The sequence below is a fragment of the Hyaena hyaena genome, unplaced genomic scaffold (assembly GCF_003009895.1).
Source record: "Hyaena hyaena isolate Hyena2069 unplaced genomic scaffold, ASM300989v1 scaffold_2074, whole genome shotgun sequence".
In the NCBI taxonomy this organism is placed as follows: domain Eukaryota; kingdom Metazoa; phylum Chordata; class Mammalia; order Carnivora; family Hyaenidae; genus Hyaena; species Hyaena hyaena.
Genome location: NW_024082710.1, coordinates 1 through 72,089, shown reverse-complemented (window position 1 = coordinate 72,089; position 72,089 = coordinate 1). Strand labels below are relative to the sequence as shown.

Here is a 72,089-nt window from a genome sequence, read left to right as displayed (position 1 = left end):
TTGAGCCTGCTGACATCATCACCAGCCCCAAGACTGGCACATTACCCAGGCCTGTTCAGTCAGAATATTCTAGCTCTGTGATTGAGGTAGCCAAATCAAGGAAAGCGGCAGGACCCAAGCTTCATCCCAGCTGGGGAACTCCGAACACTTTTCTCGGCACCATTTAGAATGAGATTCTCTTTCTGTTAGGATTGGTAAGCTGAAAAAGATATAAGAAAGCCTGGATTTCTAGTCCCATCCTTCCATAGTAAGAGAGATCTTACCTGAAATTAAAGACCAGTGCCAAGAAAAGAAGAATTGAAAGATTTTGAAAGATACCAGAAAGCATGATTTGCACACCTGGATCCATTCAGGCTTGAATCCTTTTTTGCTTAAGCAAATGATGGTTCTTTCAGTAGAAAACATAGAAGCCTGGCTAAAACTTAGAGATGTGCACTTCCTGTGTTTCAAGATAGCAAAGAAATCACCTAGCTAGGGAGCAGAAGCCAGGGTGAGTGATGATGTCAGAAAAGTCTGGACAGGGAGGGTAGCAAGGATTATGAAATTCTCCTGAATGCCAAGCTCAGTAATTTGATTTTGGTCCAATAAGCAATAGACCGCCAGCACAGGTTGAAGAAAGAAGTGACACAGTGAAAAGATTGTGTGGTAAGAATGGACAGCTCCATCTAGGACTGATTAAAGTGAGGGCTTTTGATCTGGGATCCCTGTACCTCAGTGGGAAAAAAATGAACACTTTTATTTATACTAATCTTTGACGGGAACATGGCATTTTCTTCTCCTTTGAATGTAGGCACCAGATTGTAGGAGTATCAGTATTACTTGTATATTTGCCAGCATCAACGTTATAGATATCTTTAGATCTCAGTACAGTTGTCACAGATATATGAAAATATCATTTACACTCCTTACAGCTTTAAAATTACAGTTATTACTGAACCTGCTACTGGATCCTATTGTCTGAAGCATTAATCGAGAAGCACGTATATTACTATAGTAGATGTTTGCATGGGGGGGGGCATGGAATTTTATTTCAGTAGCTATATTTTAATATAATTGGTTGACTTTGTAATCCTATGTACTTTAATCTGGGCATCTAAAATCATTATTTGGTGGAACCCTTCAGTGGTGCCAATGGGAGACCAGAAAGGAAAGGGCACAAAAATTATTACGAGCCCTTGCATTAGAGGAGGAAGAGAGTCTGGAAGCCAGAAGGCCAGCGAGGAGGCTCTGACACAATCCAACACAGTCCAAAGCTTCGAGCCAGGAGGAAGCTCGGAAGGGAAGGAATATCTTGAAGCAGTTTTGGAAGAATTTCAGATGGACGCCAAGGAAAAAATGAGCCCGTGCAATTCGGGCAATAGAGGAAGGTCTGTGAGAATGAGGACATCAAGTTCTAATTTGAATGAATGGGACAAAACGAGTACCCAACAAATGACAAGATGATAAAAACAGATTTTAGGGCCCAGAGCCGGTGTAGGGACAGCTCTGTGATCTATTCTGAGATAATGCTGGGACTTCCCAAAGGAAATATTCCATGGGAAAATCAATGCGTCTCCTGAGAGCTCAGGTCAGGGGTTGGGGTGGGCAGCACTGTGGGGAGGCTTCTGAGAGGAGGAGAACGTAGGACAGAAGTGCATCCTCCTGTGGAGTAACGTGTGGAGGAAATCGGGACCAGTGTCATGGCGACTCCAGCCTCGGTTCCCTGGGAACCCCCTCTCCTTCCTCCTTCCTCTGTGTGCTGGCTTTGTCACCCTCAGGGAGCAGATGGCAACACAGGCTGTAGCAATTCCCAGCCCCACACCCTCACACGGCACCAGGCAGAGAAAGGGCTCGTTTCTTCTAATAGCCTCTGAGGAGAGCGCTGCTCCTTTTCCAGGCATTCCCATGTGCTCAGAAGGCCTTGGCTCAGGCGGCCCCCCTGAGCTAGGGGAACCACATATCCAAATGTGTCTGGAAGAGTCCCTGTCTCCCTGTCATCCCAGCATAATTATTAATAGTACCCCCTGTCACTGGAAGCATTTCAGTTTAGATGACAGAGCATAATATGGCCACCTATTACTGAACAGGCACAGGACTAGGGAAGCAAAGAACAGATTCACCTGGTCCTGGGTAAGGAAGGATTCCCAGAACAAAACCAGGATGGGCACCAGCAAAGCACATGGAAACTGGGTAGCGAAATCCACAGGCGCCCACTGTGGCAGGTGCGACGAAGTAGATTCCTTAAGTTGGACGAGGAATATTCTTATCAAGGTGAAACTTAAAAAGCCACTAAGGGAGGACACGATGAAGCAGTTCTGTCCTAGAGATGGGAAGAGGGGCCTGAAGAGAGGTGACTAGCTCTTCCTAACTTGTGAATGGTATACTGCCCTGGTTGTGAATACCACTAACTTGTGAATGTATCTTGCATCTCCTGGCATCCTTTGGCAGAGTGCCTGACAGTTTTGGAAATCTTTTCATTGCAAATAAAACATCAGAGATTATTGGCCCTCAATGCAGAGAACACTTTGACTTCAGAGGACTTCCTTGTCTCAAAATCCATAGCTCTTGCAGTGCAGCCTGTGTGGTTTGTGGCACAAGGTGGCAAGTGGCTCCTTCAGACTGTCCTTGTCTGGCTTCTCCGTGAGAAGGTCCCTGAGGACACGCAGATGCCGACGTTAGGGAGTCTCTGCCCTCAAAGAGCTTGCATGTGATCAGCTATAAACGTCATAGGATCTGGTGTAAAGCATCTAACTTTTTTCCTGTTTCTTAATTTAACCAAGGTTCCAAGCCACCACTGCTGACCAGGAAAAAATATCTTCTTCTTTACCACTCAAAAGCAACGCAGGATCTCCTGGATGTGAAGGTGGTCAATTCAGGATTTACATCTAGTCTGTTAACCATCTCTGTTCAGGACCGGTTGTGTCATTATCGGGCCTCACTGCGAAATGATCACACAGGACCCCTTCCTCCAAATGCTTCATAATTGCAAGGCAGCAATGGCACAGTGCTAAATCAAGCACAAAGCCCTTCTGAGCAGGGGACCCCGTACAGATCGCCGGCCACAAAGCCAGCCCTGACTCTTCTCTCGCTTCCTCCTTATACCCCATAAGACAAGACCCATCAACTGTTTCTACTTTCCCTTTTCCCAGGTTGATGAGGACATTTTGATATTTTTACTTACAGATTATCACCCAGGGAGAAGACATTCTCTACCTCAAAATTTTCATGTAGCACTCAGGTTACACATCCACGTTCACTCTATCATCGTCCATTGCTTATCACTCTGGGGTCTGTTCATTTAGAGTTCTTTGTCAGTTATTTTACTCATAGGTACTTTCTCTGACTTATTGCAAATCCAGAGATTTCAATCTTTCACCTTGGCGGTGAATAATATCCTTGCTTCATAGAAGATTCTGCAGGCACAGATCTTTCTCTTAGAAATGTATATAGATGTTATTCTACTCTCTTCGCATATGCAGTGTTGCCAAAATACAGTCAAATGACAGAGATTCTTTTTCCAGCATAACTTTTTTTTTTCCCATCTTGCAGCATAGACGACTTTTTTTCTCTCTACCCTTTAAATTCAGGAATTGTACCAGGATATACTGAATTATAATGGCTTCTCCCCTTAATATTGCTTGTTACTCAGAACATTTTTACTCTGCAGATTAAGGGTTTTCTTTTCACTTCGATTCTCTCATCAGCCATCAGCTCAGATAGATTTCTTTTTGTTATCTGTTTCTTTTTCTTAATGTTTATCTATTTTTGAGAGAGGGAGAGAAACAGACAGAGAGTGAGCAGGGGAGGGGCAGAAAGAGAGGGAGGCACAGAATCTGAAGCAGGCTCCTGGCTCTGAGCTGTCAGCACAGAGCCTGACAGGGGGCTTGAACCCATAAACCGTGAAATCATGACCATGACACTTGACAGACTGAGCCACCCAGGTGCCCCTTTATTATCTGTTTCTAAATAAGCCCTCTTTCATGAGTTTCTGTGCCTTCCAGAGCTGCTGTTGTTCACACATTCGGTCTCATGGATCCATATACAAACTTCCTCAAGCTCTCGCTCCATGATTTCCCTCTCTTTGCAATTTTGTTCTCAACTCCTTCTCTGAAGCTTTCAGTTTGGTTCCTGCCTCAATAGTCATCAGCCTCGTCCATTCATCTATGACACTTTTAGATGAAAAGATCATAGGTTTTATTCTGGAGAATTTTCTCTGTGCTGTGATCAAAACACCTCTTGTGTTCTTACCACCTTTCCACTTGGGTTCATGAAGGTGTTCTCCAGCACCGTCTTTCCTCTGAGGGGCTGCCGCCCTATTAGAAGTCTGGGACTGTGGGCTGCTCCATGGAAAGATGATCTGGAGAAAGAGAGAAGTTTGGGCAAGTCCCCACTAGGCTTGTTCTCAGCTGCTTGCCTTCTTAGCTCAGGAGTAAAACAAGCCAATAAATATTTAAGGCCACCTTGGCCCCAGCTACCATCTGCAAGCCACATCAGAAACCCTGAGCAGGAACGACTGAGCTGAGCCCAGTCACCCTCTCCCCTAGATCTATGAGCAAAACTAATAGTTGTTATGGGTTTACGGTTAAGCCAACATTCCAAGGTGGATTTTTTGTGTGTAAAGTTAACAGATATCTAAAAGACAACATTAGCTGCTGCACCTCACCCCCTATTCTCCCAGCAGAAGCAATGTTCAGTCATCGATCTGGGACCCCCATGTCTTCTCTGACATGGCTACGATCTCCTAACACTTGGCTATGATCTTCACTCAGTGTCTGGTTTGGGATAAGCAATCCACAGCTTCCCTTATGAAGTCCCCTCGCTTAGTGCCACAGTGATGCCCGGGCAATCCTTCCAGCTCTTAGCTCTCGGCCCTCTTCCTTTTCCCACTCCAACATGGCAGATAGGGGAGCTACCCCCAACCCTTCTCCCGACAGGTGGTTGCCTCTCGTTGACGTGAGACAGAAAACTGGCTCATTCCAGATAAGAAACAGAATTCTAGGCCCCTGAACCCTCAGATTCCCAAATATCTGAGGGTCTCCATCATTCCCACCTCCAAAAGAAGATGCACTGGGCATCTTTGAGACACAACAGTGTTTAAGCTCCAGTACCATTCCTTCCTAATTTCTCCCTCCTGCTAGATGGTTTCTCCTCTTGTGTGGCATTCCAAGACTCCTATGTTGTCCTGTATTTTTCTGCCTCTGTTGCACTGTATTCTCAAAATCCTCCAAACATTATGGTTTATTCTGGCTGCTTAGCTGTGTGGGACTTCATGACATACCTACCCCAACAAAGTCTGTCTGTTGAAAATAAAGTCTATTTTATCTTGCAGAGTATTGACAACTGAAACCATCTATGCCCATCCAACTTACTGTCTATGTCTATACTTTTGCCCAGGAAGATGAAATTCTGAAGACCTTTTATTGCTGCTTTCAGAGACTTCCTGAAAGTTCTCAACAAACAGAAATAGATGTCAACTAGGCTCATCAATTATGAAGACTGGCTTTGACAAGGCAAGACCCTTTGCCTTGAAATTCTCACCTTGCTGTGTCAACCGGTCCCAAACTATTTCATCATAAACTTTGACTACTTATTATGGAATCATAAATAATCAAACTTTGCCCTCACTTTTCTGAGATGGTATTAAGACTCTTTCAAGGTGGGACACCTGGGTGGCCAGGTGGTTAAGCATCAACTCTTGATTTCAGCTCAGGTCATGATCTCACGGTTGGTAAGATTGAGCCCTATGTCAGGCTCTGTGCTGTCAGAGGTTTCCTCTTCCTATCTCTCTGCCCCCTCTACCCTCTCAAAATAAAAAAATAAACATTTTTTAAAAGACTTCAAGGTCATTATCTCCCTTCTTGTAGTAAGCAATAAACTCAGACTTGCTTCATCAACAGGTTGTCTTGTTGTTGGGTAGTATTTTGAGAAGTCAGCATTCGACCACTATTATTTCTGCTATAAATTTACAGAAGCTTATTTAAGAAATTTAAAACTAAGGGCACCTGGTGGAGAGTGTTTCAGTTGGTGAAGCTTCAGACTCTTGATTTCAGCTCAGGTCATTATCTCACAGTTTAAGATCAAGCCACGTGTCAGACTCTACACTGGGCATGGAGCCTGGCTTAGGTTCTCTCTCTTCCATCTGCTCCTCCCCAACTCACTCTCTCCCTCTCTCTCCCTCTAAAAAAAAAAGGAAAGAAGAAATTTAAAATGAAAAAATAAATTATCCTGCACTGCTTCTACCATCCCTGAGGGCAGTTTGTAGGGCAAATCAAATCAGAGGGAAAACTACTAGGCATAAGAAATGAGGTGTATAGGGGCACTTGGGTGGCTCAGTTGGTTGACCACCCAACTCTTGACTTTGGCTCCGGTCATGAGACCACAGTCATGAGATGGAGCCCCATATTAGACTCTGGACTAAGCATGGAGCTTGCTTGGGATTCTCTCCCTCTGTCTTTCTCTGCCCCTCCCCCACTCAAAATAAATAAATAAACATTAAAAAAAAAAGAAATGAAGCATATCAAGGCAGGAGGAGGAAGAGGAATAATGACAATTCACTTGCTCCTTAACACAAACTTATGAAGTAAGTAGGATTATTATTATGCTCATCTCACAGATGGGGAAACTAACATTTGGAGACCAGGCAACTTGCCAGTTAGTAGGTGGCAGAAGGGGGACTGAGCCTAGGCAGCCTTGCTTCAGAATCTCTGTGCTTAAACACTGATAGTATCCTATTATTTAAGAAAACAACAATTGCAAGATGGTATCATAAACACTGCAACATAGGTGCAAGTAGAACTTAAGGAAACAATAGCAGCTCTACCTGGGGGTGATGTGAGGTGGAAGAGACAAGCCTCTGTTGGGCTCCACCTAGGGGGTAAGACTTGACCTGGGTATTTAAAGATGGCCACATGTTTCCCCATGTAAACTGACCCAGAGAGCAAGTGTGCAAAGGCCCAAAGGAGCCAACCAGTATGGAGTATTCAGTGAATGGTGAAGAGTTTCCATATAGCTGGACCATGGGGAGGTATGAAAGGGGAGACAGGACTGGCAGGGTTGCAAAGGCTAGATCCTCAAATGTCTTGTGCATTGGGCCGAGGAGTCTGGTCCAGAATAGAAATTCCTGGATATAGCCACGAGCAGCCTGTTTCACATCCTTCCTATTTCACAGTGGAAGCTCTGAAATAACCAAAGAAATGAATTCAGGAGCTTTTGCTCCCCAGCAAAAATAGGAACACCTCCCACCCCCACCACCCAAATGAAGGCAAAAGGCTACTATTGTCTGGAGGCACTCAGAGGAAGCAGGTGGAATTTCATCTGGAGCGAAACTTCTCCATTGAAACAAACACCTCATTGCCAAATCCCAAAAGAGTACATTATATGAGGTCATTGCTGTCTGTAGGTAAGTAAAGTTTTCCACTTCACCGTTCTCCATAAGAATTCCTCCCCTTGGGCCTGAAGCTAACAGAGAAACGCGTGTGATGGATGAAGTCAGCAGAAGGAGCGGGCTGAAACACACACATTCTCCCAGGCGCCTTTTCCTCCCTCTGAGTGCCATCCTGTGTTACCAGGTAAGAGCACAAAGCAAAAGAGCAAAGAACGAAAAGCTGAATTGGAAGAGAAAGAAGAGAATCCATTATCATCAATTCTTGGATCCAGTATCAAAAAAAGAGTCATGAGGGAGGGAAGCAAAAGGCAACATTTCCAGCATCTAATGAATACTTCTCAAGAGATAGAATAAAACTAGGACAGAAGTCATCAAGCCTTTAGAAACTTCATTCTCAGGGTAGGAGCCTACCCAGCTTAAATGAGAAAGGGGTAAAACCGAAGCTTCTATTTCTGAATTCCAAAACCACTACAGGAACCGTTCCCTTAAAAATTAGCAAGGACCTTAACTCAAAATATGAATTCATAAATTAGCATTCATTTGCATCCATTTCTTATGTCCCCAATATTATGAATAAAATTAACTTAATGAAATAAATTGCAGAAGTATCAAAGCTATTATTTGGAGCATGACAGAGTAGAAACTCATAACACACACACACACACACATACACACACACACACACACACACACACACACACACACTGTCTGGAACTCAGATGTAGCTTAATAGAGAATATCAAATAATAGGGTGAGTGAATGAATGAATGAATGTCCCCCTTAGTGGCTCGATGACATATTCCTTACCTTCCCTGTGCCTCAAGTTCCAGCATATACGAAGGAGGATGAAGGAACTGATACAGTTCAGCTGACTCACTTGCATGTTTAATCAATGGCACAGTCCAATCGTATCATTTCAGGTCAAGGTCTTGCATGATCAGATCATCACCCATGATCCATTGCCTCTTCTCAACCATCCCAGAATGAGTCCCACTTCTCCCCGGTGCCATGGTCAGCATGCTGAGGAGAAATGGATTCCTGGGCTTTGTTCTGGGAGGAGCGTGTGCAGAACCCTGAGTTTGGAGGGCTCTCTAGGCTGCTTGATAAAGGCACCTGCACCCAAGACAATAGGATCTGGAGCCACCTTGCAGCTCTTGTTCCCAAAACCATCCTCAGCCAAATGGAGAAGTGAGATTTCTCCACCTTTGGCCAGGGGGTGGGCAAAGAAGTTGTTTCCTTCAAATCCATCAGCCTGGCTTTTCCTGAAGCCCCTGCCTGCAAGGAACTTACCGTCTGTTTGGGAGACAAGATCTATAGGAGACAAGATCTATGCCTGAGGAACGAGGAAGGGGCAGAATAACACCTGATTGAGGCCAATAGACCACACACAAGGGAGGAATTTTCCCTCTTCCCTTCCTTTTGCCTGTGACACGGAAGGGAGAGTCCTAGACAACAATAAAACCGAAAGTGAGCAAGACTGCAGCTAAAAGGCCTCCAGACACCTCACAAAATGGCGATTTCGGGACTGCAAACAGACATTTCTTTCACTTCCCCACACTGCATATGGAGAAGAAACGAGGAGGGGTTTTACATGACGCTCAGCGGAGAGCCAGAGAAGCAAATTGCCTTCCATAGGCGCAGAGTTTATTTTCAACAAATGGGTGTCTTCTGGCCTAGACCGGTGATTCTGAGACTTACCTGTCACAGAGTCACCTGGAAGGCTGGTTCAGACACAGACTCCTGGGTCTCAGCGCCAGAGTTTTTGATTGAGGAGATCTAGTTTCAGAATCTGGATTTACAATGACTTTCCAGGGGCTGCTGCCCTCCGGGGCACCACACTTGGAGATCCGCCGATTTAGATGGTTGTGCTGAATGGACATGGTATTTAAGGGCTTGGGCTATGTACATTGCAGGTGATGCACACTTCTGTGTAAAGTTCTATTACCAGGCAGGGAGATGATGAGGGAGGAGAGGGTCCAGGGTAGAAATGGAAGAGAGGAGGAAGGATGTGGTCACTATGGAAGAGGGTATGATGCTTGCAGACTCTAACTCACAGAACCAACGATCCCTGGGGTCCATGGGACCATACAAATGAGAAATGGCCATTGCACAATATGAGCAAGACAGTAGCGGGTGGGGTGGCTTCGGAGACTCGGAACTCCATTCTTTCTTTAAAGGAAACAGTCCTCACCCAACTCCAGCCACTTGTGGTTACTCAAAGAACGGGGCCCAGAGTTTGCTGAAGGTGTCACTTTTTCAAAAGAATAAAATGTTTGGATTTTTGTAATTTTGGGCATGCCTAGCAGGTAGTGATAACCAAACTCGTAATGAAAACGACAGCACTCCGTTTGCTACCCGAGGTGACTCTGGAAGAGACCAAGCAAGATTAAGCAATTTCCCAGAGTTCTCCAATGAATGGAGGATTGGAAATTTGGGTCCTGGGCCAGAAGGCAAGCGGATCATCTCAGATTTAGTAGGTTGCCAAGGACATTGAACCTCCCTGAAATCTGGCTTCTACAAGAGATCAACGTCCATTTGTGCTGGATGGCAAACATTGTTCATACCAGGCCAAGAAACTGTGTGGCATTTTCACTTTGCCAGAATGCTAGAAGCCCAGGGGGCCTCTCCTGATATGGTCACAGTTGGGACAAGAGGCCTCAGTGTGGATTTCCAGTTGGAGCAACCCCAACACTAGCCTCCCAGTTGCCTGAGGAGGGAGTGGAGCTCACACCACAGAGAGTGGCCAGGGAAGCAGGATGAGGCGTCCCTAGAAGCAGGGCTGTGTCTCACTCACAAATGCCTTGGGGCCCCACACAACGTGGGAACTCAATAGTGTTGACCTAAATACTTGGCCTTCAAAATGAGACCCCTTTCAAGAACTGGCTCATTTTCTTAAAAATCTTTATTTTCTTGGGGTGCCTGGGTGGCTTAGTCGGTTAAGCATTCTCCTTCGCCTCAGGTGATGATCTCGCAGTTCGTGAGTTCGAGCCCCACATCGGGCTCTGTGCTGACAGCTCAGAGCCTGGAGCCTGCTTCGGATTCTGTGTCTTCCCCTCTCTCTGCCTCTCCCCCACTTGCACTCTGTCTCTGGAAAATAAACAAACATTAAAAAAATTTTTTTAATCTTTATTTTCCTTTCCTTCTTCTTTGGTCCTCACAAACCTCTTTGCTTTTCTTGCCCCCCAGGCCTCTTACCACAGGCTCCCTGCCTGTGTCTATAAAACACTCTATTGTAGATGTTGAGAGTCATTTTTAGATCCATTATAGCAAGGGACCCATCCTGCCCTTCAACTCTTCTCTTCAGGGGATCCCAGGAAAAGAGAACAAAGGAAAAGGTACAAGGGAAAAAAGCCAAATGAGAATTTAAAAAAAAAAAAGGTTTTTTCCCCTTAAGTAGTACTTAATTAATACCTGAGGCAGCCTCCAAAATCCCCAACACAAGGCATCCCATTAATAGTTGAGTTGGAACTTGGGGCTTAGTTTGGAAGATGAAATGGGGTCCAGGGAGAACAACTGTGTCTGTTTACTTGAGATGGAGGGGGTTCTTGAGGTGGTAGATTTTGGTGCTAAAACCAGGATGCCCAGGGCAAAGGCAGGACAAGTTGGTCGTCCTAACCTCCTACTTGTCCCCCAAACCTAAATATTTGGGATCAGGCAAGAGGGAAGAGATGGGGGACTTGGGAGACTAACACCTTGACCACACCCACACTGTTGGAAACAGGAGATAAAAGGAAAGAAAGAAATCCAGAAGCTTTTGTTGACCTTTAAGGCACAGTGGCCCAACCACAAGTTAAGTCCAGCCCAATTAGATCAGTAAAATGTCCTCCCTTGGAAGTGGGGAGATACAAAAGGAATAAGGAGGGAGGCAGGAGACTCCTGGGAAGGAGTGGACCTTCCACCCCTGGGGAATTCATTCTAAGGTGAGTTCTTTCCTTTTACTTTCTAGAAGACCTACCTGTCCTGCCTTTACACTCTCATTCAGGGACATGGTCCACAGATCCCATTGTCTCCATGCTCCAAAACAATAAAGAAATGGATTTTTGCAAATCACTTCTAGAACCTAATTGTTTTGACACAGTGAACTTCAGCTCTCAACCAAAGCAGATTTCTCTTCCATTTAGGTTGTTTCACCATGAAATGACTCCATTCAGGAGCAGTGTGTGAGATTCCACACAAAATCACCGCAATCCCCATTGATTGTGGGGAAATGAGGAAGCAAAAAAGAGGCGGCTCAAAATGGAACATAAACTCTATTTAAAACAATTTTCTGAAAATCAGTGATTGCAGAGGCTCTGAGCCAGGACAGCTGGGAGCAAGCCATCAGATTCCCCTTTTAAGGTGCAGCTCTCTGTTGCTGTCAGCAGACCACATATTTCTCAGCATCTCTGAAGAAATGTTAAATCAATAAACTACCTAGATGTTGCTGACAAGTCATGTGCTATTCTATAAAAAGATGCAGCCCATTGCCAGGGAGAATTTGAAGACCTGAAGAATTTTTAGAAGAAAAAGATCATTTTCCATCAACATCCCACCCCTATATTCTGACCTCTGAGGCATCATAGCCCACAGAAGGTCAGGTTCATAGGTCCTGTAGACTGAACCAAGCCCTCAAAGCTTAAGACCCCTGGGAAAACACAAATAAAATATGAGCTTCACAAATGTAGTGTTCCATGTCAATTTTGAAAATTATTGCTGACTGCAAAGTAATCCCTTTTATTTGGGGATTGCTTTACAGTTTCCAGAACATTCCACACCATCATGTCTGTAGCTTGCCACAAAAAAACCTTCTGAGTCTGGCTAAGTCACTATTCTTATACTTAACCCACAGCTGAGAAAGGGAATCAGAAAGCCCTCAGTAACTTGCTTTAGATCACAGGGCTACAAAATGACAGAGCCAGGTCTAAAACCCAAGGTTTCTCATTTCTAATTTATTTCCTTACTCTCCTGGGGAATTTAGTACCTTCATTAAATCCACCCAGGATTTCCTGATACCCCCTCCATTACATGATAACAGCTCACATATTCTGCCCCAAAGAACAAAATTTTTGATGTCTCCAACAGCTATACCTACTAGTATTTCTTAATGCATCAACTCCTATGTTCATTAATTGTATGAGTTTATGTTTTATCTCTAAAATTCTTTCAATCACTTCACAAGTATTCATTAGACTCTTGTGTACAGTGTGTGAGACACTGACAATGGGGACATAAAAATAAGTAGGACAGCCCCTGCATTCACAGATCCCACAGCTCAGAGCCGGGGGTGGTAAACATTTTCTATAAAAGGCCAGTTAGTAAATGCTTTAAACTTGGTACCCATATTGTCTTGGTCACTACTACTCAACTCTGCCATGCTAGAGAGAAAGCAGTCATAAACAATGAATGGGTGTCTCTTTGTTCCAATAAAACTTTATTTACAAAAATAGGCAGCAGGAAGGATTTGGCTCAAAGTCGTATTTGGTCCAGCTCTTGATCCAGACAGAATCTCAACGTAGAAAAATACAACAATGAGACAATATGTTAAATGTCTTAATGTTACTTGTGCTTGGAATGTATGTTGGCAACTTGGCATGACCACTTTCATCTGTGGTTGGGAACCACATCCCTTCGAAATGCCTTTCCTTATGGCTCTTGGTTAAAGTTGACTAGAAGGAACTCATATGAGAATTGGAAAGCACAAGAAAAGCAGAGATCATTACATTAGGAGGTTGTGATGGTCAAACGTGAAGAGAAAGAGAAATATGCTCAGAGGGACCCTTATCTGCACCCACCTCATATTCCTAGCTGCTAGTCCCATTGACTACCATGACCCCAAGCTGACCAGAAGGCAATTGATTGCATCTTGTCAAAATAACAGATTCTGCAAGGACAATAGCTTTCACAGCAAGTTCTACATGCTCTCCATGACTGCCTCCTTTGAGTCACATGTCAGCAGCTAGATACACACATAGCATCTCAGATTTCCCTGCAAATTCCAGCTGTCTACTCAAGCCTGAGCTTCAGGCAAACCCGAGGAGTTACTATTCGTCTCTTGCTCTGACTCCTCACTTTCAGAACTTCACCTTCTTGACCCCTTCCATTTTTATGTAAGAAAAAGTCCTGGGTTAAATCCCACATATTCATGCTATGATCCAAATGTCTGCATCCTTATCACCCTCAAAATTCATATGTTGGAATTCTTGCACCCAAAGGGATGGTGTTAGAAGCTGAGGCCTTTGGAAGGTGATTAGGTCATTAGAGCAGAGCCCTCATGAATGGGATTAGTACTCTTACAAAAGAGCTACCACATAGTTCCCAACCCCTTTCCCCCATGTGAAGACACAATAAAAATTCTGTGACCTGGAAGAGAGCCCTCACCCAACCATGCTGTCATCTTGATCTTGGACTTCTTAGCCTCCAGAACTGTGAGAAATAGGATCTCTGTTGTTTGAAAACCAGTGTGTGGTGTTTTGTTATAGCAACCCCAAGATACTAAGATATCTCATGACATTAATAGTATCTCTGTTTTCCTAACTGAACCTGACAGAACTGAACCGTATCAACATTTTCTAACTGAACCGTATCAACAAAGTATCTTGAGGACATAGAAGAGGAGGTGATAAACTGATTGAGTCCTTGTTTCACTCTACCTGGTTGGAGCAGGAGCTGGGAGAATCTGAGAAGGCTTTACAAAGCTAGATAAGGTTATCTTAGACATAAACCCTGAATCTCTGAGATTTGAGAGTAGAAGGTTGATTGGGAAGTGCTCTGGAAGAGTGAGAAGAGCAAAATTGGACCAGGGAAAATATAACCTGTATTGTAACTGCAGCTGACTTCTCAACCAACCCCACAGGAGGCTCTGGAGCTGGGATGCACCTTAAGAGAGAGCCAATTGGTGGTACAAAAAGAACTGAGGTTCTGTGCCTTCAGACTGACCAGTCAGGTCTCTGAAGAGTCGGTGCTATGAGCCATCAGCCACCAACACCACCAGCAGTGCAGTAAATTAGTGCCTTGGTCCTGCAGTGGGCGGGGGGGGGGGGGCCAGGGCCTCTGTGTCAAACCATAATACCATTAGAGGTATTAACTCTCAAGATTGCTTTGAGTGATAAAAACACGTTATCCACATACTAAAGATGGGAAGGGAGATTTAAAAGTTGTAATAGTCAATGTGAATGCATCTTGAGGTGAAACAGCCCAAGGAATTCAGAAAACTTCTAGTGGACCAAAGTGTTCATGGAAAGGAAGTAGCTAGAGGTGACAAATGTTGAAGTCAGCTTATGAAGGACCCAAATGACCTTTTATAAATTCCTTGTTTTATCCTACTGTAACTTACATGATCTGATACCCAGAGTGAAGACTTCAAAAGTGTTTGAGGATGCATAGGGAGAGGGTGAACAGCAAGGGACAGGCTGGATGGCTGGTGAGTAAACAAGTTAATATATATATGGATTGATGAATAAGGGGATAGTGAGTGGGTGGCAAGTATGTGGATGTGTGGTAAGTAAATGCATTGATGGATGCACAGGTGATTAGTAGATCCGTTGATGGGTAGCAAATGAATGAGTGAACAGGTTACTGAATGTACTGTTATTCGTTCAGTCACTACCTGGTGGCAATCATTCCTCCTTAGACCCCCTGGGAAGCAAGGATGATATCTTGGGAGGAAAGAATAGCTAGTAAGCTAACGTCTTTGGGCAGAGCTCCTTGAATACTACATATACTGGCAGTAAGACATGCTCAGGCTAGGAACATCAGTTTGCTTCATTCATTTACCACACCTGCCTTGTCCCTGTAGGCACCTGAATATGCATCCCTGCTTCCGTACCACCTTGAAGTCAAGGTTATGTCTTTAAGGATTCCCCCAAAAGCAGACTCTAGGGCAAAGATTATAAGTAAGTATTTTATTTTGGACCCCAGATAGTCCCAGCAGGGTAATGAGACAGGGAAGGGAAAGCACTAAATAAAGGCTATCTTTATCAAGCCACTGCCACTCTGGGCAAATGATTTTTAAACCCGAGGGGTTAACTCTGGGACACTGTAAAAAACATGAACAGGGGTTTCCCATCAGAAAGTGGGAGAGAGTCAGGGTATTTATACACTAACTCCTATCAATCATTGTTTGAGGGTGGCTGAACGTGGCAGTACGTGATTTCTCATCACCTTGGAGAATATTCTCAGGAAAAGACACACAGGTACCGGCAGCTGGAAAGCTCACAAGCACTTTGAAGTTTTCAGAAATGTGGGCAAGAAGCCAACAGCCCTTACAGTCTTGTTCATTACCATAGCAAGCACCTAGCAGATGGTAAGCACTCAAATAAGTACACAGAAATGAATGAACAAATGTGAGTCAGCGAATGGGAATAACAGCCCAGTGCTGACAGCTTGGTTTCATCCATGAGATGGGGCAAGTATAAAATATACCAGAGGCAGAATTTCACAGATGTGTACGTGGTCCTGCACAGCAATGTAACTGTGCCCCTCCTCGGGGGCTGCTCCTACAGGAAAATTATTTAATGTTTGCAAATTGCTTTAAAAGAGTCAATTTACTGTATAATTGCAACAGTAACAATCATCATAATAATTCCTTGTTCTTAATAATACATTGGAGTCAGTGACAGTAACAATTACACTTTAATGGGCTTAGCTGGCAAAGGAATTAAATTTGGGTAATATTGTGTACATACCCAATTTTGTTTTGTTTGCTTTCGTTTCCATTTCTTTGTTTTTGACTAAAGATGTCTCCATCACGGTTTTCCCGTGATCATATTCAGGAGACAGGTCTAGAGAGGGTGTGTAATTACGGTCTCGTTTGCATATCAGTTGTGTCTGCCCACATCATCTCTTGGCCACTGACTTTTGTGTCCCAAGGTGATTTCTGTTACCCCGATAGCTGTCATTTCACATTTTTCCTCCATCAGTGACAACACCTAGCATTCCCAGAAGCTGTTCCCGTTTTCGAAGTAATCAGAGATGTTCACGTGATTCTTGGCCAACTCTGAGAGATGATCATCTGTCGCTATTGTCTTAGGATAACTCTAGAGTGTGGCATAAATGGGGCCAAATAATTCGATTACATAACACATGGAATTGCATCGGTGTGAGATTAGTGAATATATAATTTTTTAACTGTTCTTCCAGTTATCTTTTGGGGGAAAAAAAAAGAAAAGATGTCCTCATGGATTAGATGCGTAGGCACTAGGCTGATTATTACAACAAACAAGTGCGCCCAACACTGGACTTAAATGTCCCTCTCTCTGCTGGGTAGAAGAGGATCGGTCCCAAATCCTAGCTGCGTTACACCCAGTGTAGCCAGATAAGTCCCAGTAACATCCTCTTTCCTCCACAAATGTCTTAAGAAGGATGATAAATTTTCACTGTCACCTGAGCTTTGCCTGGTTTCCCATGATCACAATCCACTTTTAAATAGGATTTTCTCTGGATTGTCTCCATTTTGTAAAAGAGAAGATGGAGACTTGGAGAAGTTCAGTGATGTGCCCACGGTGACACAGCTAGTGTTTGCTCACAGCTAGGACCAGAAGCCAAAGCTATTTTTCCACCTGGCACACTGACTTTTCATCCAGGCTGACTCTCACCATTTGTTACTTGGCAAACATTTCCCTTCACATAATCAAGTCAAACTTATCATTTAGCTCTAGTCCCTTCTCGTCTTTGCTCTTACGTATAGTCTATTTTAATGTATTTACAATGAGAGTATAGATAGAGAATTATAATTGGCATTCTCATTCAACATTATAGGACATAATCTGTTAGGATTAGGAGTGGCTTAATGAAGATAGAAGCTTCTTTTTTCTCAAGCAAGAGAAATCTGGAGGCAGGCAATCTGGAGTGTTATGGTGGCTTCCAGGCATCAGGGACCAGGCTCTTACCTTTCTCTCTCATTATCCTAGCACTTGGCTTCTATCCCAAAGGCGCCTCATGATCCAAAGGGGGCTACTGATTCTTTGGGTTTTCTCTGTGAAACTGGAATCAGGAAGATTAAAGGTGGGAAGGGCCAAGTGATGTATCTCTCAGCAGAGTAAGCTTTTTTTTTCTAACTTTATTTCCCAGAAATCTGACCAGCACTTTATTGCATTGACTAAAACTTAGTCACACAGATATGTCAAGCACTTAAGAAAGCTTAAACATGTATTCTTTTTAGTTGGTGCTCAATCTTGCCCCAATAAAATTAGGATTTTGTTTTCATAGAATAAGGAGAAAATCAGTCAGCTATTTTCACAACAATGCTGCATAAGAAACCACCCCCAAACTCAGTGACTAACCACAAGCATTTCTTTCTCATCTGTGTGTCTTTGGTGAATCAGGATTCACAGAATAGTGTGTGGTTCTGGCAGAAGATGTCAGGAACAGGAACCTCACTGTGGGATCCCAAACTGGAAAAGTGGGAAGAGAGGCTATGGTGGATGTGGTCTGCACCACTGGTGTTTAGTGGGAAAGCCTGCCTTCCCCCCCTGGTCCTACCACATGACTTGCCTAGAGCTGTCTTGAAAACCCAGTTGGGGACCCACAAAGAAAGAGAAGCCTCAAAGCACCTGGGTGGCTCAGTTGGTTGGTTGAGAATCTGACTCTTAATTTTGGCTCAGGTCATGATCCCAAGGTCATGGGATCAAGCCCTGCACTGGGCTCTGTGCTGAGCAAGGTGCCTACTTGGGATTGTCTTTCTCCTTCCTTTGCCCCTCTTGCCACTCACTCATTCTCTCTGAAAAGAAGAAAGAAAGAAAGAGAGAGAGAGAAAGAGGGAAAGAAAAAAGGAAGGAGATAGGGGGATAGGAAGGAAGGAAGGAAGGAAGGAAGGAAGGAAGGAAGGAAGGAAGGGAAGGAAGGAAGTTAGTTCAAGGGTATATCAAAAGAGGAAAGGAGAGGAGAGGGACTCACCAGAGGTCAGCAGAATATGCATCACCTATATCAGTGCAGCCTATCAGTGCAGTCAACAGAACTTCTGCATCAGACAGTCTTAGGGCTGCCAATCATCCCACCATCTATGGAGTTAGCATTACAAAATCTACATGGCCTTAAGCATAAGGCTCACAGTGCATATCATGTGCAGTTTTCTGAAATGTATCCTCTCCTAACACAACAGAGACATCCTTCCATGTCAACAGAGACAGACCTATTTCTTCTCATGAGGTGTCTAATGGCCTGTGGTATATGTTTACAATATTTGTAATTACCCTTCTAGTAAGATACATAGAGTTATTTCCAGTTTTTTGCTGCTGCAAGCACTATTACAAAAAGCATCCTTCTCCATATATCATTTCCATCCTTATCTCACATCAGAAACAAAAATAAATTCTGAATAGATAAAAACAAACAATCAAATAAACTTAGATGTAAAAGAAAAATAGAAAGTATTTTAGGAAAAATATAAGATAATGCTTTCCTACTTTGGGGTATGAATAGCCTTTCTGAGTATAAACATAAAACCACCCCTTGGATAGTTTAACTTTATAGACCTTCTGTGTAGATAAACATAATACAAAATCAAAAGGCATAAACTTGAAGCTAATGTTTGCAGTGCATATTACAGACTAAAGGCCAAAATACATTTTATTTAGAAAGCTCCTACACATTTATTCCTAAAATAAATAATTCAATAGAAAAATGAGCAAAGAAGATGAATTGGTAACCCACAAAAGAAGAAATACAAATGTGAAACAAGGCACTTGGTCTTCCTCGTGAATAAGGAAATTCAAGTTAAAACAACAAAATATAACTTTTTAAAAATGTTTATTTTTGAGAGAGAGAGAGAGAGAGAGAGAGGAGGGGGGAGGAAGCAGGGGAGAGCCAGAGAGAAAGGTAGACAGAGAATCCCAAGCAGGCTCCATACTGTTAGTGCAGAGCCCAATGCAGGGCTTGAAACCATGAACCATGAGATCATGACCTGAGCCGAAGCCAAGAGTCAGATGCTTAAACAACTGAGCCACCCAGGTGTCCCAACAAAATATAACTTCTAACAACTTTTCAAAACTTAAAAATATTGTAACTTTCTTGTTGATGAGAATCTGAAAAAATAAACACCCTCATGCTTGCTGAAAATAAGAGACATTAGTACAATTATTTTTGTAGGACAATTTAGAACTATCTTCCAAGATAGTATTTAACAACTCAGCAAACTTTAGTTCTGAAAATTCATCCTAAAGAAATTCTTCTGGGGCACCTGCGTGGCTCAGTCAGTTAAGTGTCTGAGGACTCTTGATTTCCACTCAGGTCATGATCTCACAGTTAATGAGTTTGAGCCCCTTGCTGGGCTCTATGCTGACAACATGGAGCCTACTTGGGATTTTCTCTTTCTCTCTCTCTCTTTCTCTGTCAGTCTCTCTCTCTCTGCCCCTCCCCCCAACTTGCATTTTCTCTCTCTCAAAATAAATAAATGAACTTAAAAACAGAAATAATTTTTATGTGCATAGAAGTACACACACACATACACATACATACACAGCATGATTAATAGAGGATTATTTGTAGAAGCAAAAAATAAAAATGGAAAACAAATGGAAAGGAGCTAACTGGCCATGAAGAACACAGTACTGTGGAATACCCTTAGTCACTAAAATGAACGGTGTAGATCTATATGATCTAACTTGAACAAATATCCAGAATATATTCCTGTAGAAAAAAAGTTCATATTAAAAAACATGGGTGGCTTCAATCCATCTATCCAAAAAAAAAAAAAATTTTGTTTCTATGTGTTTGTGTAACTGTAGAAAACTTCTAGAAGGCTATACTCCACAGTTACTTCTAGGAGAAGGGATTTGGAATCGAAAGAGACAACTGTTATTTTCTATTTCCTACACTCAGTTCTTTTGAATTTGTTGAAACAAGCATATATACTTTCATGACTTAAAAAATAAAGATGTAAAGAAATTATGTGTTTTTGTATCTGACTCTTGCACTCCTGAGAAGAAGGGGTCTTCTGCAGGGTCAGCAGTAGTGTGCTGGTGAATCAGCTGGGTCAGGGGTCTGGGGTCAGGAGAGTGGGGAAGGGGGCCTTAATTTGTAGTGTTTGTCAATTTCCATTGTATCACTAACCCCACTATGTTTAATTTCAAGCGGTTCACACAATTCTGGAATATTTAACATAATGGGTGCTCAATAAATCAATTTTTAAAATCAGGTGTGGAACAGAACTGAACTGCCAAGGTCCTGAATAAATAAACAAGTGAAGTCAGACTTCTGTTCCAGTGGAATGGAAGCATCCCTGCTGGCTGGGGCAGGGCTCCGCCCGGTTCATTCATAGTACATCCATGTCTCTCCCCAGCTCACCACTAAGAATTCACAGTTCAAGTCTTCTTAGGCTGGCGTGGTCTCATTACAGTTTTGCAAGGTCAGTTTTCTTCACCAATTCTCTAAATGAAGCTCCACTCTTTAGAAATAGGTTAGGTGGTAGTGGAGACTCCGCCGGGAAGGATTCCTTATTCATTTCAAGCCCAGGCACCTCCAGGTAATGGAATTCTGCAGATGGTGCATGGAGGGAGAGAATCTGGGTGAACTTTCAGGCTTTACAAAAATATTTCTCCAGATGGGAAGACACAAGAGCTGCAGCATAGCTTCATTTCCAGGTGCTTCTCTCCATGGCAACAATTAACAAGGCACCTGGCCATTCACCCAGCTGAGAACTGAGACCAGTGTCTGCCCCTAATTCGTTCCCAGTCTAATGGCACAAGAATCAGAGTAATATCATTGGGTAAGTGCTGTGATGGCTAGGCCCACTACAAGCATTTGCAGAGACTACAAAATCTGCCTTCCTTCCCTCCTCACCCCAGGCTCTATCCTACACATTAAGGATTCAATGCCAATGTGTCTAAACTGGATCCACCATCACCCTCATCCCAAGTAGCTGACCTTGGGCCATTTTTTAGAACCAGGGGTGCTAATCCATCTATCCTCTGTAAAAAGAATCTGGGGAAGATGTTCTGTAGGCAAATGGACATGGGCTAAGGCCATTTGGGATAGAAATTTCACGGTTCTGGCTATTCAGAGAATGATCTAGAAATAGGGCCAAGACTCTTCACTTCATGGAAGGAGGACACGTGAAAGGAATCCTCAAGAGCATAGGACCCAAGGCAAGACTCCTCATTTGCCTGGGAAGTCCTGGTAATGGGAATAGTATACGGGGCTAAGGGAAGACCTAGCCCACTCTTGGCCGATAAGGGAAGGCTTCCTGGAGGAGACCAGCCTAACCTGAGCCTTGACATACGCATAACGTTTAGCCAACAGAAAATAGGGTGGGGGACTCCATGTGGACCGACAATGTGTGATGGGACATTAAGACCTGAGAAGTACTCACAAGAGCTGATGTTAAATTGTTCATGAGGGTCAGTGACTTTGTGTTTCCCCAAATCAGAGAGATGCTGTTGTCCTTCACCCCCCAAACTGTAGGAGCAGAGGGTGGCAATTTAGTTGGATCCACCCACAGAAGAGGGATTACGAATTCTCTAAATGGAGCCCAAATTCTGACGCAAGGGATGATGATTGACTCTATTTGCCGCGCAGACCAGGGGTTTGACAGGAGCCTCTCAACCTTGCCCCTAACCCATCCCCATCTGTTTCCTCTCCCCCGTTCCTCCTCCACTGTTCAGAGAAGACTGCAAAAGGAATTAGTGCCAAGGTGTCAACTGGGGGCAATGAGTTAGCAGATAACCCATTTGCATTTTTATGGGGCCCTTTGAGGCCTTAATTTAACTTGAAAGTGTGATTAAGGAGGGAATTTTCAGAATACAATAGTCCCCCCCTTATTTGCAGGGGTTATGCTCCAAGACCCCTACTGGATGCCTCAGACCACAGCTAGTACTGAACCCCTTACAGACTGTGTATTTTCAGATACATCCATACTTATGGTAAAGTTTATAAATTAGACACAGTGAGTGATTAACCATAATAAAATAGAACAATTATAACAATATACTGTAATGGAAGTTAATGCGACTACGATCTCTCTCTCACTCTCTCCTTCTCTCCCTAAATACCTTATTGTGCTATACTCACTCTTCTTGTGAGATGTGAGTTGATAAAATGCCAATGGAACGAGATGAAGTGAGTTGAGCACGCATTGCAATATAACATTAAGACTACCGCTGACCTTCTGGCCACATACAGAAGGAAGGTCAACTGCTTTTGGACCTTGGCTTACCCTGGGTAACTGAAACTGGGGGGGAAATAAAACCGAGGATAAGGGGGAACTATTGTAAAATCAGGACCCTTGTAAAAATCGGGAAGGCCTTTCAGTGTCTATGAGGGAAAGCCTCCTACCTCCTGGTCATTCTTTAATACTTAGGTGAGGAATTGGCAAACTTTTTCTGTAAAAGGGCCAGAGAGCAAATAGTTTAGGTATTGTGGGCTATGTGGTTTCTGTTGCAAATACTCAGCTCTGCTGTTGTAAGGCAAAAGTAGTCATTAACAAAATGCATTTGGATAAGCAAATGAGTGACTGAGCATGTGTCTGTGTTCCAATTAAACAAAATCAGGCAGCAGTCCGGACTTTGCTGTCACCTGCTATATTTTAATTTGCTCTCCCTTCCTCTTTCCTTTCTCCTCCTTTTAGAGAAGATAGCTCTGCTCCTTAGGTGAAATATTACAAATATCCCTTGAAATTCTGCCAAGGGGAATTATCATTGATTGCCATGATCGACTTTGGTAAGTCCAATGCTTGTGGTCACATGGGACTTTCCATGATATCCAGATATCTTATGTCCACTTTTGCTTCCTTATTTCTGAAAGGCAATCAGATACATTGTTTTACACTCAGGTGCCCATTTCTAGCCCTATCACTTGGTAAAGATAGCATAGTTTAGTGGTTAAAAACAGATAGGGGGCTCCGAAGTTAGACCAGTATGAGTTGTATTAGTCAAGATAGGCCAGTTATGCTACAGTAACAAATAAACAATAGCAGAATTGAGTTTTTGCAACAGAGAGCGCATGGCCCACCAATGAACAAATTTCAATGTAAAACAAAAGATTACCTTCTTGCTTATGTTATGTATTTGAGTGGGTGACTCTGCTCCACACAGTTACTCAGGGACCCATGCTGATAGAGCCTCTGCTCTATGGAACACCCTTAGAGAATATAAAAGAAAGAATATGCAGTAAGAGAATATGGAAACTTCACATACGCTCTTCACATACACCCAGCAGTGACACACATTACTTCTGCCTATAGCCCACTGTCACATGCAGCCTGTGAGTAGTCACATGTCCACAACTAACCAACCCTGAGAGATATCAGAGAGCAGGTGCAAGGTTTAATGAGCACTCTAATCTCTGCCACATGAGGCCTTACCAGTGAATAGCTACAGGAACTTGGACAAGGTACTGAAATATTCTGTAGCTCATTATCTTCCAAGGTAAAGCAGGAATTACAATAGACTCTGACTCAATTGTTGTGCTCATATAAAATGAAAGTTTGCCTTTAAATTACAGTACCAGGCACAGAGTGAGCATACAGCAAAAATCAGTTATTATTTTTATTATTACTAACTATATGATTAAGAGAAAAATGCCTTGTCCCTCCGGGTCTGTGTTCCCTCTTCTGCATATCAGGCATGTCAATAACACTGATTAGAAGAGTAAATAAATTAAATGGCACAATACATAAAAATATCTTAGCACTGTGCCTGACACACACTAAACACTTAATGAAACTTATTTCCCCCTGCTGTATGCAAACACGAATTGATAATTCTTTCTGGTTCTGGTTGTGAAGGGCTTATTTGTGGTTTAATGGGCCACCATAGTGTTTTAGAGACTGACCAATGGAAACTCAAATGTCGAGCACTTCAAAACAAAAGTGATTTCAGAGACTCTCTACAGAGGCAACTTAACACCCAGAGATAGGGTTCTAGAATGTGCTCTATGGTTCTTTCGGTTGCTTAGTTATGTGTGGAACTACATTTCCCAGAACCTCTTTTCAAGTTGCCAAAAGTGAAGTTGCCGGGGAAATGGACGTGGAAGTGAAGCAGCAGCCATTGTACTCTGAAGTTCAGTGTTGGTAAGAGGTGTTAAGAGAGGGATACTGAAGTTCTCTTGGGTTCCAGTTCATCCTTGAACTTCTTTGCTACCCATCTGGCTTTCCTTTAGTACCACCGGTGCTGATAAGCAACAGTGAGCTCACTGCCACTGGTTGCTTACGAGATGAGGGTCACTGAAAGCCGACGACCTTCATGAGGTTCTGCATCACCTCTCTGGTGGCTTCACCCCAGCAGCTGGGTGAGTGTGTGCCGGATTTTCCTGAAAACTCTCACTTATTCACCCGACACCGGGCTCTGTGATGTGTCCCCTCAAGATTTATATGGTGAATTCCTAACTCCCAGCATCTCAGAATATTTGGGGACAGGGCCTTGAAAGAGGTTATTAAGGTAAAATGAGGTTATATAAAATGAGGTCATGATCTTATCTAACTGGTATCCTAATAAGAGGAGGAGGTTAGGACACAGACACACAGGGAGGTGAATGTGGAGACAATGTAAGATGTAAGATGGCCGTCTACAAGCCAAGGACAGAGACCTTGGAGGAGACCATCGCTACCGACACCTTCATCTTAGACTTCTAACCCCCAGCATTGTGAGAAAATAAATTTCTGTTGTTTAAGCCTTACTGTAAGAATATAGCATATGATACATAGAACATAAACGTGTTAATTGGCTATTTATGCTATTGGTATGGCTCTGCTCAACAGTAGTTGAGCTTAACAGCAGTTAAGATTTGGGAGGGTCAGAAGTTATATGTGAATTTTCAACTGTGCAGGGGCTTATGCTGTCCTTAACCCCCCATTGTCCAATAGTCAATTGTAATCTGTTACAGAAATAGAGAAGTAATACACTGTCTCAAAGAATACTGTCCTCAAAATATATCTCATTTCATCAACAACATGGTTAATAATCATTTGTATTACACATCAAATGCTAATACCTATGGGTCTTATACTGAACACTTATTTAATCCTCGTAACCACCTTATTTGACAAATGATGGAATTGGGTTTACACAATTATTTGTCTTCTTTTTCAAATGAGGAAACTGAGGCGTGAAAAGCCAGCAGACTTGTTCAATTGACTAGCTAGTTGGCAATGCAGTCAAGACTTGCTCTACATCTCCAGAATCCCAGATTTGGGTTCCTCTCATGGCTACCCTCTTATGTCTCTCTGGAAGATCTTACCAAGACTTCATAATGCTGTTGGTTTCCTGAAAACGGACGGGAACCAGGCCTGGGGCCGTGAACACACCTTCCCTCATTGTACCGACTGACCGTGATGATGCTTGCTCTGTAGCTTCCTACAGAAGGGGCGCAGCCTTCCCTGGAGAGGTGAGGGAATCCACCTAGTCACAGTTCGTGTGTTGACATGCCTCCTGCCCAGGTAACTGCAGTTGAAGGGCCCACAATTCCTTCCCCATCTGTGCACTCCAATTTCCCTCCTGGCTTCTCCGTGTTCTGCTGGGGGAGGGGGATGGGATTGCTTTAAGAGCGATTTCATAGTTTATTCAAAAATCCATACTGCTCTTCAGTGCAGGGTACATTGAAGACAATAATTAGCTCAAAGATTATAGATCTTTTTATGAAAACCAGTTGCTTTTGGTTTTCAGAGCTACCTCTAGTTTCTTGAAGATCTTCTATGTATAAACCCTGGTCTGGCTGGAATTTCGTGCTGGTATAGTTTTTACTTGCTTTTAGGGCAAACAGTTACATTTTGCTTGTGTGATAAGCCAGTTAATTCCTATTAGTAAACCTCCTTGACCACAAAATGTCTAATTAATCAAAACATGCTGTTCTTACAGCCTATAGTATGTAGTATAGGAGAATGGAGACCATTTTAGTTTTAGACTTCTATCCCTTTCACTTGCTAGGGGATCCACAAAGCTTTGTTGTTTTATTTCAGATCATAAATACAATACAGAGTTGGCTGACATACAACTACTTCATAAATACATACTACTTGGAACTTGGAATACTTGGAAGACAATGGAATTTCTCCAATCTCATACCAAAGAGATTATCGCTATACACAATTCAGAGCATATGCATTCAATTTTGTTTTTCTGTACATATGCTAAAGTAGTTTATTTTCATTTTTTGGGGCACCTGGGTGGCTCAGTTAAGTAGCTGACTCCTGATTTTGTCTCTGATTATGATCTCACAGTTTGTGAGTTCAAGCCCCACATTGGGCTACATGCTGGCAGCGCAGAACCTGCTTAGGATTCTCTCCCTCTTCCTCTTTCTCTACTTCTCCTCTACCTGTACTCCCTCTCTCTCAAAATAAGTAAATAAACTTAAAAAAAAAAAAAGAACATGAAACTTGGGTTTGTATTAAACATATTAGTCTCCCCAATTTTTTTCTTTCAGCAATTTGTCTTGGAAATATTACATCTTAGATGTTTCTACATTAGTATGTATACATTCTCATCCTTTTGAACAGTTATTGATATACCCTAATAATAGAATGTTCAAGGATGTTTGATTTGCTCCCTTTCTGTTTTCAATGACAATCTGAGTAGAAATGGCCATTCTTATATGTGTTTCTTGCACATTCATGACTCTTTCTGAAGGATAAATTCCTGAGGGGAAATTTTCAGATGGGATTTATTTGACACCGACAGTGCCTAAGGCTGCCTGTTCCTCTATACCTTAGCAACATTGGATATTATCTTTTCTTCTTTTATCTTTGCTATAGACCTAAAGCTTTTTATAACTAACAACAATGAGAAGAACAGAGTCTTTCCCTCCCTTCACAGGTGGATTCAAAAGGACATTTCCTAAGAGGTAAAAGGAAATTACGTTTGCTATGAGGAATTACCGTTTATATAGTGCCTCATTCTTGGAGCTGATTTGCATTTACACACACACAGAAATTTGACAGTAGGAACAATTTTGCTTGTCCTTCCTGGAAGCTTGTGTTCTTTTGTTCCTGGCCTAGCCTGGTGACCTAGAATCAGGTGGTTCCTCTTTTGAAAAAGAATGGGGGGTCTTTTTTTTTTAAGTTTACTTATTTATTTTGAGAGAGAGAAAGAGAGAGACATGAGCAGAGGAGGAGCAGAGAGAGAGAGAGAGAGGGAAAGACAAAATTCCAAGCAGTCTCCAAGCTGTCCGTGCAGAGCCCAATGTGGGGTCTTTTTTTTTTTTAACCTTTATCTTTGAGGGATACAGAGAGCAGAAGTGGGGGAGGGGCATAGAGAGAGGGAGACACAGAAGCTGAAGCAGGCTCTAGGCTCCGAGATGTCAGCACAGAACCCAACACGGGGCTTGAACCCACGAACTGTGAGATCATGACCTGAGCTGAATTTGGATGCTTAACCGACTGAGCCACACAGGTCCCCCGTTGGGGTCTTAATCCATGAACCATGAGATCATGACCTGAGCCAAAATCAAGTCAGACCCTTAACTGACTGAACCACCCAGGTGCCCCAGTCCCTCTTAAGACAGATTAGATTTTTGGTGTTTCTGAATCACTTGAGAGGACTTAGAAAAAATATGAAAATTTCTATCCATCCCTCCCCCCCATTTCCCATTTGATTCAGGAGGTCCTACATGGGATGTTTCTGTGTCTTTTGGTTCTCAAGCATGAAAAGTGGAGGTAGTTATACTCCTAAGTTCAGCACATAGCCTTCTTAATCCACGGAGAGCCATTTTCCTGTTTTATTCACTGGTTCTCTTTCATTCCCAGAGCTATCAGCAACCCCCTCCTCACTCTAAGCAGCCATGCCAATGTATTGGATATATCTCCTAGAATTTTAAAGTGTCTTTGGAAAATATGTCATGAGATTCTGTATGAATTTATATATAAATTATGCATACTAAATAAAAATATATTTAATTTTTAATATATTATATATTGTGCATATATTATATATAATATTTATTATATTATATTATATTGTATATATATAGTGTGTGTGTGTGTGTGTGTGTATTTCTGTTTCTTACTTTTTTTCTTAGCACTCTATTTTTAAGATCTATCCCGATTGCTGTGGGTACATCCCACAGACTCTGTTGCTGCTCACTGCTGATCGGTGTATCCCCAAATACTGCCCTCACTTTTGCTCACGCCTTCCCCCAGCGATGGGCAGGTAGCTTATGATCAACTCTGGCTCCTGCTACCACAAATCAGGCTGCAGGGAATAAGTGTATACAAGTTCTGAGTGAGAACTTCTTCGGGTTTTATGCTCAGGAGTTTGATTGTTAGGGTCGAGCAGTTTTGCTTTGCTTCGTTTCTTTAACTTCTTTCTGACCATGACAGTTTTCAAAAATACACAAAAGTACAGACAATGGTGTAATGAACCCTCATACGGCCATCTGCCAAACTTTTGAATTATGAATATTTTCTCTGCTTTCGTTCTCCTTTGTTTTTTGCACTATTTTACAGAAAATCCCTGACTTTATGCCATTTTATTCTAAAGATTTCCATATGAAGCCATAGGAAGGGAAAATAATTTTTCCTCATCCCCTCTAGGTTTTTGGCTGAGACCCCCATAATAAAAAGATTAACAGGAAAGAAAGATTTAATTTTGTATGTATGGGAGCCCCATAAAAATATGAAACTTGAAGAAACGACCGGAGCAGAAAGCTGCCTTAGAGACAAAGAAACGATACATCTGTGAAGAGGTGACAAGACAAAGGAGTCTGGGCTTTGTATAAGCTATTGGCAAAGAGCTAACAAGATTTGTTTATACAGAGTCTTCTCGGCTCTAAATGTCCCATCTCTAATTATGTAAAGTCCTTCTACCTCCCTCCCTGGTGCAGGGAGGAGACCTTTCACATGGGAGATTTATCTCCTGCTTTCAAGGGGACTAAGGAGGGTCAGAGTGCTCTTACAATGACTGTTCCCCAAGGACCTCTAATTCAAGACAATCAGTCTGCTAAAGTGGCATATTTCAGGGTGGATATTCTGCGCCCCTTCACATCTCTAATGCATACAGACATTAATGTAAATCAACCCCAATATCAGTATCACAGAATACCACCAGAATGAACAATATTTCCTTGGGAGCATCTTTTTTAGTTTTTAAAGCTTTATTGAGGAATAATTGCCAAATAAAAATTGTATGTATTTAAGGTGTAAAATGTGATGATTTGCTATACGTATACATTGTGAAATGATAATCAAATCCAATTAATTAACCTTTTGGTGGGGAACCGCCAGGCACATCACATTTAATAAAATGCTGATGCTTTTTCTCTTGTTAATCGGTCTTTTGCAAGTTTAATCTGCAACACCCAGTGACATGACATAAGAGAGTAAAGGAAAAGTTTATCTGTCATCCACAAGGCCTGGTACAGACACTGGTAAGGAGTCAGGAGACAGAATGAATCAGGTTATATTTCCTTCTTTCCAAAAAAAAGGATCTGTTGAATACAGGATTGCTGGGCTGAGTCTTGAAAGATGATTCACAATTCAGCGAACAGCAAAAGGAAGCTGGGGTAGAAGGTAATCACATGCGGCACTGCTAAAAGCAAAGAGTGAGGTAAGAAACAGATATGAGCATTAAATAAGCCACTGGTGCCTGGCATATCATAGGTTCTCAGTAGAGATTTTCTTCCTCCAGCAGTTAACCAAAATGATGTCGTTAAGTATTCTTTGCAAAAATTGAGAACGTCTATAGGTGCTTAGCTACTCCGAGTGTGGTTCAAGAACCAGAAACCTCAGGATCACCCAAGAGCTTGCTAGAAATGCAGACCCTCAGGCCCCACCCCAGATCTGCTGTGGCAGAAGCTACCTTTTAATGGTATCCCCAGGCGATCTGTAGACAACAAAGGTTAGAGAAGCATTGCTAGGGGATAAGAAATGGGAATGATTTCACTGACAGATGAAATCAGGGAGATTCCAGAAAGCAGAATCCTAGTGGAAAGATCCTACAATGCACTCATAGCAGCGACCATTCTCACCCTATCAGTCTTATTATTTTTTAATTTAAATTTTTTTATTTATTTATGTATTTTGTTTTATTTTTGTGTTTATTTTTGAGACAGAGAGAGACAGAGCACAAGTGGGGGAGAGGCAGAGAGAGAGAGGGAGACACAGAATCTGAAACAGCCTCTAGGCTCTGAGCTGTCAGCACAGAGCCCAACGCTGGAACCCACAAAACTGTGAGATCATGACCTCAGCTGAAGTTGGATGCTTAACTGATTGAGCCACCCAGGCGCCCCCTATCGGTCTTATTCTTAACTTGACCCCCTCTTCTGACAAGCCACTTCTTTTTTTTTTTTAAATAGTTTATTGCTCATCCCGACAAATGCCCTCCTCCATGCCCATCACGCACCTTCCCCTCTCCCCCATACCCATCAGTCCTCTGTTTGTTCTCAACATTCAAGAGTCTCTCATGGTTTGCCTTCCTCCCTCTCCCCNTTTCCATTGGATACTCTTTCCCGCTTTGTCAAAGATTAGTCGGCTGTATACTTTTGGGTCCAGTTCTGAGTTCTCAATTCTATTCCATTGGTCTATGTGTCTGTTTTTGTGCCAATACCATACTGTCTCTATGATGACAGCTTTGTAGTAGAGGCTAAAGTCTAGGATGGTGATGCCTCCCATTTTGGTTTTCTTCTTCAATATTGCTTTAGCTATTCGGGGTCTTTTGTGGTTCCATACAAATTTTAGGATAGTTTGTTCTAGTTTTGAGAAGTATGCTGGTGCAATTTTGATAGGGATTGCATTAAATGTGTAGATTGCTTTGGGTAGTAATGACATTTTAAGTATATTTATTCTTCCAATCCATGAGCATGGAATGTTTTTCCATTTCTTTGTGTCTTCTTCAATTTCCTTCATAAGTTTTCTATAGTTTTCATCATACAGATCTCTTATATCCTTGAAATTTAGGAAGCACAGGTCTGATGCAAAGACTCAAATAATGACAAGCCTTCTTTAAAAAGGATTATCAGCCTCTGCCAGCCCCAGAAAATTGTTCAAGGAAATGCCTTTGTTGAGACAGCCGGGCTGCATTTTGATCTCTCCTAAACAGCACCGCCCTTTGGAACAACCAGAGTTGAAACCCCGTTTTCATGCAAAAGAATTGTTAGAACCTACGGCCTGAGAGAGCAAAGCTGGTGCCCCTGCTCTGAGCGAGGTGGAAGGAAACAACCGTGAACTTCAGTTGCCACATGCAGGGCAAGGGGTCGTGGGGAACCGACATCTATCCTTGCTGGTTCTGGCCCAGATTTTCTGTCTCTTTTTATTGTATTCCACTCTTCCTCCTCCCCGCCCATCCCGCCCCTTGTTTATACAGGTTAGATAATTAGGTAAAGAATTTGGTAGATAATGTCAGGCAGAAAAATATTCCCTTTACCCACTCACTGTTCAGTAACTGAGGGCTTACAAATTAAACTGACAAAAGACAAAAATGACCAGGAGAAAAGACCACGTTTACTCATGTAAGTACCTGGGAGCCTATAGAAGCTTGGCTCAAAGAAGAGTTTAGAATGTGGGGCTTATCTACCACCTCAATAGGAGAAGGGGCGCCAGGAGGGCACTTTTGGAAAAATGAGTGACTTTCAGAAAGACAAATGGGTCGTTAGAGGAGTAGATGGGCTGTATGATAGTTTTCTGACAATGTTTGCTTTTGCAGTTTCTCATCTTACTTCCAACTTCTCATCTCCCCACTATGTGGGAAAAGTCCTTTAAAGGTGATGGCAGTTGAATTCATTTGGAAGGTTCTGCTTTTAGGCAGATAAGAGAGGGCCAGAACTCCTTTCTGTACCTGTTGATTCTCAAATGTCTTCAGCTCAAAATAATATTTATGCCACAATGGGATACTCTGGATACCTTCAATAATTAGGAAAATGAGGGGACATATAAAGAAAATATCTACTATCCTTAACACACACATACACACCACCCACTCTTCACACCAACTGAAAAGAACTGTTAACATTTTATTATGATTTGTTTTTCAATCTCCTTTCTTTTCATTTTTGGGCGCATGGTTGAGATCATACTATATATACAGTTTTGTTTCTTGCTTTTCAACTTCACATTTTCAGCTTAGCATTTGAGATGTGTCAATGAGGAAGAACTTTTTAAAACTTAAATTAAAAAATTGTGATATTTCTCAAACATAAACTAAAGTTCATAAAATAATAGAACAACCACCCATGAGTTTACTGCCAGGATTTAAGAGACATGAACATTTTGCTACATTTGCTTTGGATCACTCTAGGAAAAAAGTCCCAAATGCAGTTAAGGCTACCCGTCCTTTCCTCAAGCCCCACCATGACCACTCCAATCCAAAGGTCACCACCATGCTGATATGGCTTCATTCTTAGACCTATTTTTAACTTTTTTCAATAAAAAATAGCAATGTTTCTTAGAGCTTTAAATTTTACACAAAGGATATTATATTGTACATATCCTTTTGCAAATTGCTTTATGACTCCAATATTAGGTCACCATGGAGAGGACATTCTTTCTTCCGTTGTATTATACTAATGGAAAGTAGGTACCCACTGTTTTGTCAGAAAATGTCTTAGCTTTGCAAAGTCCCAGAGCTTCGAGTTGATGGTGGACGGAATCAGATGGTCTCTCCTACCATGTGCCTATTTGAATCCAGTAATTGACAGAGAACTTGAGAAGCCTTCTAGGAGAAATGTGGAAAAGCTTCAGACCTCCTTCCTTCGGAGTTATACAGACACATTTAATAGACTCAGTAGCCCTGGCAGAGGCCGAGTAGCGGGAAAAATCAGAAAATTCTGAGAGGAGTCACCCTAGAATGGGGAATCTAAACCTGTGATATCTCTGAGATATCCTCTGATATCTCAGAGAAGGAAGGACAGATTTTTTTTAAAAAATCAGACCCTGTCGGTTCTGTGCCGATAGATTTATTTAAACGTTTAGTGAAACATGACCTCTCCTTACATTCTCCAAAAATCATGTTCAAAACTGATCATAGCAGCACTGTTTCAATCACCTATGACTGAAAACTGTTGGAATGTCCTTCAATAGTAGAACAGGCAAATACATGGTAAAAAATAATTTACATGATAAAATTTTCTACACTAATGGGAAAGAACATTCTACAACTGTATGAACGATATAGATGAACTTTACAAATACAGTGTCGAGTGAAAAAGAATATACACAAAGGAGCACATATTGTAAGATTTCATTTAAATGAAGTTCACGAACAGGCAAAACTAATCTCTGCTGTTATAAATTTGATGGTGGCTGCTCTTGGCAAGTGGTAATGGGTAGAAGGGGACCCGGAAGCACTTGGGGACCCTGGTAAGGTTTTGTTTTCTGATTTGGGTGCTGGTTAAAAGGGTGCGTTCACTTTGTGAAAATTCATCAAGATTTACACTTAACATTTGTGACGCCTGGGTGGCTCAGTTGATTAAGGATCCGACTTTGGCTCAGGTCATGATCTCACAGTTCGTGGGTTCAAGCCCTGTGTCGAGCTCTGTGTTGACAGCTCAGAGCCTGGAGCCCACTTTGGATTCTGTGTCTCCCCCTGTCTCTGCCCCTTCCACCCCACCCCCAACTCTCTCTCTCTCTCTCTCAAAAATAAATAAATGTTAAAAAGATTTCCACTTACATTCAACTTTCTATATGTAGATCATAATTTCAAGAATTTTTAAAAAATGATTTTATTTTGCATCTCAACGTGCTTCTGTGAAGTTGTACATTAATGATATTAATGCCCTACATTTATCAATCATGGCCCATGACCACTGGTTGAAGATCATGACACCCATTTGTTCCTCTACTTGGCACAGTTCACCCTCTTGATTTAAACCATGTGTGACAAAGGGTAACAGACAGCATCTCAAAAAGCAGTTGAGAACAGGATTATATAGACATGCTACACATTCTGCCTTTTTTTTTCTCTCAAAGACAATAGTGTGACTTTCTCCTTCTCCACACCCCTCCCTTGGCCTTCTCTGCAATTTTATGAGAAAACACTAGAAATCTGTTAGAAGAGATGAGGAAGCAGGTCTGTGAAGGAGGGAGCTCTCAATCCCCAGGACACGACTTGAGGGGCAAATTGACAGATCAGAGAGCAGATGGTGCCCACCATGCAAGTATTTCCCAGGGACGATGAAGCCCAGCTTCGGCAGGGTTTCATCTATATTTGGCAGCCTCAGGTTGGCCTTGTTCAAACCTCAGTGAACATTTTAAGAAGTCTCTTGTTGCTCACGCCAGAGAGGTATCAACAGAGAGCCCCCTTCTCAGCATTCAGGCCCTGCTTTTCATTGGACACCGTGTCCCCACTGCCTGCTTTCAATTTTCTCTGCATTTGTGCTCCGGCTCTTGACTCTAATATCCCTCCGTATATGGTTTTTTTGTTTGTTTGTTTTTTAAGGCACTCTCTTTAGATACTTAATTCTGTTCCAAATGCTTGCCTCTGCCAATCCAACAGCTCCAAATCTGCCTAGTAAATTGCTGTTGGCTAAACCTTTCTTGTCAATCCCTCACTGAAAGATTTCAAAACAAATGGAAAGGAATCTTTTGAATGCAGAGAAAAATATTTCCTTCTCTCATGAAACATGGGGTCAGCGGCAATGCCCAGTGCTTTTTTCAGATGGTTTGCTGACTTTGACACGTTCTAAGTGTCAAAGATGCAAATGAAATGTATGAAGATGCAAAGATGACTACACATTACTGAACAAATTAAGCCCTAGAAATCTCTTTGTCTTTGTATAGCATCTATATTGTTGTTTTCCTATAGTGTCTGACAGTTATACATCGGCAATATATGATGAGAAAGGAAAGCAAAAGAATGAATGGAAGGTGAACATAAAACAAATTGTCTAATTGTAGTCCAAAAGACGTTTGGTCTTTTTTCACATGTGAGAATCAACTTATTTGGCAAAATAATCTGCAACACAATCATGCTAATGTTGAAAAAGTAGTCAAACCCTGGATACTATGGCCATTCGTTGGGTGGTCTTAATGTACCCAAGAATACTAATGGTACCAAGAAGTCCCTGCATCTGAGAAATGTGTTTGATTTTGGTATTCCAAGGGTATTTCATGGAATCTTTTTAGTGTTCTTTATTTGACCTTTTAGTCGTATAGGACCAGTGTGCTTCAGAACATACTTGTGCAATTGCAACTGTAACTCAACTGGATATGATTCAGGGACTGCTAATCCGAATTGTGCCCAGGCAATGAGCTTCTGAAACCACAGTTATCAACTAAATGAATGCATCTGAGACTTCACCAAGAGCATCCTTTTTTAAAAAAAATATTTTTATTTATTTCTAGGAGAGAGAGAGAGAGAGACAGCGTGAGCAGGGGAGGATCAGAGAGAGAGGGAGATACAGACTCTGAAATAGGCTCCAGGCTCCGAGCTGGCAGTCAGCACAGAGCCCGACGCGGGGCTCAAACCCACGAACAGCGAGATCATGACCTAAGCGAAAGTCGGACGCTTAACCGACTAAGCCACCCAGGCGTCCCTCACCAAGAGCATCCTGATTAACATCCTCACTCATGTGAAGCCCAGGGCATATGATTCTCTTATACTACATATATTGTCCATTTAAAACACACTCTGAGCCTGTGTTGGAAGGGTTCCCATGAGTCTCAGTGGTTTACAGATAAAGTGTACAAGGCGGTATGGCCGTAATAATAATAAATGGGTGTATGACTGTCCTTTCTGGAGGTCTTTACAAATGAGTCAAATGAAACATTTATTTGTGTATCTGATCCTGGCATTCGGTTGTATTCTTTGTCATTAATTTAGCACAGCAAAACAAAGCATTGATTACTCTCTTCAGTGGAAGATGGCCACGTGTAACAAGGGGAAAAGAGAGTCATTACTGAAAGCAGAGCTTGCAGATGCCAATTACCCAAAGATGAAAGGGATTTGAGCCTGTCCTCTATGAAAAAGAACGGAAAGTGGACCCGGCTGTGGCATCTCTCATACCAATAAGAGGGAGGCAGGGTGTGATGATGTCTCCTGTAAACAGATTTTTTTTTTTGTCCCCAGATGGATACTCCACCAATAATTTCAGGATGGGGATGCACTGACCTCTAGTGGACAATCCGGTGACTGATCTTTTGGCCACAAATTACACCATAGGATTTCGTAAACTACATAATTACTTAAACTACATAGTAATTTAAAATATTTGAGGGGCGCCTGGGTGGCTTAGTCGGTTAAGCGTCCGACTTTCGCTTAGGTCATGATCTCTCGGTTTGTGGGTTCGAGCCCTTCGTCTGGCTTTGTGTTGACTGCCAGCTCTGAGCCTGGAGCCTGTTTCAGAGTCTGTGTCTCCCTCTCTCTCTGACCCTCCCCTGTTCACACTGTCTCTCTCTATCCTAGAAATAAAATAAAAATTAAAAAAATTAAAAAAATAAAATATTTGAGAAAACTGAGTTCAAATAACATTTGAAGTTTAAATATAGATTTTCTTTTTTCTCATAGTTGAAGCCAGTTCACTGAATTCAGATTTAAGCCATTATTATACTTGAAAGAGTTTTCCTTATTAACAATACCCCCTCTCTGTCTTGTGAAATATCGGTGCATAATTAGATGCATAACAGAATTATGTTAAGTTTATATGGAGGTAAAGACAAGTACCAGAATGCCAGAGACACCCAAAAGATGGCATGGATGCTGTCTATTTTATATGTTTGGGGGGTGTGGGAGAAATTAATTATCAAACACACATGGATTAGTAGGTTCTAGCTGCCTACCAGTCAGGAATTTGAGAATTCTAGAAGTTCAGTTTAAAAAATTCCAAAGCAAAGTACAAATATCCTAGATGCTACTCTGTTAGTGGGTAAAGGAACATTTTCAGTCCAAAGAAATTTGTATATCCAGTGTCTCTTGCATCATTGATCAAGAGAGTCTGTGAAATAGATCTTATTTATCTAGTTTAGTGAATGATATTTTGCAAAAAGTAATTAATGTTAAGATATGAGGAGGAAAGTAGACAACATCTGTCTCTTCAACTCTTGGATTGTGAATCAACTGAGAAATAATGTAAATGAGTAAATCAGACAAAAGTTTTTAATATTTATCCATTCATTTATTTTTGAGAGAGAGACAGAAAGAGAGAGAGAGCATGAATGGGATAGAGAGGGGGAGAGAGAGAATCTCAATCAGCTCCATGCCTAGAACAGAGCCCACCATGGGACCCAATCCCACGGCCACGAGATCATGACCTGAGCCAAAATCAAGAATCAGAAACTTAACTGACTGAGGCACCCAGGTGCTCCTGGACAAAAGGTTTTATTTTTAATTATTTCTTAAATATTTCTGTATTTATTTTTTTATTTTTATTATTTATTATTTTATTTATTTATTATGGGTGGGGAGAGAGAGAGAGAGAGGGAGAGTGCTCACATGGGCATGCATGAGTGGAGGGCAGGAAGAGAGAAATTTTGAATCCTAAGCAGGCTCTGTGCTGACAGCACAACACAGAGCCTCTACAATGGGCTCGATCTCAGGAACCGGGAGATCATGACCTGAGCGGAAATCAAGAGTTGGATGCTTAACCAACTGAGCTAGTCAGGCGCACCAAAGGTTTTTAAATATAAGTTTTATACTAGGTAAAGCAGATTGAAGGATGCTGCTCAACCCGTAGCTGACGTAGATCTATTATTGCCTTTCCCTCCTAGATTAAATTTTTGCTGATATAATTACTGTGCTTCCTTCCAGTTCTTCTTTAGTTCCTACCTTTTCCAGAACTGTAGGATTACTCACAACTTCCTGTATCTGTCCTTCCCTATTATGCAGTGTTAAGAAAAAAATTATCCAAAATTTAGAAATATAGGAAAGGGAAGTGGGATTCTTTTCAGTGTTATACCAGGATTTTTTTTAATAGGCCTACACAAAGAATTATTTAATTTTCTAAGAGTATGTACTTGTATTTGACTTAAAATTTATTATTTGAGTAGAGCTCAACCTCTGTGAAGTCCATGTCCATTTCCAGCATTCTGTACTGAGAAACTAAATATACAAATGGACATTGGCCAGACCATAAATAAAAATAACCGGTAACCGTGACTTGCAGGAACAAGCCCGGGAAACCAACCTATCTATAGTAACCAGCCCAGGGAAGCCAGCCAGCTTAATAAGTCCACCTTGTAGGAAGTCAGACAACCATCACCGATAATAATCCAGGAAGCCAAACAATTTTTGTAAACAATCAGCCTCAAATGGCCAGGACTGGATCCATAACTGCCAGCTTCCGGAATTATCATCCTTGCTTCCAACTTAGGACCAACAGGAGAAAGCCAAATATACACCCCCAACCAATCAAATGCAACATCCTGCTTCCTCCAATCAGAGCATACCTGAAGCCTCCCCACTAAGCTTTCCTACTCTATTGTCTTCTCTAAGTCTTTTCCAAAATGCAAGTGATGGCATGGGTGGTTTGCTGGTAGAATTTTCACCTGCCAAAATGCAAGGAAGGGGGTGACCCCTTTGCTCCAACGAGTTCTGAACAATAACCTTTGCTTGTTTACTTGCTTGGTCTTCCACAAGTCCAGGAGTCCTTCTGCAGGGGAACCACTGCAAAGTCACATGTCAAAGATGGTACAAGCACACACTTCTAACAGGGAGGCAGTAATTTAGTCTAATCGACAGGTAATGCAACACTGCAGAGGAGGAAACAGCATCGTTGACCAGTTCTCAGAAATGCTGGCATCTAGTCACAGACCAGAGGTGGAAGGTGAGGATGGGACTCATTTCCCACAGTGATGGGGACTGAAGATCTTTGAAGACTTTGGGAAGAGAAAAGGTCACGATTTCAGAAGCTGTTTGCAGGTAGGTATGAATCAAGCTGCCTCTGTAATGCAAATTTCTGACCATGTCAGAATAATTAGGCATTTGCCCTGTGGTGCTTCAGTTCCCAGAGGCACTGATTGAGTTCCAAGTAAACCATTGCCTGCAGGCAAAGCCTGAGTCCTTGGGAGTAAGGGAGAAATATATGCTGAATACACTAAATGAACACACTAAGTAAAATACCTGTAAATCTTACCATGTGACCAAATTCTGCATAATGTTCATAAAGCCCATGAAATTAAAGCTGAAGTCTAACATCATGGATATGTCTACCTATGTGCAGGCCATAGTTGTCAAGAATTATTGTCTACTAAAATATCGATAGCTCATTCACAGTGATAGATTACTTATCAGACTTTAGTAGATTTTATTTTTATATGAATAAAATTAATCAAACTTTGAAAATGCTCTTACATAGCTGAAGAGACCCTTATTTCGACTATCAAATAAGCTATGATCATCACGGTTTCCAGTGCAGTGTTCGAGTACATGGCCAGTTGCTGTAAAACTTCAGACACCTAGTATAGAAATACTTTGGTTTGCAACCCAAGCTCCTGTTTTCAGTCAACATTATGTTTGTGAGATTTTGCATTAATACACGTAAGTTTAGTTCATTAATTTTCAGCGCTATATTGCATTCCATTGACTGTGTGTTCCATTTTTAAAATTCATTCTCATATTAATAGTTACTTTCAGTTATTACTTCAATTTGCAATCCCCAAATATACTTTTTCCTTACCTGTCATCTACTCTTGACGGTATCCTAATATCAGTCCCTAAAGACACGTATCATGGATGGAGTTTATTCCCAAGTTGTTATATATAGAGAAGGGCCCACTGGGATGATCTACTGCATCCCATTCTTGATAAAGGCCAAGATTATTATAGTAAGAGAAACATTTAGCATGTTCTAGTCTGGGCCAGGATTGGTGACTCTTGACTGGCTTGCTCATGCATCTGTGGTCAGTTAATGAGAAGCTGACTGGTTTACAGCGATGTGATGGTCTCACATTGCTGGAGGTAGGGTGGCTGCTGGCTGGGGGCAACAGCAGCTGGTCATGTCTCTCTTCCTCCAAGAGGTTCCAAAGGTCAAGTGCCAAGATGGATGAGAAGTTCCCAACACCTTTTAAGTATAGGTGTACGGTCTGAACTAGCATGTTGCTTCCTCTACATTTTATTTGCCAAAGCAGAACACACAGGCACCTCAGCTTCGAAGGCAATATTCCAGCTATCTATTTCTATTTAAAAAACCACCTCAAAACTTAGTAGCTTAAAACAATCATTTATTTTTCTCACATATCTGCCATTTGGCCAGAGCTCAGTGGGGACAATTCATGTCTGCTCTATCAGATGTCAACCGGCCAGCTTGACAAGGGCTGGAGGGTCCACGTCCAAGATGGCTAAGTCATATGGCTGGCAATTCCTCCCCCTATGAGACTCTTAGAGGGCAGACTAGCTCCCTTACAACATGGTGGCCGGGTCCCAAGAGCAAGCATCCCAAGAAATAGGAAACTGCTAGTTTCTTGAGGGTTGTTCCAGAAACTGGCACAGCATGACTTAAACGTTGTTCCGTATTTCAAGAACTACCACTCAGATTCATAGGACGCCTGGATGACTCCATTAAGCGTCCAGCTTCAGCTCAGGTCATGATCTCATGGTTCATGGGTTTGAGCCCTGCATGGGGCTCTGTGCTGACAACTCAGAGCCTGGAGCCTGCTTAGGATTCTGTGTCTCCCTCTCTATCTGCCCCTTCTCTGTTCACATCCTGTCTCTCTCTCTCTCTCTGTCTCTCTCAAAAATAAATGAACATTATATTAAAAAATTAAAAAAAAAAAAAAAAGAAGTTACCACTCAGATTCAAGGGAGAGAGCCTAGGTCAATCTCTCAGTGAAAGGAATGTCAAAGAATTTGGGGGGCTATATTTAACAGTACCTGTAGGCAGCTCCAGACTCCACCCTGCTGGGAGAGGTGATAATGTCACCTTGTACTAGACAAAAGGCATGGAGACTGGAAGAGGTAAGAAGTTGCACCCATTTCACAATCGATGTCAGCAAGGAGGGGGAAGATTCCTGGTTCAATATTTTTTCTGCTCCTTTTAACTAAGCTATTATTTGTCTCAGCCTTATGTTAGCTATAACTTATCAAAAGGTAAATTTAGAAATGCCACTCTTATCATTTAAATGGCTTACAGAATTTTATATCGAAAAGCTTTATAAGTACCACCCATTCATTTTGAAATAAATGTTAGTGCTTTAGCTCCCCTTGAAAGATGTGAAATGATGTTTTATTGATGGCATAACTATTATGCAACAACAGTGCAAGGTAATCATCTTATTCCACTTGACGAGATGAACATAGCCATTTCTGGCACAGAAAAGACAGTGAAGTACTCAATTACAGCTGTGTGATCAGTATAGAATCTCTCATTCCTATGAACTGCAGAGTTGTTAATTAGATGTAGGGCGGGAAACTGGAAGCTGTGGCCACCCCGAATTTTCCTTAGGCTGTCTTCTCTGTGCCTTATGGACCACAATTGAAAGGACCTAGAGGCCAGCCAAACAGAATTAGCCATTGATTTTCCCCAATCCCATTTATGCTCACTCACACAGGGCTCCAGTGGGACACAGCCACTTCATCAGGGAGGAAGTTCTAAACAGCGTTCATCAATTATATCCTAAATCCTTGTTTTCCTTTCCCAGGCAGCTACCTGATTTCAGGAAAAAATATCTGACCTTCTGGAATTCTTAAAAATGAGATATCTATAGCACCCATTCGGTATGGTTTGATAAGCCTGGTCTATACCCTCCAAGCTGATCCATGGAGCCGTGACTCAGACAGTTTGCTTGACTCAGTCTCCATATTTTGTGCTTTTTCAAATGCTTTCAGTTAGGACTATATTTGGCAGTAAGGAATAGAAAATCTTACATGTAGTAACTATAGGAAATGAGCATTTTCGGGGCACTTGCATGGTTCAGTTGGTTAAGCCACCGACTCTTGGTTTCCATGGATTTCTGGTCATGATCTCACGGTTCATGAGACTGAGCCCCATGTGGGGCTCTGCACTGACAGCACAGGAGCCTACTAGGTATTCACTCTCTCCTCTCTCTGCCCTTCCCTCGCTCATGCTTTCTCTCTCTCAAAAAAAAAAGAAAGTGAGGGGGCACATGGGTGGCTCTGTCGGGTAAGCGTCTGACTTCAGCTCAGGTCATGATCTCATGGTTCATGGGTTTGAGCCCCATGTCGGGCTCTGTGCTGACAGCTAGCTCAGAGCCTGGAGCCTGTTTCAGATTCTGTGTCTCCCTCTCTCTCTGACCCTCCCCTGCTCACACTCTCTCTCAGAAATAAATAAATCATTAAAAAAAATTTTTTTTTAAAGTGAGTATTTAAAATCACCAAGAAGCATAGTGATCTAGCAGTCTCATGAAACATTTAGGTGTCTATGCTGCTTTCTTTTGGAATGTCCTTATTTTGTGGTTTTCATCCTCATGTTTGTCACTGCGATGTTGCAGGTTGGCTCTTTTACTTAGACTGGAGCTACTAGGGTGATCTTCCTAGAGGAAGTCTGCTTGGGATCGCAGACAACAAAGAAGGATCACAGCCAAGAAATGAGAACATAAAGTAGAACCTGGAGACTTTCTTCACCTTGGTTAGGCCATCCTGAAGACACCTTACAATATACGTATCCCTGGCCTTTTTAATTTCATTAGCAAACATAATCCCTTTTTGTGAAATAGATTGGGGTTGAGTTTCTTGTCTTTTGGAACTGAAAGAAACTTAACTGGTACAAACTCCTTTTTGCAGAGGAAGAAACATGAAGATCTCCAGATCTATCTTAAAATATACATATAAAGTATCTGCTTATTGTATTCACATAGCAAGAATTCATACAGTGAGAATTTGGAATGTTAAGAAATCCTGGATAGAATTTATGGGAAACTGCAAAAGTGGTATTTAGAGAGAAATATATAGCTTTGAATGCTTATAATAGAAGTAGAGAGTGAAAGTTATGGGCCTAATTGTCAGTGTGAGAACTTAGAAAGAAAATGCTGAATAACTCCAAATAAAGGAAGAAAAGAATGAAGAAAAGAGCAGAAGTTTATGAAATAGAAATCAAATATAAATGCAGAGGATAACAAAATCATAATGGAAATTTTAAAAGTTTTTTTTAACATTTATTTATTATTGAGAAACAGAGAGAGAGACAGAGCATGAGCAGGAGAGGGGCAGAGAGAAGAGGAGACACAGAATCCAAAGCAGGCTCCAGGCTCTGACATGGGGCTCAAACCCACAGACTGCGAGATCATGACCTGAGCTGAAATCAGATGCTTAACCAGCTGAGCCACCCAGTTGCACTGGAAATTTTAAAAATACTTATAGCTAAATTACAAGGCAAATACTACCTCTCAATACTTGTGGGCTAGAACAAAACTGATACTTGAGAGGAAATGCATAATTCTAAATGCTTACAGTGAAGGAAAAGCCTGGAAGATAATTTGCTAGACAACCAATTTACGAATTTAGGAAACAACAACAACAAAATATCCAAAAACTAAAAGGAAGATGAAGATAAAACAAGAACAGACTAAAGATTAGGATCAAAAGCTGAAGGTGGGTTCTTTGTTAAGGCTTTTGAGGTGGACAAAAGCCTAGTGACATTAAGCACCAGGGGAAAGGGGGAGGGACGAAAATAAACAATAAGAATGAAAAGATAGACATATAAGCAGATTCACCAGATTAAAAAGAATAGAACATTATGAGCAATCTTTATGCTAATGAACTTGACAACAGATAAAATGGACAACTTCCTAGAAACGTATAATTTTACAGTATTGATTCAAGAAGAAAAAGAGCCTGCCCAGTCAAAAACCATTAAGGAAATAGAATCAGTAATTAAAGATCTTCCCACAGGCAAGATCTTATTTTCAGGAAGATTCTATCAAATTTTCAAAAAAAAAAAAAATCATTCCAAAATATACAAACTCTTCCAGAGAATAAAACATAAATATTTTTCCCAGCCTACCCACTTAGGGAGAATAACTTTGATTCAAAACTCAAAAAGAGCATGAAAATGTCCAGCCCATTTTATTCATAGGGTATCTTTATCACCCAAGGGTAGAGAAGAACTTCTTAAACAAATTATGAAAATCACTAAACATAATAGGATTGATGAATCCTACATTAATATTAATATCTGTTCATCAAAAGACACAATAAAGTGCATAAATACATCATAAAATAGGGGAAAACCATTTCAAAACACATATAACAAAGGATTAATATATAGAATATAGAAGAATTGTCCAAATCAATTAAAAAATAGACAAAAAAATTTAAAATGCACAAAAGACATGAACTCGTGTTTCACACAGAAAAGAACTACAAATAGCAAATAAACACAAGAAGAAATGACCTACTATATTACCAATAAAGGAAATACAAATTAAGATCATAAGAAGGTATCATATTAAATAGACTAGATAAGCAAAAAATCAGAACTCTGATAATACTGTGCCCTGAGGGATATGAGTTGATGAAAACTTTTCTGTACTTCTAATGGGAGAGTAAATTGTTAGAGCAACTGTTGGCAAGCAACTTGGCCCTCTCTTATAAATTTGAGCATTCATGTATCTAAAGATAGGTATTCCTTGCTTCAGTACACCCTAGGGAAATGCTTGCAAAAATGTACAGTTACTAGAATGTTCATAACAAGTTTGTAGCACAGAAGACAATAGTTAGAAATGTCTATAAATAAATTTCGGAATATTCACAACAGTGAATATTTTATAGCATTACCAATTGAATGAACTATAGCTCTAAGTAACTTGGAATGAATCTTAGAAACATAGTATTGAGAGAAAAAAAGAACTGGAAACAGACAAGCAGACGGCTCATACCCAACTGTGATAAGAGTATCTAAAGAACGAAGGGTTTTATCAACAAAAGTCAAGAGAGTGGTTACCTCTGAGGTGGGTGATGTGACAGAGTGAGAGGACATGAAAGTACATACAGGCAGACTCTATATTCTAATTCTTTTTTTTATTTTTTTTATTTTTTATTTATTTCTAGGAGAGAGAGAGAGAGAGACAGCGTGAGCAGGGGAAGGTCAGAGAGTGAGGGAGATACAGACTCTGAAATAGGCTCCAGGCTCTGAGCTGGCAGTCAGCACAGAGCCCAACGCGGGGCTCGAACCCACGAACCGTGAGATCATGACCTAAGTGAAAGTCAGACGTTTAACTGGCTAAGCCACCCAGGCGCCCCTCTATATTCTAATTCTTAAGTTGGGTTGTGGGTATACTACAGATATTCAATTTATCATTATGCATTATAACTTACATATATGCTATACATTTTTTATGATACGAATATCAAATTTTAGATAAGAATTTTTTTATTTAAAAGGAGAGATAAGGGAAACCTTGGTGGCTCAGTTGCTTAAGTGCCTGACTTCAGCTCAGGTCATGATCTCATGGCTTGTGGGTTTGAACCTCATGGTACGGCCCTCTGCTGACAGTCTACAGCCTGCTGTGGGTTCTCTGTCTCCCCCCACCTCCCTCCCCCGCCCCTCCCCTGCTCACAATCTCTCTCTCTCAAAAAGAAATAAATAAACATTAAAATTTTAAATAATTAAATAAAATGGGAGATAAACATTATTTGGAAGCTGCCTATTGAGCCAGGAAGCTTCTGCAGCAATGCTGTCTCCAGGACCATGCAATCTGTCTACAATCCACACCAGAAAAATGAATGCTTCATTCCTTGCACCCTCCTCCATTCAACACACCAAAATGAGGTTGGAAAGATGTTTAGCAAGCTAGTCCACCACATATGTTATCATCATTATGGTTCAACACACTATTAGAGGTGCTAGAAGATTGGGAAGGAAGGAAACAAGTAGTCATTGTTTGAAAATGACACAGAAAAAATCTAGAGAGTAAGTGTGATGGTTAATTTTACATGTCAACTTGATTGTGCCACAGAATGCCCAGATATCTAGTTACACATTATTTCTGGGTATGTCTGGAAAGATGTTTCTGGAAGAGGTTAGCATGTGAACTGGTGGAATGAGTAAAGCAAATTGCCCTCTGTGTGGGTGGGCATCGTCCAACTCCTACAGAGCCCAAGTGGAACAAGAAGGTGAAGGAAAAGTTGGTTTCTCTCTCCATTTTTTCCTCTGCCTGACTGCACTGAGACCTTGGTCTTCTCCTGCCCTTGGAATAGAAATTACTTTATCAGCATTCATTGTTCTAAGGCCTTCAGGCTTAGACGAGAACTGTACCACCGGCTTTCCTTAGTCTCCGGCTGTAGACAGCAGATTTTAGGACGTTTGAGCCTCTGCAATCATCTGAGCCAATTCCTTACAAGGAAATTTCATTCTATATTTCCTAATCTCCTATTGGTTCTGTTTCTCTAGAGAACGCTAATATGATGACCAAATTATTAGAACTGCCAAGTTGAAAAAATTTTACAGTAAGCCCACATATTCTCACCACCTAGATTCTAATAGCAACATTCCATTAGAATTGCTTTAACACACATCTATCCATCTATCCTTATTCATCAACGCATCTTAGTTATTGCAAACATCAGCGTACTCACCCCCTTGATATGTTCAAGTGTGCATCATGAACTAAAGTCTAATATTTCTTTCTAGATCTTTTCATTTTAGGGTAAAATGCACGTGATTACATTTGATGCATGCAACGAATGCACAAATCTTAAATGCACATGCACTGATTTACAAATATATACATATCTGTAACCAGACCCTTATCAAGATATAAAGTACCACCCTTCTTGGTCAATACCTGGCTCCCCACCACAGTCAACAACTTTTCTTAGTTTTGTCCCACACACACAAAAAATTTTGCCTGTTCTAGAAATTTATATAAATAGAAGCATGCAACATACATTCCTTTATTCTCAGAATCATCCATGTTGTTGCCTGTATCAGTAGTCTATTCTTTTTTAATGTTGAATACCACCACAGTTTGCTTATCCATTCTCTTATTTATGGGGGCTGTTTCCAATTTGGGGTCATTATGTCCCAAACTGAGCATTCTTCTATAAATCTTGTGTGAACATGTTTCATTTCTCTTGGACAAATACCATGGAGGGAAATTTTTGTGCCATAAGGTTATGTTTAGTTAAGAGTTTAGTTTGGTAAGAAATTCTCAGATCTTGTCTAAAACGGTGATTTTACCCTCCCACCAACAATTTGTGGTTATTCCATGTCCTTGCCAACATTTGTTATGGTCAATTATTTTAATTTTAGCCATTTCAGTGGGTGTATAATGGTATTTCAGTGTGGTTTTTACATTTCTCTGGTAAATAATTATGTTGAACATTTTTCCATGTGCTTATTGGAAATTCAATATTTTCTTTTGTGATGCATCTATTCAAATTTTTGCCCATTTTAAAGATTGTTTGCATTTTGTTATTCAATTTTAGGCATACATTATATACCCTAAATACAAATCCTTTGTCAGGTTTCTATCTTGTGAATATTATCTCCCAATCTGAAGCTTATCTATTAATTTTCTTATTGGTGTCTTTGATGCACAAATTTTTTTATTTTTATTTTAGCTCTTAATTTGATTTTTATGGTTCATTTTGAGTTAATTTTAGCACTCAGTAGTACTTTTGAAAAAGTTTGACAAACTGAATTTTAAATTTTATTAAAAGAAATTTCTAGAAAAAGCTGAGACAACTTTTACAATAAATGCAAAGACGGCTGACTTACTCCAACAGCAAGCAAGATATAGCCCAAAAGAACATTATTATCAAGTAAGATGCGTTGGTACCTCAAGAAGAGAAACACAGATCAGTAAAATATATGAGCCCCCAAAATGGGACCAAAGATGAATATGTAGATTTTCAGATGTGTGTGTGTGTGTGTGTGTGTGTGTGTATACAACAGAGTTGGCATCTCAAATTAGGAAATGTTTGGATTATTTGGCAAACGTACTTAAGAAAATGGGCTCATCAGTTAGAGAAAAATGAAGTTGAAACCCATATCACAACATACACAAAACTCCAAGCATATTAGAGATCTAAATTGAAAAAGTTAAGGGGAGCCTAGGTGGCTCAGTCCTTTAAGCCACCAACTTCAGCTCAGGTCACGATCTCATGGTTCATGAGTTTGAGCCCCACATCAGCCTCTGTGCCAACAACTCAGAGCCTGGAGCCTGCTTTGGATTCTGTGTCTCCTTCTCTCTCTGCCCCACTGTCTCTCTCTCACTCTCTCAAAAAATAAACATTACAAAAGAATTAAAAAAAAAGGTAAAACCATAAATGTAAGAATAGAAAAATGTATGAAAATTTCTCTGAGAACTTGGGGTGGGAAAGGATTTCTCATACATAATCCAAAAAATACAAAGCGTTAGAGGGAAAATTGATTGATTTGGCCCCCCAAAATTAGAGAAGTTTCTCTAGCAAAGGACACAAAGTTGTCAGACAAGTGACAGACTGAGGAGATATCTGAGTCATCCATAATGCACAAGAGAGATTAATATCTAGAACGACTAAGGAATTTTTTTAAATCAGCAAAGAAAGGAAAGAAAAATGGGCTACAGATATGTGTCTTTTTCGGGCTGCTATAACAAAGTGCTGTAGATGGGGTTGGCTCATAAACAACAGAAATTTCTTTCTCTTGGTTCTGGAGACTGAAAGTCCAAGATCAGAATGCCAGCGTGGTTGGGATCTGGTACAAAGATATAATCCTCCTCTGGTTTATGTCTTCACGGGGTGGAAAGAGAACAGGCTAGCTCGCTGATCTCTTGTAAAGTCACTAATCCCATTTGTGGGGGCTGTGAACCATTATGACCTAATTATCTCCCAAAGTCTCCACCTCCAAATACCATCACACAGGGGATTGGATTTCAACACGCGTATTCTTGGGCGACAGAAGCATTTGGTCCCTAACAGTGATCCAGAAGTTCAAAAACTGGGACACACAAATGGCTTAAAGAAAAATGAAGAGATTCAGTCTCTTCATTCAGTCTCACTATTAATCAGAGAAATGCTAAAAACTAATAATAAGATTCCGTTTGTATTGAATTGTCTAGTATTAGCAATAATAGAAAGCTGGCTACTATCAAATGCAGAAAGGTTACCTAGTCCAGACAATGTGATGAACAATTTGGTGTCATTCATTTCTGGGTATATACTCAGGAGAATCTTTCATGCAAATCCATACAGAGACATGTGCAGGGATGCTTATTTCAACATTACATGTGAAAGCAAGATTCATCTCTAGAAGAACAAGTAAAAAGGCAACAAATGTATGTGATAGAATGCTATGAAAACTGTAACAGTCAGGAGCAATAAGGTAGATTTACCAGGTGCACATAAATAATTCTTAAAAACATAACACTTAATGGAGGAAAAGGGAAAGAATTTTATTTATATCTTGGTTACACTCATAAATTTATTTTTTAACATGTTTATCTATTTATTTTGAGAGAGAGAGAGAAAAAAACTCAAGTACAAGTGCAGAAAGAATCCCAAGCAGGCTCCTCATTGACAGCACAGAGCCTGACACAGGGCTCAATCTCATGAACCATGAAATCATGACCGGAGCTGAAATCAAGAGTCTGACGCTTAACTGACTAAGCCACCCAGGTGTCCCAAAACTCATATGAATTTAAATAAACACACACAATACCATACATTTTCAAAACTAAACAGATATCTAAATAAACAGACGAAGAAGGATAAGAAAGTCGTTTATTATGTGTCTAAGGGGTGAAATGGAGTTGGGGTGAAAGGGATATAATCAATGAAATCAAATAAAACAAAAGAAGGGTCTTGCACAGAGTAGAGTGAATAGCATACCATCAGTTGAAGTGTATAATCAAATGCCTTTCTGGGCAGTGGAGACATACGCGCACATGCACAATCATGTATTAGGTAGGTTCTAAAATTACATTTCAATCTATTGAACCCTCTCATCTTATAATCATCTGAACTGAAAAAGCCCTCGGAGGAGACTGTCAAAAGTTTTGTTGAAATCACAGAAAAATATGAAATGCCTTTGAGCTATTAAACTAATAACCATGACTTCATAATGTATATAAATGTTGAATCAAGGTGTTGTTCATCTGAAACTAATATAATATTGCATGTCACCTACACTTCAATTTTAAAAAGAACAGTAGGAGCACCTGGTTGGCTCAGTTCATGTCATCATTTCATGGTTTGTGAGTTTGAGCCCTGTGTCAGGCTCTGTGGGGACAGCTCAGAGCCTGGAGGCTGATTTGGTTTCTGTGTCTCCCTCTCTTTCTGCCTCTCCCCTGCTCGTGCTCTGTCTCTCAAAAAGAAATAACGTTGAAAAAAATTTAATAGTAATAAAAGAACAATCACACAGCGAAGAAGTTATTGATATTGATATGACTGACTTATTATCAGTGACCAAGTTAGCTTGACAGAACTTACACCAGTCATCGTCAAATGTTTTGTCAAGTTCCCACACACTGAGCACTTCTTGGTTATCCTCTAGAATTGTTTCAGGTTTTTTATTTCAGCCATTAAGATTCCTTGTATCTCCCTTTTGAATACCAGGTCATATTTCCCCCAGCTTTTCCTTTCTTGTGCCTCTCCCATTCTCCAAACATTTTCAAAAGTAAAGAAAATGATTGTAACAATAATTTTAAAATGTGAGATAAAACCTGTGAGTTCCTTCAGGACTCTAGGCTGTAACCCATCTGAGCTTGTTTGGGTAAAAGCATTTAAAGAAGCTTTGTGTTTTCTACTAACGCATTAATATTTTATGCCTTTTCATACAAAGCCATGGATTATTCACCAAAGGCCACAGCCTTTGTAAAGGGCTTCAGTGATTTAGCATAACACATAAAAATATAAACCCACCACAGAGGCAGAACTAGCCAAGAAATAAGAAACTATTAATTGTATAGTCAGCTGACTATATTTAAAAGGGATTTACATGGTGATGTAATGAATAGGAGTCAGGGATGTGAATTCCAGTTCTCACTAAAGACCTTCAATTATAAAATGTGCAGTACTTGTCAGGATTAGATGAGACCATGGATGTGAAATATCTTTGTACACTGCTGAGTAAACAAAATAGGAAGTGGATATTTTAATTTGTATTTTTAAAATTGTATTCAAAGAAATGGAAGGGTGCACTGGACAAAATGTCTTTAGTTCCATGTAAGAAACAACCCAGTTCTGACAGCCTAAACAATGGAAGGAAGGTACTTACCCAATGTCTGGAGGCAGGGGGAGGGCGGATGTGTGGGCTCAATGTCAGCAAGACCTGCTTGCTCTCCTTCTGTTCTCCAGCTCCTCGAGGGGTTTTCTGCTTCTGTGGTCACAAAATGACTGTAAATAGCATTTAGGATATAAGTTTCCTGGTACAAACCTGGAAATAATTAGGTCACAGCCCTGAGAGTTTAAATAACTCCAGGTGCCTTTAGCTCTGATTAGCCTGACTTGGGACATGTGCCCACCCCCTAACCATCCCTGTGGCCAGAAGAGTGGGACAAGATGGACTTAAAGTTAATTACGAGTCATGGCCACAGCGGCTGCTTTGCACAACTCCAGGGGGCAGTGTTCATATATCTCTGAGAAATGGATGCAGGAGAAGCAGTCAACACTGTAGCAGGCTACTACTACTACTACAAAGTCAGTGTTTATACTGGAAGTCCTTTGAGCAGGGAACAGAGCACCCAGCCTCATTAATTGTAGGTTATATCATCAGGAAAAATCCAAGATTTTACCCATTAATATATTCCTCATCCCTGCACAATCCCCTCCCCCAAATTCTCCTCTGAACACCACCCCACCTTGCTTTGTGAATCCAAAGCCCAGGAATATCATCTGCATCCATGATTTTCCCAAACTCCTCTCTATCATTAGCTCACAATGATGAGGTTTCCCCAACATGCTAACAAAACCAAATATCAGTGCAACCTGGTTCTGAGCTCACATGACCTTTAGGTCATGTGATTTTACTGCATGTGTCCTTCCTGTCTTCCTTTTTTTGGAGTCTGTGACCTAAATCATAGTTTCCCTCCTTTCTTCTGGTTCATTTCAGCTTCTTTTACCAATTGCTCTGCTTTGCCCAATAAATGCTGATGTGTTTCTGGCCTCTCCTCTTGTTCCTATTCTCTTGTTCCAAGTTCTCAAAGGCTTCAAGTGCAGTCTTATGTCAATAACTCCCACACATAAACCCACCCCAAACCTTTTATATGTCCGGTCCCCTCTAGGCATCTCTAAGTTACTATCTAAGGATCCCGGAAATTCTGGCATTAAAAACCAAAGTTCTTGTTATTAGTATTCTAAATCAGAATGAAAGCGAGGACCCTGTGGTTTTCTGGACAAATGGTACTAAATGGTACTAAACCATACACTCACCCAAGATGGAAACTGCAATAGTCCTCTACACCTTTCTCTCTTTCGCCTTCTGTATCAGTTAGTGATGCAGCTCTTTCTTTAACATTCTTGCTCATGTCCTCTCATCATCCCCTGGTGTGTGCCCAAAGTATCTTCCTGGATTAGGGCTCTCCTCTAACAGAGGTGGCCTCCCTGTTTCCATTTTGTGCACTGTCTGCACACCAGATGGAAAGGAAATGAGAGACTAAAAATCTGAACAAACCACCCCCCTCATCTCAAACCCTTCCATGGTCCCCCATCACATAGCAGATAAACCAAACTTCATCTAAAGGGGATGCTAGGTGATTTAGTGGACAGAAACTGCAACAACTTCATTGAAACTGAGACAGAGAAACTGAAGGACTCCATAAAAATCTGCTTTTTGCTCTTTCCTGCTTCTGTTCTTGCTCTTTTTCCTGCTTCTGTTCTGTTGTTCTGTTCTGTTCCCACCCCACTATACACATGCCTTGTAATGCAAATAGTGGATGTCCTTCTCGTAACGGACAAGGAGTTAATGATTTCTTTAGAACAGATCACATCTCAGAAAGGACTAGCTGAGAATGACCGCATGAAGCCATCATATGTGTGTTTCAGATCGCCAGCACAAGACATCTTGATGCCAAGACCTCTTGGCTCTGAGGAATAATACCTGGGCCCTTGTCTTTGTTCTACCTGGTTCCTGGATGCCCAAGAGGACACATACACCAGACCACCATCCTTAGTAAAAGCTCCAGACCCCAAATATAGATGAAACTTTCTCTTTTCCTTTCTGAGTCTTCCAGACACTCTGTCATTCTCTCTATATCTTCTATAAACCCTGCTTTCACCTCCTGCTGGCTCGCATTTGATTTCTATCCTGCTCACATGCAGCCAGTAACTCTCTTGGCTGGTCCTGTGGGACCCTGTCTGGGTCCTCTGAGCCTACCTGCTGCCATCAAAACCAGTGAATGAGAACAAGTATTATAGTGAGTTTCAAATCCAGTTCCTCCCTACACCTTGTATCGATCTCCAGCACTATCCTCAATGGCCGATTATACTTTTGTCTCACTCATTGCTCATAATAGCTTTAAGAAGTAGGTCCTCAGTTGGTTGAGCATTCAACTTCAGCTGCAGTCATGATCTCACGATTCATGAGTTCAAGCCCCACATCGGGCTTGCTACTGTCAGTGAAGAGCTCACTTTGGATCCTCTGTCCCCCTCTCTCTGCCCCTCCTCTGCTTGCACTCTCTCAAAAATAAACAAACATTAAAAAAAAGTAGTTTCTCCTATTGTCCCCATTTCATAGACAGTGACACTGAGGGACAGAGTTTAAGTAGCTTGCCAAAGATCATACAAGTAATAGAGAAGGCAAATAAATTATGGTAGCCTAACGCAGGAGTCCGCTTTTTTATATATCCATCCAAGGAATTACATTTCTCAACCTGGGCTCTATTAACCTATCCAGAGATAGGCCAAAAATTACATTGATATTGGATAGATACAGATATAGATATAGATATAGATATAGATATAGATATAGATATAGATATAGATATACAGCTGGGCAAAGGATCCATAGGTTTCCTAGGATTCTCAAAAGAATCCCTGGCACAAACAAAATGGATTAAAAAAAAAGAAGATCTACTCTATGACTGTAAAATGACTTCCAGAAATCTTTCCTGGAAGGCTTTGAAGTTGTAGGGCTTTGAAGCATATTGTGTTACCATTATCTGCTCCTTTGAAAACCCAACACATCTGTGAATTGTCCCCTGAATTTAATAAACTCCCTTCCAACAGCATGTGAACATGGGCCTGGAAAAGCAAGAATGGTGGGTTGTCCACAGAGCTGGGAGTGGCAAATGTCCCTCCAGCCCAAAGGTCACGTGTGCAGTTCAACCTGCAAGTGTAGGACCAGAAGCCTCCCTTCAACAAGGCAAATAAAAAGAGAAAGCCTAAACCACAGGGAAGTCCTTCAAGAGATGTCATTGCTGAAGCCCAGTCACTTGCAGGGAAGGCTGAGTCACATCCAGATTCTCCCAGGTACAAGTGTCTTCAATTGATATGGTCATCTTCTGCAGGGCTGGATATTTGCAAAGTGTCCTGCTTGCCTTGATTAATGACTCTCTCCATAAAGCCAGTCTTGGTGATGACATGACAAAGCTCTTCTGTCCCCATGTGCTAACAGTACAGCGGGACCATTAGCTGCTGGCAAGGATCCCAAAATTGCTCTGAAGATGTAGAAGAATTCTAATGAGATGTAAAGTATCCATCATAAAGAAACACAATAGATATTTCAAAGCTCGTGCTCAATACTTGCACTTAACAAACACGGTCCCTATTTAGGAAACACACATATTCTCTGTGTGAAGGGAGAAAAGTCCTTTCAAATCTTTTCTGCATTTTCTAAATTTTATGTTATGAACATGCACTCTTGCTATTAGGAAAAAGAATTCATTAACAATGTTTTAAAATTTTTCTAATGTCATACACTCTTGTGGTTCTCAAAAGTAGTTTGTTACCAGAATCAGCAGGGGAGATGTGCTAAAATATAGATCTACTGAACCAGAATCCCTAGGGCTGGTCGAGGACCTGGCCAGGTGGTGTCTCAAAGTCCAGAAACTCAGAAGTCAAGACTTCTTGCTTATAATGGACACAGTTGATTACCTACCCAATACACTTCCTATCTTTCCCTTCTTAATAGCACCCAGATTTTACTTAGGTAGCTACTTCTCTTCCTGCCTCCTTCCCCCACCCCCACTCCCAGAGTAAACACAATCCTTCCCTCTTTCAAACACAGGATGGATCTCAGGACCTGATCCGACTGCTGAGACATAAACTCTCTCTGTTGCACCAGAACTGAATAGGAGCCCCAGAATTGCAATGCCTACAACAGCCATCTTCAAACCATGAGGGGAACCAGTCTTAGAGAAGATGACACCTTAGAAACCAGAGTAGGGATCTAGGAAGAAACTGAGACCTTGGTGCTACCACAAAGCTGCTAGACCAACCAATTAAGAAGGCTTTGTCGTCTCTGGATGTCGTCTCTGGTACATGAAATAACAATCCTCTTTATTGAAAAGGCTGACCATATTGTACATGTGTATGTGTTGCACAAGCCTGTGGGCCCCGAACTTGAGTATGAGGTCTGTGACAGCAGAAACAATGTCTCATCCATAGCACACACTTCTTAAATCTAAGAGCTATACTATATCACACCAGACCATACATACCATACCATACGATACTACTATATTGTAATGCCTGCTCTACTATAAGGTCTCAATAAATACTTTTTATTAAGAGGGAATGAAAGACTGAAAAAATAAACAATAGCATTTACATTTAATAAAAAAATACCATGTGTTGGTGAGGATTTGGAACAAACGGAACTCTGAGCCCTGTGAGTGGAAGTGTAAATTGGCATAATAGGTTTGGAAAATAACACAGTGGCTCTTCCTGTAACTACAACTATGACCCAGCAGTTTCAACTCTGAGCATGTACCTATATACCCTAGAGAAATGAATGTATATGTCCCCCAGAAGACTTATACAATAATGCATATAGCAGCTTTATTCAAAATAGATAAAAATTGGAATAAACCAATTGTCCATCACTAGTCGAGTGATATGGTTGAAATATTCTCATAATGGTATATTATGAGTAGCAGACTACTCAGCAAGTAAAAGAACAAACTATTGCTACCCAGGACAACATAGATGAATCTTACAAACTCAATAAACAGAAAAAGCCACACACACACACACACACAATCCATATTACGTGATTCCATTTATGAATTGAAGGTAGCAGAGGCAGAATTGCCACCCTAAAATACTTCCTCTTTGGCATAAAGATTATTTTGAGCTGATTATTTACAAGAAACTGCAGACACAGAGGAGCTCTGAAAACATGGTAGAGTTACCCTTTTCATGGGAAATTTACATGTATAAAGGAAATCTCCATGTGTAAGAGACCCCCTAACTGGAAGAAAAGGATGACTCCAGATCACAAGAAACTATTATCAGTGGAGAAGTCAGGGACTGAAATCTGCATAACAAACCTTACCTTTGTGGACTGTGTTACTGGCAACCTTCCATAAGGGGCCCTCCTCCCCACAAACAGGTGTGTCTTTCATCTTTAGCTTCTTAAAAAACAAAATTCAAATAATTTAAAGATCTACTTGGCTTTTCTCAATGATTCATACATGGAGCAGCATCCCATCTGACAAGTAAAAAAGGAGCTAGCTCCAAGGAGTTTTATAAAATGGAAGACTCTTACAGGTAGAAGGGGCAGGACGAGGAAGTCACTAGTAAAGAGTGGATTATTTCAGGCAAGATCACCTTTTAGGGGCTAGTGGGGGGTCTATCAAGCAGATTACTTCACTAGTGCTGACCAGGTAATTCCAGACTGACAGGTTAAGATGCACAAACCTCAGAAAAGCTGAAAATGAAATTAGATTAGTTATTAAGTTTCAGTTTGGTGAGGAGAGCTTAGTGCAATTGACTCCATTTTGGGCCTTTCTCTCTCTCTCTTTCACAACTTCCCCCTTTTAATCAGACTCTAAGCTCAGCTAAGAGATGGGATCAAACTGTAAAGCATTATTGCCACTTTCAGCCACCACGCTGTAGTTCTCAAATTTTTTTCTGGTTCTAATTGGTATTCACAGGTCATGATGTTTTTTGTTGACTCTCTGTGGTGTTTACAGATCATGACATCAGGTTCCCATTTTATTATTTTATTTTATTTTTTTAATTTATTTTATTTTTAATGTTTATCTATTTTTGAGAGAGAGAGAGAGAGAGAGAGAGGCAGAGCACAATTGAGGGAGGGGCAGAGAAAGAAGGAGACAAAATTTGAAGCAGGCTCTAGGCTCTGAGCTGTCAGCACAGAGCCCAATGCCCAGGAGGTGCCTCTAGGTTCCCATTTTAAGTTGGTCTTTCTCTTTGTTCCTTTTTTGACAATCCAGTCTTGGGGAGATCACTTGCTTTGGTCAGTGGCTGCAAACATGTATTTAAAGCATTTGAGAGAGCAGTTTTCCAAGGAGACTCCTATGATTACTATAAGCAGGATAATCCCCAATGTCTGGAGTGCACTTCAGAGCTGTGGTCCCCACGACCCATCCAATCAAAAGCAAATAAGTCAAAGAAAGACCCTGTTGAAAGCGTAACTTTCTTAAGCCAAGCGGCTTGTTCAGTGATCTTATTTAGCTGAGTTTCAACTTTCCCAGAAATGCTAACCCAGGTACAGCTGTGGTGTTGGTCACAGCATAGACACCTCATTGCTCAGCTAAAAGTTAATCAAAGGCTATCCTATTAGCAAAAACAACTTTGGCCAGTGAGTCTAAGGATCTTTGTTGGTAACTATTGCTATGGCAGCAGATTCTGAAGTACTTTCCAGAGGTAAGGAGAATTTCCTGATCATAGCCTCATTTGTATTCACTCGTAACTAGGGATACAAGGACCTCCAAAGGAAGCAAACCTGAATGATGAAACTTCCTGGTAGGTCCTTTCTAACTTAACAATGTAAATTCAAGGGCGTCAACCAATGAGGTGTCTGTGAAGAGCTACTGGCACTGCCCAGCTGTGTGCCAGCTATCTGAACATCCAAAAGCCTAAGGAGGTGATAACCACCACAGACCAAGATAAATCCTGTCTGAGCACAAACTACTCCTGCTAAGATTACACTATTTCTAGCACCATGGACAGGTCAGAGCTTTTGATGACAAATCCAGCAGTCTGAAAGATTTACCTTCTTTCCCTTAGCAATGTCCTGGGAGATACAGATGATGGTGGTATCTTTCCAGGCCCATGCCAGAGTGAAAGAAACATAGAAAAGAACAATGAGTTTCCTGTTTGGCTAAACTAGAAGTCTTGATCCAGTGTCTTGAGTAGAAGCAGTCTACCTTGATGTCAGCTACTTGTCTTTCTCATCAGTTTGGTTTTGAGCACTGTAGCTGGTATTTTGGTTCCTGGACTCTGAAGGTGCCCTTCTTAATTGGGAAATGTGGGTCCAAGGTTCAAGTCTCTGAATTTTGGCTGCCATCTAGGTAGTGAGGAAGAAGTGTATAGTCTCTTCCAAGGAGATTCAAAGGCAGGCTTTGTTCTTAGTGATTCCAAATCTGAAGGGTGGGAGAAAATTAGAAATGTTTGGAGAATTATAGCAAGATAGTTGAGGAAACTAGAAGAATTCAGAATCTAGTCCAGTTTACAGGTGTATAACAGCCCCTCAAAGGCAATTAACAGGATAGAGTCTAGTATCTATATGGTGCACACATAGTTTTCCTCACTTACATCTCCCCACCTTTTTAACCATGATAATCACAGCAGAACTAATTTATTTGTACTAAACTTGGCCAGGTTACTTACATAAGTACAACAAGAATAATGATATAAGCTCTTTTCAAGACTGCTTTGCTGCAACTTTTCATAAGGAATCTCATATTGAACTCTTAAAAGCCCCTGAGGCCAGGAAGCCAAACCAAGGACTCACCAGTAGATTTAACTTACAATACCTAAATTTTGGATAAATTCTTCACTTCTTGAGGTCCCCCAAAATATTCTGACGTTCTTGGGCTCACCAAGAAGTGATCTACCTTGCTTACCTAGTAAGGCTGCTGGGAACTCTGTAAGTACAATAGTAGGCCAAATTTTTTTGTGTTACTTTTTTAGCGGTTTTAGCTGCCTGGTCATAGCTGAGTTTATACACATCTCTCTCAAATATAACATTCCAGTCAGAGCCTTGGCAATATAGCCAATGTGTCCTATTACAAGGAGAATAGATTCTTATTGAACTTATGCAAATAACTAACTATATCATCATGAAAAGAATACTTAAGAGTTTCTGAATTCTGAAGGGATCAGGTAGGGAGCAAAAGGAAATGTTTCATCTTTGTTTACAAAGGTGTACTTTCTCAAGTTGCTGGAAGTCATAGATAGATTAGGAGAAAAGGTTTCCTTAAATCTGAGGGGGGGGGGAACCATTAAGGAACTAGCAATATTTCAAACAAAAAGTCATAAAAAGTTATAATCATCCTCCTCAATTCATTCAGGCCCATATAATGGACCCTCACTCTGCTTGAATCCAGTTTTACCCTTAGTTCTGGAAATTTTTATCCAGTTATTCTTAAAATCTTAAAGTTAGCAGAGACTTGTACTTGTCAAAGTCCTTTCCATGAATTTCCTTGGAGATGAAACACTTTTACAGGAACATTTTTGCGAAAGTATCAGAGTGAACTGATAACACTCTTAAAATGACAAAGACTGAAAAATGTCTATTGTTAAAGATCTGATGACAGTTCATTTGATAGGGAATTGTAGATATTTTTGTGATCTCTAAGATTTTAAAATAATAACTGGAATTCTGATGGATAACATTCATATCAGACTTCCAGGAATTTCATATAATTTCTGCAACATCCATTATGTATATCTCTACAAATACAGCATAAAGAAGGTATAGTGTTACTTCTTATTTGACAATGTTTCCCATGGAGCTTAACACATCAAATACATATATTTAGTTTAACATTTCTCTTTTTTGTTGTTGTTGTTTGCTTATTTATTTTTTATTTATTTATTTTTGAGAGAGAAAGAGAGGGACAGAGGCAGAGACAGAGTGCGAGTGAGAGAGGGGCAGAGAAAGGGAGACACAGAATCTGAAGCAGGCTCCAGGCTCCTAGGTGTCAGTACAGAGCCCGACACCAGGCTTGAGCCCACAGAACCAGAGATCATGACCTAAGCCGAAGGTGGACGTTTAACCAACTGAGGCACCCAAGTGCCCCAACATTTCTCTTTTTATAGGGAGAAAATGATAAATCTTTTGTCATTTTCTAGGGCCCCTCTGGCAAAAATCCCAAAGTTACTTCCACACCAAAAGCACTTCATTTAGAATTGGGTATTTGGGAATTTTGTCAAAAATATCAAAAGGTTTTGGGGTGCCTAGGTGGCTCATTCAGTTGAACATCTGACTCTTAATTTTGGCTCAGGTCGTGATCCCAGGGTTATGGGTTCTAGCCTTCAGTGGGTCTCTGCACTGAGCATGGAGCCTGCTTAAGATTCTCTCTCTCTCCCTCTCTCTGGCTCTCTCCCTTGCTCGCTCTCTTGCTTTCCCTCTAAAATTAATATATATAATATAGAATTATATATATATAAATTAATTATATTAATTAACTACTAAGATTTATATATAATATATAATTATATATTATATCTAGATATCTTGAAAGGTTTTTCAATGCTTGGTCAAATAAGATCTTGAGGCACTGGGAAACAATACTTAGTTATCCATTTAACCAAAGTGACAATTAAAGACTTTACAGGCAAATATAGAAAGTTAACATAGTTGTAAAGAATGAAACAAAACAAAACCTAGTTGTTTTAACAGGTAAGTCTTAGTTTTCTTAAGTAACCAAAATTAATAAAGACAACATGGAATAGAGGAAACTATTTTGATAAGACATAAAATCTTTGTTTTCTAGGCAGATTACATAAAAGGAAAAAGAGGAAAAATAAGGTAAAAACAGAGAAGAAGGTAAACCATAAGAGACTCTTCAATACAGAGAACAAACTGAGGGTTGCTGGAGGGGAGGTGGAGGGATGGGCTAAATGGGTGATGGGCATTAAGGAGGGCACTTGTTGGGATGAGCACAGGGTATTATATATAAGTGATGAACCACCAAATATTACTCCTGAAACCATTATTACACAATATGTTAACTCACTTTGGTTTAAATAAAATTAAGAAAACAAAAACAAATCAGAAGGTCAAGCTTTTTACAATTGTTTATCGAGAGCAGACCAATAGTCAAAAAATGTTTCTCCTTCAAACAGACAGAAAACCAAATTCTAATACTGCACCAGTTTAGGTTTGATATAAAAACTCATTTTTGTTACTCAAATAAATTTATTTTAATCTCAGCCAGCTTGACCATGCATAAAATTCTTTCCTCAAGATTCCTTTTGCAACTTTCTTTTTCACATTTAGATTTTGTCCTATGTTTTTCCTCTTTCCTATTTTGAAATAACCAGCCTCACTTGTATGACAAAATTACTTTCTTTTCCCTGAACAAAAATGGATTTCCATTCTTCATATTTTCTTTTATCAAAAACACACATCCCACTTTCCTTGCATATCAAGATGTTTTCCTCATTATTTCTAGTAGCTCCCATATTTTAAATTTCTTAACTCTTAAAAACCTTAATTTTCAGTGAAAATAAAGAAGTGAACAATTGCAAACTGTTACACCAGTATTCTTTACATAGGCAAATTTAGGAATACATTTCCTAATTTCTCAAAGCCTATGGTTCCTTACAGTATGATTTTTTTAGTACAGCACAAAACACCTTTACTAATAGACCCAAATATCTTTAGTTCCTTTGTAATGTGAAACCAAAAGTTGGTAAACATATGTTCAGTTGTTAATATGCCATTATTTTATTTTACTTGGAAATGATCTTGATAGTCAAAGCGCTTAACTCATTATGTAATTTAACTTAGCAACATTTTAAGCTTCAAGTACCCAAAAATATTTCGGAATCTATTTCTTAAGTAGGCATACCATAAAACATAATTGTTGATGTAAAGGTCACCTAGAAAAGTCTCATCCTTCAACTCTTTACCTCTTAAGGGGCGCCTGGGTGGCTTAGTCGGTTAAGCGTCCGACTTTCGCTTAGGTCATGATCTCGCGGTTCGTGGGTTCGAGCCCCGCGTCGGGCTCTGTGCTGACTGCCAGCTCAGAGCCTGGAGCCTGTTTCAGTCTGTGACTCCCTCTCTCTCTGACCCTCCCCTGCTCACGCTGTCTCTCTCTCTCTCTCTCTCCTAGAAATAAATAAAACATTAAAAAAAAAATATTTGTGGAGAAGACACTTAAGGTTTGCCTTTGTCCAACATGGATATAGGGTTCTGTTCATGATGACAGTCCTCTTCCACAAGGTCAGGGAGAGAGCCAGCCTGCACGTTCCTACAGCTGCTTAGAGTCCTATGGACAATGACTGAGGAGACAGACCATGAGGAAACATCTAGAATACTAAAATGTAAACTCTTAGTAAGACCACAAAGTCTGAGCCTTAAAAAATATTGCATTTGACCTTGACAAGTAACCTTATAGAAGCTGTGGACCAGAATTTGGGCGAGGGAGCTTACAAGAGGTCTCTATTTTTCAAAAGCTCCCCGCATCCAACCTTTTCTCCTTCTGTCTTAGGAACTGGAATTGGTCTAGACAAGAGTTCCTGGAGAAGACCAAATAAAACAGCTACCTCTCAAGGACACAGGAGAGAACTTCAAGTTCCTCCAAGAAAGGCTTTTGTTCCCTACGGCCAGAATTTTTATGATACTTACAAGCCATTTTAGATAAATGGGGAAGGTTTAGGGACTGGTTAAAAGGAGGAATGGACTTTGGGTTATTTCTGAAGCCACATTTCTGGTTTTGCAAAGATATGTATAATAAGGAGGGTTGACTTTAATTTCTCAAAGAATTCCAACTTAAATGACATCACAGGTGAATCCTTCCATCCAACCACCTCACCTTCAATTTGCTTTTTTATATCAGGGAGACAGTTTCCAACTAAAATGGAAATCAGAAAATGTCTGTGCTGTGGATTTAGAGCTGCTTGTCTTTGGAATGTTTTAGTAGACCTTTTCAAGAAAGCTTCAAAATGTTTTTCTTTTCCTCTGACATAGTTTTTTTAAAAATATAATTTATTGTCAAACTGGTTTCCATACAACACCCAATGCTCTTCCCAACAAGTGCTCTTCTCCATGCCCATCACCCACTGTCCCCTCTTCCCCGCCCCCATCCACCCTCAGTTTGTTCTCAGTATTTAAGAGTCTTTTTATGGTTTGCCTCCCTCCCTCTCTGTTTGTTACATTTTTCCCCCTTCCCTTTCCCCATGGACTTCTGTGAAGTTTCTCAAGATCTACATGTGGGTGAAAACATATGGTATTTGTCTTTCTCTGACTGACTTATTTCACTTAGCATAATGCCCTCCAGTTTCATCCACATTGCTGATACAGTTTCAGTTTAGCTTAGTAAAGAAGGCCTTAGAAAACATTCCCATCAGGCTCTACATAGTATCTTCCAATTTGGCCAACCTCTGACCATAGAGCTACTTAAAAAATGTTTCCAAATATCCTGTCAGGTTTCAGCCAGGACAAACAGCAAGTATCACTGTCAAGATTGAACACCCCTTTAGCCTCAAGGGGTATCTCCAAAGAAAGTGCTAAAATGTTCTTCTCTCTTTCCATTGGGTACTACAGACATGTGGGAGGGAGACTTTGGTAAGAATTCTCACCCTTAGCTGGCTTCTGCTAGTTTTCCCAGGATCCCATCTGGGAGCTCCAACCAGGGTTTAAAATAGAGACTGTAGAGGCCCCAGGTCGCTCAGTCAGTTAAATGTCCAACTCTTGATTTCGGCTCAGGTCCCAAACTTGCAGTTCATGAGATGAAGGCCCACATCAGACTAGACTCTGCACTGACAGCATGGAGCCTGCTTGGGATTCTCTCTCTCTCTCTCTCTGCCCCTCCCCTCCCTCAAAATAAATTTAAAAGAGAGAGACACAGAGACAGAGACAAAGAGGTGTGCCTGGGTGTCTCATTCAGTTAAGTGTCCGACTTCGGCTCAGGTCATGATCTCATGGTTCCTGGGTTCAAGCCCTGAATTGGGCTCTGTGCTGACAGCTCAGAGCCTGGAGCCTGCTTCGGATTCTGTGTCTCTATCTCTCTCTGCCCCTCCACCGCTCACACTCTGTCTCTCTGTCTCTCAAAAATAAATAAACATTAAAAAAATTTTTTTTTTAAAAACAAAGAGAGTGTAGCTCCACTATTGACCAAAATTTGGCAAGGTTTACCATTAAGTTTAATTTTATTTTCCCTTGGCTGTTTAAGGGAATAATGTAGCAGCTTAGCAGAAAATTTCTCAGAGTTTCATTATCCCTGGGAGGGGCCCATACAAAGGCCCTCTCTTGAGGGTAGATATGGGGCCATCTGTAAGGCCAATAACATGGCAGGCTTTGTTTATGGTCTTGTTCCAAAGTCCTTTTGAACTGCTCTGCCATGATCACGTGTTCTGTCAGACCACTGGCCTCCCATTCCATTTTCTGCCTTTTCTATCAAACCACTCATCTCAGGGGGTAATTCACTTACAAAAACTTTGAGGATCTTCTCTGGGTTTAGGAAATGTTTTAATTATGGTCCTTGGGTCAGCCTTTATCCCAAGAGTGAAAGATAGTTGAAGAGGTTCACCTGAAGCTTTGGGTGGTCCTATTTTAAAAGGTAACTATTTAATGGTTTCTTCTGGAGCACCTGGGTGGCTCAGTCCGTTAAGCATCTGACTCTTGGTTTCAGCTCAGATCATGATCTTTTGGTTCTTGTGATGGAGCCCCAAGTCACTGACAATGCAGAGCCTGCTTGGGATTCTCTCTCTACCCCTCCTCTCCTCTCTTTCTCTCAAAATAAATAAATAAACATTAAAAAAAATAGTCTCTTCAGAGTGCAAAGGCACTATGAACTCTCTGAAATCAGAGAATTACTGGAATGATTACTCAAATACAGGTGAGAAGGGAACAGAAGGAGTTACTTTAGTCTTATGCCTCAGTCTTATAGTCTTTTTGTTTTAAGCACCTTTTTTTAGGTCTTTAATGTTTAGTTCTTTAGTGTTTTTAGTTTTTGCAATGAATCTTTCAGTGAAATTATTATAGAATTCTGAAATCTTTTGGAGGCCTCTACATGCCAACTAAAATAGGTATCCCTGGGGCACTTAGGTGGTTCAGTTGGTTAAACATCCAACTTTGGCTTAGGTCATGTTCTCACTGCTCATGGATTTGAGCCCTGCATCGGGCTCTGTGCTTAAAGCCCGGAGCCTGCTTCAGATTCTGTCTCTGTCTCTCTGCCCCTCCCCCACTCATGCTCTGTCTCTCTCCCTCTCAAATACAAATAAATATTTTTAAAACAGAAAAGAAAGTAGGTATCCCATTCTGTTTAATTTGGTAAACCTTGCTTTCAGGTCTACTTCTAAAATGTTCTTAATCTTATCGGAGTAGTGCCCGTAATGGCCACCATAATTATAGGTTGTTTTCAGTAAGATTTTGCCACTGTTGTAAATATTCATAGCTTCTGGGATTCTAGTTTTTAGACGTAAGATAAATAGGTGTGCCAGAAGGTGGCACACTTAACACTTTAACTTAAGAATCCTGTCTCTTCCAGCTAAGCCCTTGGGTCTCTTGGAGGCAAAGGAATACCTAGAAGGGACATGCCGCTGGGTTGGGGATTGTGCGATGTCCTACAGCATACCTTGGGCTGCATGGACATTATCTTGAGGTTAGCAGGTGATGTAGTGTCAACCTAACCCATTCTAAGACCAATTTACCTTAATACAAGATTTTCAGAATTGGTTGGTGAGCACTCTAACAGCTTTTAAGTGCTTGGCCTGTGCCCCCCAGTTTTGTAGCTCTGGCTTCTGAGATTTCCATTAGCAATGACAAAACAAGACCAACAAACATGTGCACCTTAACACATCAGCAATCACCAAGAGATGGTTCTGTGGCCTGGCCTAGAGAAGTCCCTGTGCACACCACCACCAATTCCCAACATGGAAATGGGGCCTGGGGAAAGGACTGGAGACAGGGAAACTAAAGGGACCCCATGAAATACTGCTTCTTTTCCTGCTTCTCTTTTTACCAGGATCCACACGCTTGCCTTACACGCGCCTCACAGAACAGATAATGTATGTCCTCCTTGTAAAGGTCAAAGAGTTAATGATTTCTTTGCAGCATTCCAGCACAATAGATAACATCTAAGGAGTGAGCAGGTGGGGCCATCATGAACATTTTCCAAGACCAGTGACTCATCAAGACCCCTGGCTCCAGGGCATAAGTGGATTATGGAAAACGCCTCAGCAGTTAGTTTCTGGATGGCTCGGGGGACTCATGTACTGGACCCCCACCCTCAATAAAAACCCCAAGTTCCAAGCAAAGACGAGATTCACTCTTCTTTCCTTTCTGAGTCTCCCAGACATTGTGTCTGTATCTATACTCTCTATCAATCAAGCTGCTTCTACTATGTTTATGAGATAATGTATAGAATACAAAATATATTACAAGCATGGCAAGAAATAAACCACTATTCCAAATGTTGACAACACAGAAGCCAGGAAATCTTTTAAATATTCTTATTTTAGTGCTAATTCATGCAGATCCCATATATATGGCCAGCATCCTAAAACCATCAAGGAGTTAAAAATGTTACTGCTAAGGGGCGCCTGGGGCTCAGTCGACTTAGACTCAGGTCATGATCTCACAGCTCATGAGTTCAAGCCCCACGCTGGGCTCTGTGCCAATAGCTCAGAGCCTGGAGCCTGCTTCAGATTCTATTTCTCTCTCACTCATTCTTTGCTCATGCTCTGTCTCTCTCTTTCTCAAAAATAAATACACATTTAAAAAAACAAAGTTTTTTTTAAGACAAAGTTACTGCTAATACACGATTTAATACACTAATTTAAGACAAAGTTACTGCTAATACACGATTTAGAGGAGTAGAAATTATAATGGGGTCCCTAACTGCAGTTAAATGAAAATGAAAACTTGGGTTTTTGTTTTCTATTATAAAAAATCGAATAGAAAGCAGAAAGTATTTGGGGATTAGTGAAATTCTTGAATCTCACAAACATTTAAGAATTCTAAGTAATTGTTAAAGAACTCATGGTCTAGTCGTAGGAAAGAGTGGTTTCAGGGTGTGCAGTAAAGGAATCCCTAAAGTTCTTTCTAGTCTGTAGCCACTTCCAACCAATTATTTTTTTAATGTTTGTTTATTTTTGAGAGAGAGCGAGACAGAGCAAGAGTGGGAGAGGGAAGAGAGAGAGGGAGTGGGAGAAACAGAATCTGAAGCTGTCAGCACAGAGCCCGATGTGGGGCTCAAACTTGTGAACTGAGAGCTCATGAGCTGAACGAAAGTCGGAGGCTCAACTGACTGAGCCACCCAGGCGGTCACTTCTAAGCAATTATAATTTGCATTAGATCATGACCCAACTGATCTTTTAAAATTATATTTGTAAATATTTACTTTCTATTTTCCTGGTGGTTAGAATTTAGGGCTCTGTAGATAGCTGGATTTGGGTTTCAATCCCAACTCCAAGACATATTAGTGATGTGATCTTGGGCAAGCGACTTCCAATTCTCTTAGCTCCAATCTCCTTGTGTGTAAAAGGAGCATAATCACATTAAATATTAAATAATATTTATTATTAATAAATTATACTGTATATAATTTATATACAATATAATTTATTTATGTATATAAATTATAATTAAATATTAAAGAATATAAAAACCTTCTCACAGGGTGGCTGTGGGGATGACATGAAGGGAAGTGGTGTTGGCATCAGCACCAACATCTTCATTGTCTTACTCACTGCTGCCACTGCTAACAAGCTGTTGGGAAAAAGAGGGAGAGAAAAATCTTCATAATCTTACAAGAAAAATATTCCAACACCAAGGAAACAGACAATGGCCATTCATATATGTAATTAGCAAAGTAAAGGCCAATATTTTGCTGGACCCAAACTTCTACAGATACACTGCGAGGCGGGTAGGGGTGTGCTGAAAGGGGACACAAACTAAATGCATCATCCAAGTCTAGAAATTTGTGACAAATTAACAAGAGGCTGGGAGACCAAAAAAAAAAAAAAAAAAAAATGCAAGCCCAGCAGAGCAGGCTCAAGATTCTCCAAGGAAGGTCAGCAGAACAGGGATAGGATGTGAGAAATGATGGGGTTCAGGCCATGATACCCCCAAGTACGGCACTTTGACATATTGCATATTTTAAGCTGAAGGAGTCTCTGCAATTGGCAGATGCAGGAAGATTTATCCTCTCTTCTCCTCCTTCTTCCCTGAAACAGGTCACAGAGCCCTCCTGTGAGAGGTGTCCTCTCTGTACCCAGAGGAAAGGGGCACCGTTATCTCTAAAGACAAAGGGACACCGAGAAGAATCCTACCTAACACAGGGCCTTGCTCACTTTTCCCCAGATTATTACACTCGCCTCCTACTCCCTGGCCTGTTACATTCGCCCACGCCCGCCACTCTTCAGAACGCCTGCTGAGAAATTCGCAGCTCTAACCAGTCTCGTGAGTCTTCATTTCCTTGTGAAGGCTCCGTGTCATAGAACACCATGTTAAACAAGTCTATGCGCTTTTCTCTTGTTAGTCTGTCCTATTTGCTTTCCGAACTCAACCATGGACCCTACGGGAACGCAGGAAAACTTTTTCACCCTGTATATGGGGCACCTGGGTAGCTCAGTCGATTAAGCTTCAGACTTCGGCTCAGGTCATGATCTCATGGTTTGTGGGTTCGAGCCCCGCATCGGGCTCTGTGCTGACAGCTAGCTCAGAGCCTGGAGCCTGTTTCAGATTCTGTGTCTCCCTCTCTCTCTGACCCTCCCCTGTTCATGCTGTCTCTCTCCCAGAAATAAATAAAAAACATAAAAAAAATTTTTTTAAAAGAAAACTTTTTCACCCCATATAGAAGAAACCAGACAAAACCAAAATGAAGGCCACTTGCTTGGGGCTCAGTGTCTTAATGTCCTTACCCTCTCCTTAGAAAGGAGAGGTTTCACATTTGCATCACCATTACAATTTATCTTTTGTAGTGTGTTGTTCTAGTACTTTAAAGCTCACATATAGTCAATGTAACATTGTTCTAATTTTGGTGTGGATTCGATCATTCTTAGCTAATCTTTTTATTGTCATGAGAATATCCCAAGGTATATATTTAGGGCTCTGTAGATAGCTGGATCTGGGTTTGGGTTATATATAAATACACACACACACACACACATACATATACACACAGTATATCTTTGGGTATTATTACAGACACATAGTCTGGAACTGATGAGCTGGAGGTCTTTCATCATCTCAGTATGGGCAAAACCACATACACTTGGTACTTTCAGACATCCCACGTTATAACAAGAATGGCTTTATCCAGCCCTGAAAGGTGACTCTTAGTTGCAACCGTCACAGTACAGTGATTCCTTATGACACATAATTTTTAAAGCAGCATTATGCATCACTTCCTGGAAGCGCCCCAAATGCACGGAAATCTCCTAGCAAGCAGCAGTCTTATCTATTTAACCAGCACTGAGGCGTACCGACCCGTTTTCCAAAAATAACAAAAACCAGAAACCACTTCTTCCTGGAGCAGAAGGGAAGCATCTTTGCCATCCTCACCAAACATTCGGCCATAGGTGGAATTCCCGAAGAAACACTGGCCCCAAACCACAGCGCTCAGACACCAACACCACGTGGAACTATTGTGGCTCCCAGAGCAGGCAAGCTTCACCCTGCAGAGATCAAGGGAAAGGAAACACTTCACGGCGAGGAGCCTGGGAGCCAAGCACATTCCTCTCATCCAGTGTCTTCTTTTCGGCTCTACTGCAGAGAGCACCGTGCATGCCCATCCTTAGCTAATTGTTCCCTGAACAGCAAAGACTGAGGGATGGAACGAGCAGCAAGAACACTAACTGGCACTCATGAAGGCTTCTCGGACACCAAGCATGAGTAGCAATCCTTTTTCTACACTGAAACGTTTCCTTTTCCCCTAAGCCTGTGAAGTAGGTCCTATTAGGATGTGGTCACTGAGGCATGAAGTTAACACATAGAAGTCCACACACAGCCTGTAAGGGACCAACAAAGATATTAAGCTGAGGTTTTTTTGACTCGAGAGTCTACATTCTCAACCACCACTGTGACTGCCTCTCAGAAAAAGTCAGGTGTCCTGGCTGATACCCATTTTCCCCAGTGCTCAGAACCTTCTCAGGGTTCTAAGTGAGCCCAGCATGAATAAAAGGGGAGGTGGGAGAAAAGGGGGACAGAAAAGCCCTGAGGAGAGAGAAATAGGATTGATTTGACAAGCAATCCTTTGGTTTAATTTCTATACCTGCTAAATATAGCCCTTCTTCCCTTAGAACTTTTTTTTTTTATAAGAGAACCCAACACATTTTAATGGCAGTTTGGTAGAGAAGGGACAGAAGATTAAGTAAATTATTATCTGTAGATCATTGCACAAATAAAAGGCTTTCTTGGCAGGACTTGAAGCTACGTGAAATTCAGTGAAGGCAAACCTGCAGAAAGACTAACCCACTGCCAGGCTGTTAACTCTTTACAGCTTCTGGTAGACTTTTCCTGCAAAGCTATTGACCCTTCACACACCCCTCTTCCCAAGGGCCTACTTGGGGAGTGATAGAAAGATCCAGATGTCAGAGGATGTGAGTGCCTTCCAGTGAAAAGAACAAGAGAATTAAGACCCTTGCGCATTGGGCAAATACGTACCAAGCACTTCCCATATGCAAAGAGAAGGTGCCAGGGATAAAGGAAGACACCTGCTTTCAAAGAGCTTACAGTCTAGTGCGGGGGCAGTGAAGCTTTCACTATTTTAGGCATAGCAGGCCCAACTACTTAGCCCTGCCATCTGGAGCACGAAAGTGGCCACAGTATGGAAATGAATGGGTACAGCTACATTACAATAAAACTTTATATATTTTTTAAGTGTGTTTATTCATTTTCAGAGACTGAGGGGTGGGGGCTGGGGCAGAGAGAGAGGGAGAGAGAGAATCCCCAGCAAGCTCTGAACTGTCAGCACAGAGCCCAGATTGGGGCTCCAACTCACTAACCGTGAGGTCATGACATGAACCAAAGTCGGACGCTTAACTGACTGAGCCACCCAGGTCCCCCTGCCCCCCAAGAAAATTTTATTTTAAAAATCAAGTGGCTCACTGGATTTGGCCCGGCCATAGTTTGCAAACCCTTGTAGTAAGCACCTCAAGAAAGGCAAGCAGGAAAAACAATTTCCATGTTGTTTTCTGTTTCCATTTGTTTGTGGTCTTTAATCCTGAGCGACTTGGGTCTGAGGATGAAATCTTTGGATCGCATTTCGTTCCTAGAGTATTTGCGAGGTGCTACTCCACAGCCTTGTAGCATTGATGGTTGTTGGGGAGAGTCTGTAGCCAGGTGATTTCTTTTCTCTTTTACGGGACTTCCCCTGAGGATTCATTTTTTACCCTTGAAGTCCAGGATATATCTTATTAGGGTATGTCTCCATGATCTAGACACGAGAGGCTTTTTTTCCCCACAGATTTTAGCTTATTTATAACAACTGATATGATAACTATGTTTGTCCTACTGTTTTATGTTAGGCTTTCTTTTCCTAGTTTCAAAACCTTCTTTACCATATCATCTTTTGCTTATAAAGACTGTAAGTCTGTGTTTCCTCTAACCTTTAGTAACATACATATTTTTGTTCTAGTGGTTATGTTTATGACTGTAACTTATACACTATCTGTTAATTCTGTGCTGTAAACAATGATAGAGTTAATATATTTGCCCTTTCCCCCTCCCCTCCTATACCTCCACCATCTGATTTAATCAACAGTTTGATTTTCTTTAATAGATACTTTAGTAATATTCATTTATGTGGCAGATTAATATTTACTGCGGTTTTTCATGTTTTTTACTGAAGTTCTTCTTGACAACATCCCATATTCTTAACTATCTTTTCTCTGAGATTGTACATTTTTTTTTACTTTTTTAAAAAATGTTTATTTCTGAGAGAGACAGTGACAGAGAGGGGGAAGAGCAGAAAGAAAGGGAGACACAGAATCTGAAGCAG

At 41.0% G+C, this 72,089-nt stretch overlaps 1 long non-coding RNA gene across 1 annotated transcript; it reads left to right on the top strand.

Annotated features, from left to right (window-relative positions):
• Positions 1 to 24,276: 24,276 nt before the first annotated feature.
• On the top strand, positions 24,277 to 55,741 carry LOC120227205. The gene is made up of 3 exons (XR_005527203.1): positions 24,277 to 24,344; positions 24,434 to 24,562; positions 55,232 to 55,741. It is a non-coding gene; the product is annotated as an uncharacterized LOC120227205 (long non-coding RNA).
• The last annotated feature ends 16,348 nt before the right edge of the window (positions 55,742 to 72,089 follow it).